A 72089-nucleotide genomic window follows, 5' to 3' on the forward strand; every position below is an offset into this window, starting at 1 on the left:
ACAAATTTATTTTTTCTTTGGGTGCTTGTACTTTAGGTGTACTTAGGTGTCACATGTAAGAAGCCATTGCCTAATCCAAGGTCATGGAAATTCATTCCTATATTTCTGCTAAAAGTTTTATGGTTTGACTTCTGGCAACCCATATACATGAATATGTCCACCCAGCACTCTACGTAACCTCTACCATGGTTTACTTTTCTTCAGAGCACCTATCATTTCCTGACTTATCATATGTGTTTTGTTGCATGTATCTCTTCCCCTTACTAGTTTATGAACTCTGTGAGAATAGAGAAGTTATTTCTTTTGTTCACTGCTGTAACCTCAGTGCCTAGAACAGTGCCTGACACATAAGTACTTAATAATCATTTGTAAAATGAGTGAATCAATGGATAAATATCCTTTTGCACAGAGCATGATGTTTAAATTTTTCATCTATTCAAAATTTCCTGGAAAAAATGAATGATGAATGAATTTCTGTGATGTCAATGAAAGTTAAATGATAGAGCCGTGAAGACCAAGATCTCGATTGTCTTACTGTCTGCCTTCACCCTTATCCACTGTAATGGCTTTGTGTCATGGTTGGATCTTTTCTAGATGTGAACAAGGGTGCAACTAATAGGAACTGGATCACAAATTCATATTGTTCCATTATATTACTCTGTTGGATTCTTCTTTCTGTATCACCAGATACATAAAGATAATTTCAAAATGAATTGAAGAGAAAAAGAAATGTTAACCATTTAACACAATAGGAGTTTATTATTTATACTTTTTTCCTAAATGGTCTTCCTAAAATGTCTGAAAGACACTTTAAATCATTAACATATTGAGAATAGCAGCCACCATTAACAGTTTCCTTTCCAAAGTATTTTAAAAAGTCTTCCTTCACTGTTTTGAAGAGGAGTTATTTTAAATTTCTAAGAACTTAGTACAGAAAAGCAAACAAAATTCTCAATGCAACCATCATTTCACTGCTTGGTTGTATGAGGTGAAAATATCATGGATCTTACCGGCAAAGCCCGGCAAGGTAGTGGGCAATAGGACTGAAAGTATGCAAAACTAATCAGACTCTCTCTAGAGTACTTCTTATCTCAAGTGTAGTTAACAAACTCTCAGTCCACGATTATACTTAGGTGACCCATGTACTCATATACATCTGAACTTATGCATAGCATGAAATGAATTCAAAATAAAATCTTATAGTACAAGACATGGCAGTCATTAAACTAAGATGAAGTAAGTGTTATGAAGTATGAAAACATGGTACTTGAATTCTATTTATTCAAAAGTCTTCACTGAACTGAGCATGTTCTTTTAACAAATTCAATTACTTATTTGAATATGTATTATATTTTAATTATTGCAGCCATGAAAAGAAGCACTGGTTAAGGATGTATTTAATAAAAATATCTAATCAGCTTGAGTTAGTCAATCATTTAAGTTTGTTTTTTTCATGAAGATCTAATCTCTAGAACAACTGTGCCTATATTTTTTATAGGTACATCCCTATACTCTGGTCTATCTGGTACACAAATTATTTTAGAATTATACTAGTTTATCTCAACTGCTTTCCTAGAGAAGCGTTAATAAAAGAGAAAGGTTTTGGCTTTTTCCATAATTGTTATATATGTACAATGAAGAGTAACTTCCTGATTTCACTGCTTTGTTTTGTATAATAAACATAACAATGCAGATGTACTCTGCCCATATATGGAATAGTAAAAGAATTTTGAGAAGGAATAACTATCAATTAATAAAGGCCCTATAGTAATTATATATTTCAGACCAGCTATAATTTCTGGATAGATATTCAGATCATATGTATATTACATAGAAGAGATAGACATCAAAAGATTTATTTAATGAATGTATCAAATATCGATGAGCATTTCATTGGGTACGAAAAGGATGCTGTGTCATGATGTTTTTTTGTCTGTAAGAAGATTCTCATCTCAAGATGGCTTAAAAATATAGGCAATTATTATCTCATTTAGTATGAAGTCAGAGAGAGAGCTGGTCCAAGTTAATTCAAGTTCAAGCCTCTAAGTTCTTGGAATTCGCTCTACTAGTCTTAGCTGGTTGGCTATTATCCTGAGGCTCGTTCCCTCATGGTCTAATGGTTGCAGCACCTCCTAACAATGAAGCCTGAATGCAAGGTGTAAACCAGCTTGTCCTAGTCAAACCATTTACACAGGGTCAACCTGTCCTTAACCAATCATATCATTCTTTGCAAAGCCCTCATTCTCACTTGGTGATGAGAAAATTAAATGTTTTCCCATTTAATAATCTAACCTAATCTAGGATTTTCTGTCTAATCCTGTTATAACAGTCACAAGTAATTAGTGACTGAAATCCAAGTATTATCATAATTAGCACGTTGTCCATCACTGCTGTGTACTGGTGGGAGGGAGAAGGGAGGAAGGGAGAGGAAAGGGAGAAAAGAGAATCTGCCTGGGTGAGTGATGGTGACCTTCATGGACACAGCTGGACTATGCTTCCTTCTACTGCTGGGGTCATCAGCTGGTCCTGCCCAGGTGCTGAGCAGATGGGTGTCTGACTTTTTTCTTTTACGTAGGTTCCATGCCTGGAATGGAGCCCAATGTGGCACTTGAATTCAGGACTCTGAGATCAAAACCAGATCTGAGATCAAAACCAGAGCTGATATCAAGAGTCAGGTGCTTAACTGACTGAGGCACCCTGCCACCCCAGGGGTGTCTGATTTTTAAATTATTACCGACATGCTGATTTCAATAGAGCTGGTGGAGATGATTTTCTGGACCTCCATTTAGCCTTATTTTGGACACTCCCATTAGGGGGTGTGTCCCAATGTTCCATTGTGCCACCCTCAGGGTAGCCCACAGCTCCTGCCCCTCAGCTAATCTCAGAGAGCTCTCATTTGGAAAGGCAGAAACTTGTGGGGTCAAATTCACTGCCGTCCAAGAGCTTAGGAGAGTGAAGAGAGGGTGGATGACTGCTTACTTTGAGATCCCAGCCTGTCCTGTTGGTTCAGATCCTTCATGAAACCTCTTGCCTTCAGTAATCTCCAGATGAGAAGGAGGTACCATCTCTAGGGTCTGGCATACACGCACACTTCAAAAGTTTTATGTTTAGGCTTCTGTCTACTCTGCCTGATCCACTTGGATTTAGGACATGTTCAGGCACCAAACTAACTTCCCTAAACTCTACCTCCTCCAGAATATTTCTCTCTCCCTTATCTCCTGTTTATACCTCCTGTGTCATGGTTGGGAATGGGATAGGAACAAATCAATCATTTTGTAGCAGTCCCACTTATCCTAGCCACAAGTCATCTAGGCCAGAGGATGATCTTGAGAGAGAAAAGAGCCTGATGTCTCCAGCGTATATCATAAATAACTTTATGCACATATATTTTATTACTGACTTACCTCTTGTCACAGAGTGTCAGACTCCCTTAGTTGACAGGTACTTGCCTTCCACATACTCTAAATCAGAATCTGCATTTTAAAAGATCCCCAGGTAACTCTTATGCATTTTAAAGTTTTAGAAGCACTGCCTTACCAGTTCTGGGGCTTTCTGGGTCCAGAGAAACTAAAGGCAATAATTAAACAATCAATAAAATAATACTTATTCTGAGCTGAAGACTCAAGTTCACATATTGAAAGAGGCCCCTGACTTCTATGCAGAATTCATAAGAAAAGATATCAGCCTAAACACATCCTGGTTATATTCCAAAATTTAAATAACAAAGGGGAACATAAAAAAACTTGAAGGAAAAAATAACAGCGGATATACAAAGCAAAAAGGAAAAACTATCTGGTGACAAGCATCATCCACTAGACAGGAGTAGAATAATTATCCAGTAGAGGAAAACGGAAGCAGCTAGAAGGTAGGAGGATAACATTACAGAGTGCTGAGGGAAAAGGGCTTACCCCGAAAATTCAATATACAACCAAAATGCCATTTACCCATCAAGGTAAAATAAAAATATTTGCAAAGATATGCAACGATTCAGAAAAATCTAGCATTTATGTACTCAGCTTGTGGAAAATTCTAGACGCACAACTCTAACTGAAAATAAATGACCCAGACAGAAATGTCAAGATAGGGAGATGAAAAGGAGAAAGTGATTAGGAAAGAATCTTTTAACATAACTTGCTGGGTTAAATAATAAAAATAATAGCAAAGTTCTTTACATGCTCTATCTTACTCATTCCTCATCACAATTCTGGAATGTGGATGCATTAGTTACCTTTTGCTATTTAACAAACTATCCCCAAATTTAGCAGTTTAACACAACAAACAGTCATGATTTCATACTTTCTGCAGGTCAAGAATGTGGAATAGTGTTCTGGCTCAAGAGCTTTCTTGAGGATGGAGTCAGAATGTGAGCCAGGGCTGTAGGCATCTGAAGGTTTGACTGTAGCTGAAGGGTCTACTTCCTAGAAGACTTTACTCACATGACTGTTGACTGGAGGCTTCAGCTCCTCACCCCATGGGCCTCTCCATTGGGCTGCCTGTCCTTGTGGCTTGGCAGCTGACTTCCCCTTGAGAGAACACTGTGTGTGAGAGAGAGATTCTGAAGCCACAGTGTCTTTTATGATCTCATCTCTGATGTCACACACTGTCACTTCCACTTTATTCTAGTCACTAGAAGCAAGAGATGAAATTCAGCACACGTTGGGGGGGGGGCAGAATTAGGCTCCACTTCTTTGAGGGGAGGGTTAAAGAATGTGTGGACATTTTAACCGACCACAATGGTATTATTCTCTACACTGAGGCACAAGCAAGTTATTTAACTTGCCCAAGTTTACATGGTTGGTAGGCAGGGGAGCTGAGACACAAGCCCAGGCATTCTGACTCACGTGCCCAAGCTCATAACTACAATGTGAAACTGCCTTTCAATGAAAAAGGTTAGATTTCCTAGAAATGTGTCCTACACACTGATATGGAAGATGCATACTGCCAGTGATAACATAAATGCCTGAAATTAGAAGTTCTAAGTTATTTTGGCCAAATTCAACAGTTGGTGTCAACTCTTGAGAGAGATGTGGAGAAATGTGACATACCCAAGATCTAAGAGTAGAAGAGTATTTGGGGAAATGACAGTGGGGAAAGCATTGAGAGAACAGAGCATCTGGAAATAAAATGCAAAAATAGACTATTAGTGCCTGAAAATGCAAGGTGGCTATTAATGGGATAGAAAAGTCCATCAGATTTCCCAAGTTAACAAGGCGGAATTTGAGCAAACCAGAAAAATAAGGAAAAAAAGAGGTCATAACAGAGAAAAGGAAATAATAAGCAATAGGATTAATAGACTAAAACCGAGTATATCCCTTGTTACACTAAATGTCAATATATTCCACACTCTCATCAAAAGACAGAGATAGATTTGATATAATAATAGAAAAACCTAGCTATATAGTATTTACAGAAATATACCTGTAAATTGATAATGAAAGTTTAAAAATGAGACATTGGATGGAAGGCAAACAAAAAGATTATTAGTCCGGGAGGAATGAAAGGTTATGGACACTCCCTAAGAAAAGGAGAGACATTACAGAACAGTAAAAAGCAAAAACTAGGAACCAGATATATAATAAATCTATATGCACAAACAGTATGGCAGTGAAAATTACCAGAAATGGAAGAACTTGATAAAAGTATACTAACTGTGAGGGATTTAATATATTCTAAGAATTAGATTGATACAGTAAATTTAAAAATAAACAAGTACTCAGGAAATCTGAATAATACAGCAGTAACCTACAAATATGAAAAATGCTCAGGGACAAGAGAACTTTTGAGGTGTTTATTTCAGATTCACAAACATTTTTCTCCATGATCTTAGGAGGATCAGAGATCCTAGATCATTCTCTAGGCCAGAGAAAAGTACAGATCCTGATATGAATACATTTATCCATTTATCCAGACTTTTCTATGCCTGCTCAGTATTCACTTCTTCAAGAAGTGTCCTGGTGATGGGTATTAAAGAGGGCATATACTGAATGGAGCACTGGGTGTTATACGCAAACAATGAATCATGGAACACTACTTCAAAAACTAATGATGGTAATTAACATAACATAATAAAAAAAAACAGGTGTTTTATAAATGCTATGATATAAAAGAAGCCGTCTAAGTCCTAAATGAAAGTAGTAAGCAGTGCTGTATGTTGTCAATGAATGTATTTTCCATTTCAAAGCTTTTTGACATGTTTTTATTTCCCTTTTGGAAGAAACAACTAAATATGTTAGCAATCCGTCCTTTACTTGTACGATACATAAAGCTTTAAATCAATGTGCAGTGCAACATAGCAACAGCCTCCCCCATAACTCCGAGGCACTCTGAAAGATTTATTTTTAGAAGGGAAAAAACACAAACACATGGGCAATATAAAAGATGAATTTTGTAATATTTTTGAAAAGGTAACAACAATAAACTCTACAAACTTTGCCTCAGTCTTACAAAAAGATCCATAACAATTTAATAGATTTTATTTCCAGTCAGATATACCATCAGCCACTGGAATGCCACACCAGTTACTAACTCATATTTCAATTATTTTCACATTTAAATTAATTAATATAGTATTGCTAAGGAATAACTACTCTGTGGCTGGCCTTTCAGGCCAGTAAATAAGAATTTAAGGGCTCTGGTAGCTAATGCAATTTATTACTGGATTTTAATGACAATTTTTATAAAGATGTGGGAAATAATTCAATAAAATCACTTTATTTACCAAGTGTTTTGCAGAATGCCTGGGACTACCTAAGAAGTACTAAATGTATAATCCCTTTGCATAGTTGTAACTTAAAGATAAAATTTTATTGAATACCAGATAAAGACAGAAGCACAAATTTGATCACTGGTAGGGAACTTAACCCATGCATCAGTCTGTCCATAGTCTGTATTGGTAAGAACTACATAAACTTTTCTGCCACGTTTTGATTAGCTTTATTTCAAGCAGTAGAACTGTTAGCACCCTTTACTCCCATTCTTCCTTTTTGTTGCCCAAGTTTGGATGACTCAACTGCTAAATGGCTAAGAGCAAAAATATAAACAAAGTTCAAGTTAAGAGCTTCACAGTGTTTTGAAAATTTCTGGTGAAAGAGGGAAAGGTCGTGTCTACTTATCAATCTGTGGGGTCTCTAAAATTTTGCCCATGTTCTGCCTGCCCCCTCATTGACAGGAAGCTACTATGTAAGTATGTCAGCATACCTAGCCTCCTTAGACTGTAAAAAGTTTGAAATCAAATAGGATTATCATGGAGAAGCTACTTTTCAGCTACTTGCTCATAAAAACAGAGAGCATTTTTGTGAAACTCAGAGAGTATCCTTTCAGGGGACAAAAATGTCCCAGAAACCAAGTGAGGACAGTGAGTCAGACTGATTATCTCCAAGATTTCATTCAACTATCAAATATCTACCCTACAGTTACTCAATATTTGCACCAAGAGTTCTGATAAATTCAAGCACAGTTCACATTGATCCTGTTAAAATATCTAAGAGAGTTATGTGGTAAGTAGGTGAGGGTGAAGAGTGTAGCTTGCCGATAAAGTCACACTCAAATATTTCCAAAAAAATCAAGCTCTTAGACTAACAATCATTAATCAGAGCATGTAACATAAAATCATGAAATACCAATTTATACTCACTAGATTGGCAAGAAGTTTAGTGTGACAAAGCCAAGTCTTGGCCAAGACACACACTGCTGATGGGGAGTCTAAATTGCTATATATACTTGGAAAACAAGTCGACATTATCTTTTTTTTTTTTAAAGATTTTATTTATTTATTTGACAGATAGAGAGCACAAGTAGGCAGAGCGGCAGGCAGAGGGAGAGGGAGAAGCAGGCTCTCCGCTGAGCAGGGAGCCCAATGCAGGGCTCGATCCCAGGACTCCGAGGTGGGGCTCGATCCCAGGACCCCGACGTGGAGCTCGATCCCAGGACCCCAGGATCATGACCGGAGCCGAAGGCAGCCACTTAACCGACTAAGCCACCCAGGCGCCCCATACATTATCTTAATATTATAAATAACCTGTGGTCCAGAAACGTCACTCCCAGGCATATCCCCTAGAAAAACTCTTAAACGTGTGCATCTATAGACACGTACAAACATGATCATAGCAGCATTCCTTATGATACCAACTACTGGAGATATCTCAAATGTCCATCAATAGTAGAGTTGATTCAAAAGGGGTATGGAATGGTAATATAATGGAATAGTATACAGCTATTAAGATAAAAGAGCTATAATTAAACATAAAAAAGGCATATTTCAAAAATAAGATGTTGGAAGGAAAAAATGTCAAAACAATACATACTATTCTACTCCATTTTTATAAATTCTCACAATATGCAATACTAAACACACATTTTTTAGGGATGCATTCATATGAAGCAACGTATTTTTAAAAAAGCAAGTGGGGGGGCGGCGCCTGGGTGGCTCAGTCGTTAAGCGTCTGCCTTCAGCTCAGGTCATGATCCCAGGGTCCTGGGACCCAGTCCCACATCGGGCTCCCTCCTCGGGGGGAAGCCTGCTTCTCCCTCTCCCACTCCCGCTGCTTGTGTTCCTGCTCTCGCTATCTCGGTCTCTGTCAAATAAATAAATAAAATCTTTAAAAAAAATAAATAAAATAAAAAGCAAGGGGGGCGCTAAATACAAATTTCAGAATAGTGGTTACCTATGGGGACAGGAACGGGAGGGTGCAGTTTGGGGAAGAAATATACAGGGAGTCCAGCAATAGAAGCAAACTTCTTTAGCCACAGTATGCTTTGTTTCTTCATCCTTTCCACATGTTACGTAGTATATTCCTTTGTGTTCATGAAATAGTCCTTAATCATATTTTCAAACAGTCTCTGGGTAGAAAACAATAGATTGGGATGGGAGAACTATTGTTTTTAATCAGAAGCTATTGCATACTATTTTTAAAAGCATAACAAAAATTTCCGAATTTGCCTGTAAAAAAGTGTTGGGGGTTGGGATGTTAGGGCACACTTGTAGGCCCTGAAATAAAATGACCTCCTTGATAGATTTGCTGTTATTTGTGTATAAATATTTTTAAGTCTATATGCATCCTAGAGTATGCAAAGAAAAAGTCTGGGAAGATTTACAAGAATCTACAGCAGTTGTCTCTGACAAGTAGATTTTTTCATTCTATCGTATAATGTATTTTTCATTTAACTTTACTTTTAAAATTATTTTATTCTATATTGTAATCGTTTGGTTGGTAGGCTTTACTATAGGAGCTTTACGTTTCGAATTAAATGCTTTTTATTTCTTTTTTTAAATTTTTTTATTATTATGTTTATAGCGCTGCGAATTAAATGCTTTCTAGAATAAGGGCAGGGGGTGGGAAAAGAGGATGAAAGAAGGGAGGATTGGTGCGGACCCCGGTGTGGGGCGCACGGCCTCCACCATCCGCGGCGCTGGGAGCGCAGGACCCTCCTCCAGCATCCGGGCCGGGCGGGCCACCTGGCGGGGACCAGGCCACCTGGCGGGGCCGCGCGGCTGGCCGACACCAGCCCCGCCCCGCCGCGCCGCGCCCCCGAGCGGTTGCCCTGGCAGCGGGGCGGTGCGTGGCCGAGGCTCACAATCGGCCCTGACTCGGCGGCTCCCACCCCGCCCCCTGCGCTCACCTGGCTGCGAGCTCGCCTGCTGCGGACCCGGGGCCCATGGACACACACACCCCCTCCCTGCAGCCCCGCGCGCCGGCTCGCCTGCTCTGCCCACGTAGACACCATTCACGGCTGGGCGCCCAAGCCGGGCTCCGGGAGTCCGCGGTCGCGGCTGGGGCCCCCGCCAGGTGGCAGAGAACGAGGGCCGCGGCCGCAGGGCGCCCCCGCAGGGCGAGGCGCGTCGGTGCCTGGTCATCCGCGGCTCCTGATCACCGTCAGGACTAAGAGGTGAGCTTGGCACCTTGCTCCCTGCCACCTGGCTTTTCCCTTGAAATTACTTACTTTCAGGGCTTTAGCTGGAAGAGTGCAAGCTCTAGAACCAGCCCGTGGACTGTGGAATTCACCAGCGTAGCTTGATGGGGTGGGTGCCTCAGAGACAGCATTGAAGTCTTTGATGAGGATGTCTCTGTTCACACAAATGAGGGGATGTAGATTCAGGAGAGTCAATGAGCTATTTGGAAGCACCGAATCCTATTCCGTATACATCGTGCTTACATATGCATCTAACTAGGATATGGCTGTGTAATAAGACAAACCATAAACAACTGCTAAAGTAAGTATCACCACAGCACGGAGCAGAGACCAAGTGGGTGACTTGTGGGGCAGCTCAGGACTTAGTGGGAGACTCTTTACACACATGGCTTTAACCAGCTGCGTTATCTGGTTGCCTAGTCCACCACATGTTATAAACAGATTAGAAGGGAAGAGAGGGGCCACGGCAAACAGGACATTGAAGCCACAAGCCATGTGATGACTGATGTCCCAGTGGCAAAGGAGGAAGCACAAAGAAAAAACAGCCAGCAAAAGAGTGGGGAGAAAAGGACGAGGCAGCAGCGTGCATTTGACAGTGATGGTCACTCTTCACCCTTGACACGCTCTCCTCCTTGACTTCGCCCAGTGTCGGGCTGCCTTGCAGCCACCAAACCCCCCACAGCTCCCCATAGGCCAGGCTCAGACCTCTCTCTCTTGAATTGTGTACCCCATTGCCTTGTGGATTCTGACTCAGCATGCCCAAAGCGTAACCGTCTACACTCTCTGACCAATCCAGACCAAATCTCGAGCTCCCCATCTCAGACACACGTAGCCAGTGGCTCAAGCCAGAAACGTGGGCATTTTCTTTGGTTCCTTCCACTCAATCTTAAAACTTTTGATCATCCTTTATCGAGCAACCATTACTTGAATGCCTCACATGAGTCAAGTTCTGGGTGATGGAGAAATAAAGGTCATTATGATATAAAACTTCTGTTTCATGAAGGCTCTATACTAGTGGGGAAGTCACACAATACATAAATTGAATATATCTGTTTCTACAGATATATAGAAATGTAATATACAGAAATGTTTCGTTATAAAGAAAAGGTGACATGGTGGCTGCAGTTTGAATGGTGAGAAGTGCCAACTGACATATTCTGAACAAAGGGCACCCGAGGCAGAGGGAACAAGAAGTTGCAGAGGCAGGACTGCGTTTTTGTTCCATAAACAGAAGGGGGGCCAATGTGGCTGGAGATCACCTTATCAAGGGAGGTTGGAGTGAAGTAAGATCAGAGGGGCAGAGAAAATGTTCTTAGAAGATCATCATGAGGTGTCTGGATTTATTCTGATTAAGATGAAAAAAGCATTTGAACTGCTTTTAAAAGATAGTTTGGAGAGAACTTTCTGGCGTGAACATCATGTTCTATATCCTAACAGGAGTTTGGGTTACATAGATGTATGCATTTGTCAAAACCCATGGAATGGTACACTTAATACTTGTACATTTCATTATATATTCAAAAGACAAAAAAGAAAAAAAAAGAGCTGTAAGCAAATATTGAACTCTAGTTAAGGATATTGTATGCTGGAATATGTCTGCAATTTACCTTGAAATGGATCAAAAAATAAGATAGATAAATGATAGACAGAAGGATGGATAGATATGTGATAAAGCAAGTAAAGCATTCATGGTAGGATCTCAGGGGTAGATATATGGGTATTCAACTTTTCTTTATATTCAAAAATAGTTATGCTAAAATGTTGGGGGTGGAGGCTTGTCTGATCTACATTTTAGAAAGATTTTTCTGGGAACTGAATAAGGAAGGGGCTCTGGAGGGCTGCTGAAGAAGCAGTGAGACAACCTAGAGTCTGTGGCAAGGATTTGGCCGAGGATGGCACCACTGGCAGCTGATGTCAGGCTATATTCTGGAGGTAGAGTTACGGGGTTTGCTGATGGATTTAAAGAGTAGGGGATCTGCAGGGAAAGAATGAGGGATAACTTCCAGTATTTTTCTCGGAGTAGACTCATGGATGGTGATGGCATCGTTGGAAGTGGGGAGAACTGGAGAAGGTCAGGATGCTCCCAGTTCTCTTCTGACGGGTTACATTTTATATGCCTAGTGGAGGTCCATGTGAGGATGAAGAGTCAACAAGTAGAGATATCACTTTGGACTCTGGGGAGAGCCAGAGATGGCTGTATAAATTTGAGAGTGAACCATCAGAAGCCTCAAATTGGGATGAAGGTCATGAGATGGGATGAGACCATCAGGACAGTGTGTGAGGTTAGAGAAGAGTCCTGAGGGCTGAGCCCTGGGCACCCCAACAGTTAGGCTTCTGACAGAACAGGGGAGCCAGCAAAAGGGGGATGAAGAGTGGCTGGTGAGGTAGAAGGGGAGCAGGCAATGGAGATGGGGTTGTGTAGAGAGATGCAGCTCAAGAGGAACAAGTGGTCACCAGTGCTATTCACCGCCACAGGGAATGTAGGCAAGGGAGCAGGCTTGTGGAGAAAAGGTGGAGCAGTTTCAGATTTTGTAGTAAGATGAAATCCTTTCCATTGCAAATGACAGAAACTCGGCTAACTAGTTTATGCTAAATTAAGGGGGGTGGGGAGGGCATATTTACTCCTGCAGCCCTGAGCTAATGTCGTGTGGACTAACTAAAGTGGTAGGTGAATTCTGGCACAACGGAGTCCCAAGCGCAACGTCTGCCCTCAGTCTCAGTCTCTGTAACATGCACGCTCCCTGACAGCCAATATGGCTCGCACAGCCGAGGCCACATCCTACTGCTTACCTGCCTCAGCACACAGTAGTCTGGCCATGTTCTAGCAGGAGGGTCCTGTAGGGTGCTGACTGCCTCATGTCTTTCCTGAGCATATGCTTGAGACATTCACTCTACCTAGGGAGAGAATTCATTCACACTGGCTAAGCCACGGTCTCAGACCCATTCCTATCACAGGGGATAGAAGGGGCAACCCCATCCAAAAATTTTGGGCTGGAAGCTTGCTTGACCTTATCTGATCTACATTTTTAAAATTATTTTCTGAGGACTGAACAGAGAATATACCCTTAGGGGTCCGTTGTGGGAGCAGTGAGACAAATTAGAAGTCTGTGGCAATGATTTGGCCTAGGATAGCAGGACTGGATGATCTGGAATGGATCCCCAATATGATAATGGTGTTCTTTTCCCAGAAAAAGTGAGGAAAGAAAAGCAAGCTGGGTATACCTAGCATGACCTATGACTCAATTCAAAAGATTGTTTTTCCATAAACAGTAAAGAAGAGATAAAATTACATATCAGAATGCTCATCACAATTTAACAGTGGAATTATTTATGAAAATTATAGTTGTCTCTCAACCATTTGCCTACATCATTCCCATGTGAGGTGACATGAATCATCCATCACATTTAGTATCCCACTGAGCCCAGTAGATTCCTGCTTATAATGAGCACCTAAAATTCCACAGGTTCTTTATCACATTTGTTAACTACCAAAACCTGTATGGTCTCTAGGTTAGAAGGACATGCTGGTACAGAGCCATAGAGTGGGGAACTCAAATCCTCACATTGGCACTTCTGTTAGCCTTACCTTCTTCATGGATAGAATAGGGAGGCTGTGTCAAGGAAGGAGGGTTAAATGAAACAAGAAATTAAATTAACAAGAAAGCTGTATTAGCAAGGCTGATATTAATTATGATGAAACATTTGTTTCAAAATATTTTAGTTTTATGCTAGCTGAATATTCTCTATTTATGTATAATTTATACTTTTTGTGAAATCAGTTGCAATAAATTGTGGTAATAACATTTCGTGAGAAACAGCCTCTCTTCTTAGGGAAGACTTAAAATATTATTATTTATATCAAATTAAAGATGACAAAATTAACTTGGAGTTGTGTGTTTCTGTTTTTGTTTTTTTGCTGCTATAGTTTTTGTTTTGGTCCAGAAAAGCATTTTCAAGAAGGTGGTCGAGTATGGCTTTAGCCGATAAGAGACTTGAGAACTTGCAGATCTACAAAGTTCTTCAGTGTGTTCGGAACAAAGACACGAAGCAGATAGAAAAGCTGATCAGGCTTGGATACCCTGAACTAATCAATTTCACAGACCCCCTCAATGGACACAGTGCTCTGCACTTGGCCTCGGTTTCCAATGACGTCGATATGGTCAGCTTTCTCCTTAGCCTTGGTGCTCACCCTGATGTGCAAGACAAGATGGGTTGTACTCCGACAATGAGGGCTGCAGAGCTGGGGCATGAATTGTCCATGGAAATATTAGCCAAGGCAAAGGCTGACATGACTATAGTTGATAATGAAGGAAAAGGTAAAAATCCCAACATTTTATCCAGTAGCTGCAATCCACTCTGTAGCCAGAAATCCAGAAAGTGGACTTATTTGCTTTCCAACTGTAGAAGTGAATTACTCATGAGTTCAAGTGAAAAGCCAGGTTCTCACTCCTGTACTTAAGGACACCATCTCCCTATAATTTGAAAATGGTATTAAGGTATATCTTAGGGAAACGAGCTGTGAGAGATGTCTCCCTTAAAAAAATTAGAGTTAGATTAATTTGTGTTTGGTGTTTTTTCTAAATGTAGAGAATTTTTAATGATACACACTGATAATACTATAGGCAGAATCATTGATTATAAAATACAAAAATCTTGTTTAGAACAAAAGATGAGGGAGAGAATTTCTTAATCTTTTTTATACTTTAGAACCTCAAAGAGTACTCAACTTGGACTCCAAAAGGATTGTATTCCCTCTCAATAGCAGCCTGATGTAGAAAGGGGTTGCAGTTGGGAACTGGAAGGGCTAAGGTGGATTCTGGCATAAAATCCAATTCTTGAGGGTCAGTTTAAATGTATTTGGAAACCTGACTTGAACCTTGAGACATGGCATTTCCATGCTTTTTCAGGTGAGACAGCCCTACTTCTCCACTCTGTTCTCCCTAATCTCGTCTCAACACCTTGTCTGGGAGCTTCTTGCCCAAATAACTCAAGGTTTCAGAAGGACTTGACACAGCCCCATGAAAATCACCAAGAAAATTACCACCAGGCTTAATATAAATTGGTAGATTTAATCAGTTGTCCCAAGGCGTTGCTTCAAGTACAAAGCCATTAACATCAGTCCCACACTGGAGAAATAAATCCCATTTTTTGGTGTTAATGTTTTCTGACAGGAACAAAATCCGCTTTTATAATTCTCTCCAGACTTGGTATTTGATAAATGACTTTCTTAAAACAATAGGAGAGGACAAGGAAAGGAACAATCATTTAATTACTTAATAACACCGCATAATGAAATGAACTTCAGATACATTCAGGGATCAAATGTGTTTTAAAATGTTAAATCCTGAAAAAGAAAAAGAAAAAAAGCCTCTTAAAGCTCTATAAAATATCATTTCCCAAAGTGTGTTCCATGGACCACTGAATCTCTAGGATGTTGATAAGCATTACATGCAAAATTGTTTCCACTGCCAAACTCATTAGAGAAACATTGGATAAAACAAATTGAGACATGTTGATTTCACATTTGTCAGACAGACTAATGACAGTGACATTTTCCATTTGTCTTTGACCCTTGAAATAGTTTTTCCTTGTGGCATTTTATATACCAGGAGTTTTGTGAAATATACTTTGGGGAAACACTGTAATGGAGAATAGTTTACCTTCTAGAATTTGAAACAGAAATATAAGCTTAAAAAAAAAGGTTGAGAAATTTTATAATAAAAATCTAAAATTGTAAAATTAAAAGTAAAATTAGAAACAGGATCACGTAAATATTAGTAGCAAATGCAACAGCCATCTGGTTAATATCTAAGCTCATTGAAATTAATATTAAACCTGTCAAGGTTCTGGGAGATGAATGTATGAGAAAACAATCTGACCAATCACATAGGAAGAATTAAAAATAAAAAACTTGGAACAAATATAAATCTTGTTGCACGCATGACCTTGTTAGTCCGGCCCCATAGAGACTTGATTCTGTCTAACCCATGGTGTGCTTATTGCACTGCGAGCCCTGTCTTCCCCACGTCAGCGAATCTAGCTCACCTTGCACAGCTCTCAGTTTGGCTGCCACTTGCCCAACTGCTTTGCTTATTCCACAGAAGTCTCTGCCAAAGACATCCTATTCTCCAGCGATTGATGTTTCATTCACTGCACATTGGTCCTAAAGGACAAGCCAACATTTAAATGGTTAAAACACTTAACTGGATCTTTAGAAGGATGTGGGACATACTCTAGGTTAAACTGTACTTTGAAAAATTTTGCAGAACATGGAAAAGGTAAATCTCTAAGCCAAGAATTTCTTTCCTATATGTTGTCCTAGGGGATTAATTAGTGTCAGTCCAGTCTGGAGTATAGAATGGTGTCTGTTCTCTTCAAGGGTTAAGCTAGACTAGCTCCTAATAGCACCCATTCATTGGTTCTCCCATTTATAGGAATGCATACCCAGTCCCATAAATGTAGTATGAGAATTCTACAGTCTATCATCTTTGCCCTCTTTTTTTTTTTTTTTTGCTTCAGTTTTAGAATGTTGACTCATGTTCATTGTGGCTTAAAGAGTCAACCCAGATAGACTTTAACTGTGAGTTGCACCTGCCATCATTATAAAGTATCCATTTCCTAAGTACCTTAGGGCCTTTTGTAATGAATTCAGCCTCATCTGGTATTCTCTAGGTGACATTGTTGTTTGTTATTGTTTTGGCCCAATTTTGCCTGCTATGACTTGTTGTGTCTTTGGTTTTCTATTTTCAACCATGTCCTTGGCCATCTTTCTGTTTTTAACTGTTCTGAGTAACCCTATTTTGGATGCATCTGTTTATATGAAATATATTTAGATTTTGATTTTATATAAATTGTGGTTTTTATTTTAATGGTAGAATTTATCCAACCTGTATTTATCTAGATGGCCCAAAGGTTTGGCCTCAGGGCTGTCATTTATTTTATGTTATGAGAATATAATATATTTAATATATATATATATATATATATAAATAAATACATATAAAAATATTTTCCTATATGGTCCATATGTTCTTTTTTTGGTGTGTGTGTGTGTTATATTTTCTAAGGTTAATGGTCTGCTTTTAGATCTTTTTTTGGTTGTTGCAACGGTAGTTTTATTTACTTTTATTATTTACTGATTGACTTTTAAAAATTGAGGTATAATTGACATCAACATTGTATCAGTTTCAGGTGTACACATAATTTGATATTTGTATGCATTGCAAAATGATCACCACAATAAGTCTAGTTAACACCCACCACCATATATAGATTTTTTTTCCCCTTGGGAAAAGAAATGTTTTTGATTGTTTTAATGGCAAATTTAATAGCTTTTCATATACATAAAACTTTGTTGAATTAGCACTTTACATGGTATTCATTAATATTCTGCTATGAAAGAAGAGATTAGTACAATAACTTTTGCATCCTTAAACTTATATGTCTACTGCTTTTATATATGAACAGCCAGCTCGGCAGGTACAAAAAAACCTCCCATTTTCTTTCTCAAGTGATATTGTAGAGATCCTTTAGTTATTTTCTAGCATTGAATGTTGCTGTGGCAAAATCTGGAGCCCAGCTTGACTTTCCTCTTTTTTTTTTTTTTTAAAGATTTTATTTATTTTTTTAACAGAGAGAGACACAGCAAGAGAGAGGGAACACAAGCAAGGGGAGTGGGAGAGGGAGAAGCAGACTCCCCACTGAGCAGGGAGTCTGATGCAGGGCTCGATTCTAGGACCCTGGGACCATGACCTGAGCCGAAGGCAGATGCTTAACTGACTGAGCCACCCAGGTGCCCCTTGACTTTCCTCTTTATAGAGGACTTGAATTGTTACCCAGAGGCTCACAGGACATGTCCTCTACCTAGCTTTACCTAGGCACACCTCATTGATTGTTCTTAGTCCATTTTTCCTGAGACCCCAGTATGCTTTTTCTTTTTTTTTTTTAAGATTTTATTTATTTATTTGACAGAAACACAGCGAGAGAGGGAACACAAGCAGGGGGAGTGGGAGATGGAGAAGCAGGCTTCCCACGGAGCAAGGAGCCCAATGTGGGGCTCGATCCCAGGACCCTGAGATCATGGCCTGAGCCGAAGGCAGACGCTTAATGACTGAGCCACCCAGGCACCCCCCCCAGTATGCTTTTTTAATCTTCAAATTCAGCTTTTCACTTCAAGAAAGTTTTCTTCTGTTGTATCTCCATATTTTTTCTGTTCTACTTGGTTTTTTATTGTTGAGCACCAATTACATATATGTTAACTCTTCTTTGCCTCTCTAGACCATTTCAGCTCTTCCACCATCTGTTACATTTTCCTTAGTTCTTTCAAGTTTTTTCTTCACTTCCATGACCATGGTTTTTGCACTCTCCTTTTTCCTGCCTCCGGTTTGACTTTCCTTTCTTTGGTGGTTTTATTTTCCTCTACCATTTCTTCCTAAGCTCAGCTGGCTTAACTTCATCTTTTCCTTCTTTTATCATCTATTGTCCTAGAAGCCCTGCATTTAGTCTTGGTCCATCTTCGCACTTTTGTTTTGGAAAAAAGTTATGTTTAACTTCTTTGCTATCATAGAAATAGGACAATCAATAATTCTCACACAGTATAGTTTTTCCAGCGTGTGCTTTTAACCTAGCTTTTATTATCAGATTTCTTCCTTTCGGTATCTGTATTTTTCATAGGTCACATGCTGGTTTTTTATTGGTTACTGTTCCTCTTTGAATGAAGCCTCTGTTTAGAGTGAGGTCATTACAAAGTCAGTTTGGAGTTTGACTGTTCTTTGCCCAGATTACAACAATACCCCTGACTTGTAGTACATTTTTGACACGGATTATGTGGAGGGCCTGTACGTCAGAGGTTATAGGTGGGGAGATTTCGCATTTTCCTCTCTTCATTGGAACAAAACGAGTTGCCAAAATGGCAGAGCCCCTTGTCATCAACGTTTTCTTCTTAATGCTGCTGTACTGACAGCCTGCTTCTTATAAACATGGCCAGTCTGCACATTTCATCATTCAGTACCATCTGCTTTGTGGCTCTGCAGCTTCAGATGGGACACAGCAAACCACCGCTCGCCCTCCAGCACACACAGTCCTGCGTGGGACTGCAAGATGCCAAATACCCAAGGTTGTCAGGGCCTCACATATCAGCACTCAGATTCTTCCCTGAACCAGGTCCTATCACATTTGGTTGTGACTGTTTTCTAATTGTATCAGAGGTTGACTCTCTTTCTTCCTCTGTCTTGGTGTTTCAGTTGGTTTCAGAAGGAAAAGCAAGGCAGCTACGCCTCTGCTCTGCCACCTTCAACTAGCCAATTACGGATTTCAAAATTATTAGTTTTTCTTTGCTATCTGGTTCGAATATAGAGAGACTATTAATGAAGTACTATTTGGGGGGTTCTATTTTTCTACAGGTATTTTGTTTTACTGCATTTTACCTACTAAGCGGCATTATCGCTGTGCATTGATTGCCCTGGAACATGGCGCAGATGTCAACAACTCTACCTATGAAGGAAAACCAATATTTCTTAGAGCTTGCGAAGAAGCACATGATGTTAAAGACACGTGCCTGACATTTTTGGAAAAAGGAGCCAATCCAAACGCTATCAACTCAGTATGACTATTCCTGTGATTATAAATATTCCTTTTTTTTTCAATTATAGAGTCTTAGTAGTGCAATTTTTTTTGCATTTAAATATGGTAAAATTATCCTGTCAGCTTATAGACTTTCATTTCTATTCAAAATGGTTTAAGGGGCGCCTGGGTGGCTCAGTCAGTTAAGCGGCTGCCTTCGACTCAGGTCATGATCCCAGGGCCCTGGGATCGAGCCCCGCGTCAGGCTCCCTGCTCAGTGGAGAGTCTGCTTCTCCCCCTCTCTCTGCCTACTTGTGCTCTCTCTCTGTCAAATAAATAAATAAAATCTTTAAAAAAAAAAACAACAAAATGCTTTAAGATGATATACTCTCATTATCTTTATATTGCTATGATTTTACAGTTTATTTCCTAATTACATTTGGAAAATTGGTATTTATTATGCATAAAGGTAAAACATCATTAGAGAAAATAGAAAAGATATCACCGATGTCTAATAAAAATTTATCTTTTTGGAAAGAAAATATGTAGTTGTGCTATTTCCCTCATTTATTTTGCTCCCTCTCCTCATTTGGCCAATTTTATTGAGTTTTCTAATTGTTTAAGAGGCATTTCAAGACAATAATAATAGATTTTTTCTCATTAGAAAACACTTAAAACCTAATTTTAGCATATATTTTACCCTCTTTTCTCCCCTTTTGCTCTACTTTCTTTGCAAAAAAAAAAAAAAAATGCATCTTTAGCATGATTTTTTCACAGGGACATCTGGTGTGACCCTGACTCTGATATTGGAACTCTCTACATTGACCCACTGCACTGACTTCATTTTTCCTATTTGCTTTGTGGAACTAATAAAGATGTAGAGAACTAAACCTGCCAGTGTGAATCTAAGGCCAAATGGATTGAGAACATATGTATACCAAATGTGTTATTTAAGATGACAAGTATAACCAGAATTTGATCTGCTTCTTGTCCAGTCCACAGGTCGAACGGCTTTAATGGAAGCATCAAGAGAAGGAGTGATAGAATTAGTTCGAGGGATATTGGAAAGAGGAGGTGAAGTGAATGCCTTTGACAATGAGAGAAAACAAGCTGTACATTTTGCTGCCAAAGGAGGCTTTTTTGATGTAAGAATCTGCCCTTTGCTTTAAAATTTGTTGCTCACCATTTCTTACCTTTTCCTCAAATTTTTAAATATCATATAGGTTACACTAAGAATTTTTTCCACATTACCATCTTGATTTCCCTAAATAATTCTAAAATTATATTTTATATCAAATATTATATTTTTAACTTTGTCTAGCTCTTTATTCAGTTTTATCGGCTTGCCAAGTTTATGCATTTAATATTACTAACCATGTTTTTCTGTATTCTTAACTATGGCAATTTAAAAGTTTTGCCAACCAAGACTACTTTATTTTATGCCTCTATTACATATTAGACTCTTCATAATATGTCCGGCATGGCCGAGTTGTAGAGAGAACAATGTCAACATACTCTTATCTCCCTGATTTTTTTTTTTTAAGATTTTATTTATTTATTTGACAGAGAGAGACACAGTGAGAGAGGGAACACAAGCAGGGGGAGTGGGAGAGGGAGAAGCAGGCTTCCAGCAGAGCAGGGAGCCTGACGCAGGGCTCGATCCCAGGACACTGGGATCATGACCTGAGCCAAAGGCAGACGCTTAACCGACTGAGCCACCCAGGTGCCCCTTTATCTCCCTGATTTTTTGTGCGCATCTAATGACTCACCTCCATTTTAAACTCTTCAGTATTCTGGTTATCTGGATATACCAGCAAAGGATATCTCATAGGTACAGTGACATTGCAGAAACGAAATAGGAACCAATGCTCTCCTTTTTTTTTTTTTTTAATTCTCAATTACATCTAAAATTTCTTTACTCAATTTTCTGAGTTTTAACAATTATCTTTGTTTTTGTCATTCGGTCTCTCCCCTGCAATAAAAATCTACAGCACAATAGAAGTCACATGTGGTAAAGAATTTGCTTCCCTGATGATATTTCCCATAGGCTGATGTTTTCTAGAATTACTAGAATTCACTAAGATGGCATGCCCCAGCTGAATATAGAATTTTCTAACCTCTAGATCAACGCTATTTGATAGAACTTTTGGCAATGTGGAAAAGTTATAAATCTGTGCTGTGTAATATAGAAGTCACATGTGGCTTTTGAGTATTTCAAATATGGCTAGTGAAACTAAGGAACTGGATTTTTAAAAATTGTTTTCTATTTAATTCAATTTAATTTTAAATAGCCACATGTAGCCTAAGTAACTATTGGAGAACACGTTTAGGTGCCAGTCTTCATTCAATGAATGTATATTGCTATTCCTCTACAATATCTACGATTTTTTTTGCAGATATTGAAGCTTCTTTTTGCTTACAATGGAGACATGGGGCTGATATCAATGAATGGGAATACACCACTTCATTATGCTGCCATGGGTGGTTTTGCAGATTGCTGTAAATATATAGCTCAGCGAGGTAAAATTGCCTAGTAATTTTATGCTTAAAGTATTTATGATTTACCCATGTTGTAGATGAGCAGAGAATCTGGGCCTGTCACTTGTCAGTTGCTTATCTTTTTCAATAGCCGAACATCAGTTATATACGTAGAAAGAAAATTGAGAATCTTTTCTTACTCTACCTTCTGTCAAATCATGAATCTTGTCTTAAAGTGATGAAAACCCAGATTCTCAAATATTTTTAGGTTATTGTTAAAAATCTAAACAGGATTGTTCATGGGTCATCTAATTATTAAAACGCTTATAGTTATTAAACTCCTTTTTAAAAAAATGTTGACATCAATCTGAAGGACGAATACTGAAAACTATGTCTTTTAGTCTGAAGTTTTAACTATTTTATTAAAAAATGTTCAATTGTATCAAGTGCAAAGGATAAACTTTTCTCAATAATTTGAAATTATGGGAGAAATGTTTTAGGGAGAAATATGAAATAAAATGAAAATTTTCATGGAAAATTTGAAAGGTAAGTGATATTTTAGATTTTCCTGAAGCTTCTATGTAACTATTAATTTAGGAATATGAAGTATGCATATATAGCTTAATGTATTCCTTAAAGTGGTAATATTAGCTAATTAAGTTTGTGGATCAAACTGGTGTTAATTACATGCTGACTGGATGTACATTGAAAGTTTTTAACTCAGGGCGCCTGGGTGGCTCAGTTGGTTAAACATCTGCCTTTGCCTCAGGTCATTATCTCGGGGTTCTGGGATTGAGCCTGTGTTGGGCTCCCTGCTCAAGGGGGAGTCTGCTTCTCCCTCTGCCTCTACACACCCCCCTTGTGCTCTGCCTCTTTCTCTCGCAAATAAATAAAATCTTTATTTAAAAAAAAGTTTCTAACTCTTCGTTAGAAGTGGAACTGCATTCTGCTGAACTTTATGGTAGTGTTTTTTTTCTTTTTTTTCCAGTTTGAGAAATAGGCAAAAACTTAGAGTCTATTATTCTACAATTCTAGAATAGAGCAGAGAATTTTAGAAGTCCCTGGGGCCTAGAGATCCTGTATTGTAACCACTAATATAAATAAGACTAATGTGCCTGTATAACTAAGAGTGTAATAACTGATTCACTTCTACTTTTTATGAACTTATACAAGCTCGTACTCTCCCCCCAACCCCCCAAATAATAAACACTTTTAACAAATAAAGGAAAATATATCAGATGCAACTTTTGCCCCCATAAACGGTCTCATCAGTCTTGTTTTCAAATCTGTCACTATCAGCAATTTATTCTGACATTTTTAACACTGTATATTTCTAAGAACTAAAGATCTGTCCAGATTAAGACAAGCTTCTTCAACTTTAACATGTTGACCACTTCATTATAGGGACAAACATCACCAGACATCTACTCTGTTATTTATGTACTCCTGGGAGAAAGTCACAAAAAGCAAATTGAGAAACACATTTAGTCAGAGCTTGGGCCATGCCAAAGGCCTTCCCAATGATGCAGAAAAGTATTATCTTCCTGGCAGAGTCATGAGACTAGACCGTGTTTCTAAAACAAGGGCCTGAAAGCATTCTAAGTTCTGTAGCATGTTTGGAAGTAACAACCACTTCACTGGATCAAGGTGGGGGACCCAGTTCCATAGCAGAAGTGTGACCAGTTACATGTCCAGCTAAGGCAATCAGAGCAGCAACAAACAATGCATTAGCCATGAAATGCTAATTTCTGAGTAAACTCCCTGGATTCAGTGTCTTCTATACTTAAATGTGAAGGCTGAATTCTTTTGCCACATTAAACTATCTTCTTCAGTGTTCTCCTCCTTTGCCCCTGGTCCTGCTGCTGGAACAATTTACAAGTCCCCGTAAGCAGTGCGAGTGCTGTATCCAAGGGCAGAAGCTGGGAGTTTGGAGCACTTCTGGGGAAGCACCCCATGAGGCTTCTCTTTCTCTTGGGCCTTTGGCTGGTGCTCTGCAGCACACACCAGCTGTAAGCTGAGTACGTTTGACCGCAGATCATACATCACAAAGGGAATGAATGGATCTTTATTTTTACTAATTATAGAGGAGGAGACAAAAAATCCCAAGGCAAAAGGAGAAGAAAAGGGCCTTCAGATCTTTAAGCTGGGATGTTGTAGTCTTTTATCCACATAAAGGTTTCTAACTAGGAGGAAACTGGGAGCAGAAGGAGGCAAGATAAAACACCTTTAAAGTCCTTTGATCCTTAGGGGTGAATATAGGAGTGGCTTGGGAGATGGTAGATAAACACCCAGACACCTTGAATAAGCAAAAAAGCTAAGTAAAGACAGCATTCTCGAAATCGCTATGGAATTATGCTATCAAGATCAGTCTCAGGTCCCCTTTTCAATAAGTCACTGTTCTTAAAACTGTTCAATATGGACATTTTAGAACCCTCATTGTCATAATACTCTTTTTGAGTTCTTCTACCACTAGTAAAATTATCAGTCTTAATATAAAATTTTAAGTTTTGACAATGTCAAAGGAAGTATTAATCTTAAAAAGCACTGGTGACTCATTTTCTTTTTGACAAGGAATAAAACTATAAAGTATTGGAGGGGCATGTTTTATTTTTGCATGCAGCTGCCTATATATTTGGTTGCTGGACATACTGATTGAGTAGCAATCTTCCTGATTATGTGATATTGGCAAAGAAACAGAAGAGCCTTCTTCTAGATTCAAAACACTAGAAAGAGCTTCTTCATAGTCTGACTTATTTATAGACATAATGGATTTTTAATATCTTAAGACACTTATGGACAGCACAGCCTTCCTAGTGGCACTAAGTAGACTCCCCAATGCACTCAGAGAAATTTATTTATTTGAGGAATACTTACATATAATGTTGGTGTCATCATTTTAAGGAAGGGTCCAAGAAGGAAAATGAATTTTAATGCCTAATTTGCACAAACGTAATACTAGAGTCCTTTCAGATTTGATGAACGAATGACTTTGTCCTCTACCGGGTTGTTCACATGACCAATCACAAAACAGCAGGTCGATATAAATTACATTGAATTCATGGAGAATACAGATAAATATAGTTTAAGATGGTACACAGATTTGCAGCCATAATCATTCAAAAAGAAGCAGGTGTACAGCATTGAGTTCCTAAGGGCCTTGTAAGCTGTCTGAACCCAGCTTCTTTCCAAATTCAAATGCCACCCTTATTCTTTTCCTGTTTGGCAGGAAGTCTCCTTAGCAAGTATCCCAATATGAAATTTGTTTCAAGTATCTATGGGGATTCATGTCCCAATCCTTTAGGGGCAGAGAATATAAATTGGAAACAGATTTCCCTCAGAATTCACCAAAGTGAAGCTCACAGAAAAAAAAAAAAAAATTCACAGTTTAATTTTGTAATTATAATAGCTAAATGGGCTCATTGCTCTATACAAATAATTTAGGGATAAACTTTTGGCCAATAGTTCAAGCTTAAGAAAATGGTTGTAGGAATGTCATTTGCAGAGTCATGCAAGTGCCTAGGCACTATTCATGATAATGATGCTTCATGTTTTAGGATGTGACCTGAAATGGAAGAACTTAGACCATAAAACACCCAGGACTGTGGCCAAGGAAGGTGGCTTCAAAGCAGCAAGCAAAGAAATACGGCGGGCAGAGCGCACCGCTAATAAACTGGTGCGGCCAGGAGCCAAAGATCCAAATCCACTCTGGGCCCTGAGACTTCACGACTGGTCGCTAGAACATGAGACTTTCCTTCGGGAAGCCTTTTCGTTTGTGGACAGAGGCGATGGGACAGTCAGCAAGGAGGACTTCGTGTTGACGCTGGAGGAGAGGCAAGAATATGTGACCCCAGAACAGCTGGCTATGATAGCTCAATATCATGAGAAATTGCGGGGAGCTGGGGTCAACATTAATGATTTCTTTAAAGGAACCAGGTACCTGAGTAAGTCTTATGTCTTGGGATCCTATGGGCCTAAGAAAAAGAAAAAAGGGATGGCCAAAAAGCCAAAGAAAGGCAAGTTTGTCTTACCGCTGCCAATCTGCATCATCCCTGACCACGTATTTCCCCGCCGGAGTGACGGCGGGCCGCCCTATTACATGATTGAAACCTACCAGAATGTAACAGATAGCAGTCGGTTTAACCGAGACCGGCCGCCCGAACATCCGGTTCGGGATGACTCTGCTTGGTACATTGATGATCCACCGAAGGTATTTTCAAATATTAATTTCATCACCAAGGCAGGAGACCTGGCTTCTCTGAAAAAGGCGTTTGAATCAGGAATACCTGTGGATATGAAGGATAATTATTACAAAACACCACTAATGACTGCGTGTGCCACGGGAAACATAGATGCCGTCAAGTTTCTTCTTGAAAAAGGGTGTGTTTTCTTGGTTGAATTCACATTCAACTCCAGAATTTTAGGACAAAGAAAGTGCTTCATTCCTGACGTCGAGATTACAGATTGATCTTGTATGGGAAAGTGGGCTAATGGGAAGCTGGGAATGTGTGTACCCAAAGATGGTTTGCCAGTAACTATGCATGAAGTTGCTTTGCCTAGGGATTTATCTACATGGTGTGGAGTCACTTTTTATTTTATTTTAAATTACCGAAAGAATTTTTTAAACTATTTTTTTAAAGATTTTATTTATTTATTTGAGACAGAGAGAGAGAGAGTTCATGAGCGGTGGGGGAAGGGTAAAGGGAAAAGCAGATGCCCTGCTGAGCAGGGAGCCCAGCGAAAGAATTTTTTTTTTATTGTGGTAGGGACAGATAACATGATCTACCCTCTTAACAGGTTATAAGCATACAGTACAATATTAACTATAATCACAGAATTGCATAGATCTCTAGAACTTAGATTCATTTTCCGCATTGCTTTTTAATCTGTCTCCTATGTGTGGGGATCCTAGCAAATTCAAACAAGTGGGACAGTGATCATGATGACTTAGGGCATGTCTCATTCCCTTCTCGAGAAGCAGCAGTCTTTTCCTTGGTTCATTTGTAAATATCTTTAAAATATCCAAGCATGACATTTTTACTGAACTTCTAAAGCAACTACTCAGGTTTAATTCCTTCTCTTACCATAGCTGAATAACCTGGCATAAGTTTCTTTTTTATGTCTCACATTTTTCATTTTTATAATGGGGCTCTACTAGGATTCAGCTTGCAGATTTTTTGAAGATTAAATGAGTTAAAATATGTAAAGCAAAGTAATTGCATATTTGATAAAAGGGTATTATTGTTATTACTATAACGGTCAAGGTCAAAGAAGCATTCAGATTTGTATATTATCAAGAGGGAGTATAAAGTAATTAATGAGAATTTGAACTTTTGGACAGTGAATTTTTAAAAAGGACTAACATTTAAAATAATACATTTTCATGCTAGAATTTTAATAATGAAGGTGCATTTAAAAATCTATGACATGCAGAGAAAGTAGACACAAAATGAAATAATAGGACTTTTTTATTTCCTATCAGCTTTTACCTTCATTAGATCCAGTTATATAATTTTCCTTAATTTTAACCTTTGCAAAAAAGTGTAACCCCTGGAATCTAACTAAGTGCCTTTTAAAATTAAACAAAATGTGTGCAAAGCAAATTAAGACTGTCAGATAATGCGGAACACGAGTCAAGAAAAATTATGGCACAGAGTTTAACTTTATTTAGGGCTTCCCTGGTTTACAGTTGAACAACTTGATAATACTAATAGGAAATCTTGCTTTGCATTTCCAGCCTCTGGTGTTTGGAACAACCGACATTTTTAGCTTGTGCATCTATCTTATTTTATAGGGCTAGCGTTAATGCAAGAGATAATTTCCTGTGGACCCCACTTCATTTTGCATGCCATGCAGGCCAACAAGACATCGTTGAGCTTCTTGTTAAAGCTGGAGCAGTGATAGATGCGGTCTCAATCAACAACTCCACCCCTTTGACTAGAGCCATCGAGAGCTGTAGACTGGATACCGTAAAGTACCTTCTTGATATCGGCGCTAAATTCCAGCTGGAAGATAGAAAAGGTGCGTGGGCGCATGAGTGGTGGTTCGGGTCAGAAGAGGAGAATTTACGTTAGATTCCAAACCCCTTCTGGTTCTCTTCTTGTAAGATCGCATTTCCCCGCAAGTCGCTACTGCAACCACAAGCCTAAGTTGAATGTTCTGGAAGTTGGTTTCATACACAGTTCCTCTCAAGTCACTGGTGTGAAAGGACCAGTTCTTGATGTTTGCAGTCTGTCATGGATGGATACTTTTGTAAAGTACAGTAAAAAGTGATTTACTAGAAAATGAAGTGGGGAAATAAAATGTAAGGTTTTTTTAATCACTAGATTAAAGTGATGGAAAATTCTATCAAATCCATCCAAAAATTTCTAAATGCCCACTCTTAATTTCTTACTTATTTCACTGTGGCCCAGGAAGCATTGGTTTGTGGGCTTATACCGGTTTTCAGATTATACCTTGGGTTATCACACTGTCATAACTACCAAGTCCCTAGGAAGTGGCATGATTTTAAAGGCTGTAGAATTTGGATTCTTTCTAAAGCTGAACAACACAATTCCTGAGTTTGAGGCTCTCTCTGGGAAGTAAATAGGAGGGGTGCATCTTATGTCATAAATATACAACCTGAAAAATAAGCATTTGAATAAATGTTTGACCTCATTGCTTGGAGGTGTCATTTTCTTACAGTGGAACCCATTGCTTCCTTTTGATCGGAGAGAGCATTAACCTTTCTGGCTGCTTCGGGCTTCCCCTGGGTCACTGGTAGTATTGTTTCAGGCCTGCCTGAGGATATTACAGTTGTCATAATACCCAGCCATCTGTATGGAGCACTGTGACTACCAGCTTCCCCAGGCCTTTTTGAATATACATCCTTGTATCAGGGAAAGGGGAGGATAGTGTAAAATTGTCACACAAAAGGAAATGTGTGTAAGGTGGGAAGAGAACCATCAATCAAATATCCAAATGTAAATATTCTACCAATATTTCTTATCCATTTTTTTAAGAAACATGCTCAAAAAAATTAACAAGAAAACGTTGTGTTGTTAGTAAATGGCACTTTAAACTATGAGATTTCAGAGCTGGGTCCACCTTAGAGAGTATCTGATCTAGCTTGGTGACCTTACACATAACGATTGGCTGTAGTAATCACCCTTACTGCCACATGCTGAGGCTGATGTGCTGAGGTTTTTCGGCATGGTTTATTATCAGTCTGTTTATTGCAACTCTGAATTTATGTCTTGAGCAGGACATACTGCCATGGATGTTGCAAAGGCATATGCTGACTATAGAATAGTTAGTTTGATTCAAGAGAAGCTGGATAACTTGCCAAAACCAACAGAAAATCAAAAACTGAAAGGCAAGCCACCTCCTAAAGTGAAGACTGAAGGCCCTGAAGTTAAGAAAGAAGAGGTAAGAAAAGTGATCGACTACCCATTAGTAACTGGTAAAAGCTTGCGGGGGGTAGGAGAGTGTCAGTATTTATACATTGTTACACAGCATGGGCAAAATAATATGCAAGCCATATTTTCAGCACTCTTATGCAGCATTGAAAAAAAAAATACCTAGCAAAAAAATTCCTATTACTGAAAATTCTAAAAAGTGCTCATTGCAAATAGAATCCATGTAAAAACCGAGTTGGCTCAGCCAAATACAATTAGAATGTTGAAAAAAGAACTGGTATTGGATATGTATATATTTGGTTCTAAGTCATACAGATTTGATGAGATGGCTCAGACAGGGAAGGAAGGTAAGAAGAAAGAAGCAAAGCATGATTTTCCTTCATTTTGGTCTCATAATCTTTCATTACCCACCTTATCCCCCTTCTAAGGAATTTTAATGACTACCACTGAACCCTGGGGATATCGAGCCACTTGTGACTTGGATATTCCTCAGAATGACTCCAGAAAGTTTTAAAGGTGCCAAAGGACTGTTCCTGGTAATCCTGAATAATGTGCATGCCTCTAAACTACCAGCAAAAGGTTGAGGTTTTTGCCCAGGCAGATTACAGAGAGAGCAAGACTTTGTCATTAGCAGGGAAGGCCAAGTGTATTTCTAGGCTAGAAGCTTCTTTTAGGGAAGCAAGAGGATCCCTGGAGATTCTTTGCAGACATAAGACAGGGTGAAATTCAAAAAGGAAAAGCTCTAATGTTATCAAATTGGAAGGGTTGGAGAAACATAGGTGGTAAGAAGTGGAGAGGGTGAAAAGATTGTAACAAACATGGAGGACAATAAACAGTAGAGAGTAATAAACATGGAAGACGAGAGTAAGGGGGGGCCAGAGGTGAAGGAAGATCAGTTGGCTAGGCTTCTACTACATACATCATTATCTTTTTAGTAGAATAATTTAATTCTTCTAACCAATGGCCATAGGTCAAGGATATTTTGAAGACTTGTATGATGTCTCTGATACTACTAATTAAGTAGAGCTAAACAAGGCAAACTAGTTATCTTTCCCCATCCAAAGTTATAATAATATTCTATTTCATTTCAAATTATAATTTGTATGGTAACATTTTAATTTTAATTTTAATTTTTTTCTTGGCTTCAGAGTAAGATAAAGAATGGCAAATATTAGAAAGTATATATAGGTTTTTGCAATTGATAGGGTTGGTTTTTCTTTTGTCTCATTTCCAGGAACCACTTTCATCTGTTTATACCATACCAACCATATCAGAGGAAAAGAAAATGCGTAAGGATAATGTGGTTTATCTCAATTCATTGATTACCAGTGGTTATACCAAGAAAGTGGATATCACATTTATTCCACGGAGGGTAAGTACTTTGGAAAGACCTTCATAACATGTTATAAACTCATAATATCATTTTCTAAATACTTTTTATGCAGAGCACCCAAACAAATATCCAGAGATTATCTTTCATAGTTATAATTTGAAGGTGTCCTTTTGCCAGGTCCTATTGCTTTGACTGAGTCCAACTTGTTTAGCTTCCAATATCTAGTTTCCCCTGCTACTATTTCTATATTGACATTTTAATTGTCCTTGAAAAACTATTTTTTGGTCAATGCCATTCTCTATAGCTATTTGGTCATCAAATGCTATAGATACATTTTCTTGATGCTTCTCAGACCCTAACCTTCCTCTTTGTACTCTTACTACCATTTCACTTGGGAGTTTCATACTAAGCAACACTGGATTTATTTAGTAGCTGCCTAAAACATCCACAATTAAAGAGGTGGAGACATCTTTGGAAAACAGGAGCGATCTTGCCAATGCCCATCAAACCATGCTGAATAAGAGACCACCAGCCCCCTCTTCCTTCTACTATGAAAATAATTTTCTCAGGACTTCCCCATAAGACATAAAGGTAGCAAACCCCAATGATCTAACTCTATCACTTCCTTTTTTGACATCTTAAAAATGAACAACAGAGGATCATCAGAGGTCACTAAAAAGCATTCCAGTTGTCCAAATAGTCACCATCAGAAATAGTGATGCCCATGTAGCCACTGACATCATGTAAGAGGAAAACATAAGTTAAAATAGATTTAGAAATAAATTTGATAGTTTTGAATTAACCATACTGGGCATTATCTGCATACTGCCATGTTTGCTGGCTTTCCTACTCATGCCTTCTCCGAATATGGTGATTTATTTAAGATCTGGAGTCCTGAAGCCACAACAGCAGAGCTGATCAGAAAAAGGGAGCTGCGGCGAGAGAGGTTCACTTATGAGGTGGACTTTGAGGACTTCATGATGCCCTTTCAGAAGAACATCACAGAAAAAGCTAAAGCCTTGGAAGCCGCCTTCAAGACCTAAATCACAGCAGCTGCTTCTTGTGGTCAACATTTTGAGGCCCAGGGACCATACTTCAGAGAAAGTTGGTATTTCCATCAAAGTCAAAGCAATCCACAAATTAAGAATTTGTAACCAAACATTTGTTTTTGCTCTAACAACTATAAATATTCTGAGCTATCTAGAAAGTGTGTATTTTATTTTGTAATGAATTACATATTCTGGATAAACCCCCTAATCTTCTTTAAGGATGTAGAGGAATAAATGGCATTTTGGTTATAAACATAACATTATTACAAAAAATTTACAGGATGTATGTCATTATGTTGCTAAAGTTATAATTCTAGGGGAAATTGATGAAAACAATTTAATAGTAGGGAAGAGAAGTAGGTTTTCTTTTTTTAAAGATTTTATTTATTTATTTGACAGAAAGAAACACAGCAAGAGAGGGAACACAAGCAGGGGGAGTGGGAGAGGGAAAAACAGGCCTCCCATGGAGCAGAGAGCCCGATGCAGGGCTTGATCCCAAGACCCTGGGACCATGACCTGAGCCGAAACAACTGAGCCACCCAGGCACCCCGGGAAGAGAAGTAGTTTTAATCCATTAAGTAAGGAGTTTGTTTCTGACACACCATTGTATGTATTAGATAGTGGTATGTATGCGATACCTTGGGTCAGATAAACTTTATCACCTCTAGCAGACGCTGTCAGCACTCCACGCCTTTCTCCTCTGCTTTGGGATTGAGGTAGGCCTGACTTCCAGATGCTGGAAGGCTGCCTCTGACACAGTAGGACCCAAGTACGTGAGAATGAGAGCCTCCTGGAAGCAGCTCTCAACCAGAGACTGAACAGATATGGTGTATTAACACCCCAGCTCCCTCACTGCCCTAGTTGGATTGTTTGGAAGTGCGCATTCCTACTGATTGCTAAAGCTCCCCTGAGAGGTTAAGATCACATTGCCCACAGTGGTAATTTGATAACACACCCTTCACTGGCCACCTTCCCTTCTCTGTCCTCCCACATTTTTCCCACACCTACAGATCTTTATCAAGATCACCTCTGAAATACATATACCTAAACCCTTGTCTCAAGGTTGCTTCTGGAAGGACCCAAACTAAGATAACAACTACAGTACTAGTTATGATTCTGAGACCCCCTAGCAAAAATTTTAAAAGTGCGTTCCCTGGGATGCCTGGGTAGCTCAGTCGGTTAAGTGTCTGCCTTCAGCTCGGGTCATGATCCTGGGGTCCAGGGATTGAGCCCCACATCGGGCTCTTTGCTCAGTGGGGAGCCTGCTTCTGCCTCTCCCTCTGTCGCTCTGCCTACTTGTGCTCTCTCTCTGTGTGTCAAATAAATAAATAAAACCTTTAAAAAAAAGTGCCTTCCCTTTTCTGTTTACTATAAAATAAGCATTTCCCCAGCAAGGAGGATGTGCCCCCAGGGTTTTGTGCAATTAAGAAACAGTTCAAGTGGTATTCATACACTAGCTGAAACTTGGAGCAAAATTCCCAGATGCCAAAAAAACATATATATAATAAAGAATGACCAGATATCATATGTGACTTTTTCTTAAGGCAAGTGTATGGGGCGGGAGCAAGGGAGAAGAGGGGGTTTAAGAGACCCACCATGAACCCTTACAATTGTCCATTGGGATTTAGGGCAGGGGCCTGATACTTGGAAAAGAGGTATGTCAGGATTCTACCAGAGAAATAGAACCAGTAGTATAGATAGATAGGCGATGATAGATACATACATAGATAGATAGATGATAGATAGATAGATAGATAGATAGATAGATAGATAGAGAAAGGGATTTACTGCAAGGGGCTCACTTACATGATTGTGGAACTGGCAGAGCAGGCCAGGAAGGCCAGGCTGGAAACTCTTAGGTGAGAGGGTGAGAGCTGTCCCTGCAGTTCACAAGTGGAATCTCTTCTTCCACAGGGAAACTTCAATTCTGCTGTTAAGGCCTTTCAACTGAGACGATCAGGCCCACCCAGATTACAGAGGATAATCTCCTTTACATAGAGTCAACTAATTGTAAATGTTAATTGCATCTACGCAGCTCCTTCACGACAACACCTACACTTACTGTTTGACTGAGTAACTGGTTGCTATAACCTAGCCAAATTGAGACAGAAAACTGACCATTGCTGGAGGCGTACTGCTGAGTAAAAAGTGAGGGGAGGCATCACCCACACAGGAAATACAGTGAATGCTGGGCAGGAGTGCCAAAAATATCCACAGACAGAAATTCACTTTAGGATTGCCTTAGCAAAGGGCACAGACTCCAAATTACAACTCTGTCAGCCATGTATGACAAAAACCCTTTGCTTTATCCCCTCCCTCACTTTCCACCTGTGGAAGAGCCTTTAATGGAGCTAGTGAGTGGTGAGGAGGCTGGATGAGTGAGCAAGTAGGTAACCAGTCCCACTTTCCCCTGAGGCAGGCTTGAGCTGGAGTTCCTTACAAGTTGTATATTATGGAGCCTGGAGATTTGCTATTAGACAGAACTGAATTTTGTTTGTTTTATGAGTTTTGTGTGTATATGTTTATTTTTAATTATTTTAAAGTTTTGAAATGTACACAAAAGTTGCAAGAATTTTACAAAGAATTCCTGTATATCCTTCGCCCAGATTACCTACATGTTAACCACATATCTTCTTTCTTTCTTTCTCTCTCCATATACCCATGTATGTATAATTTGTTTTCCTCAACTATTGGAGTGTCAGTGGAAGACATGATGTCCCTTACCTTACATACTTCAGTACATATCTCCAAAAAACAAAGACATTCTTTTACAGAACCATATTACAGCTGCCAAAATTAGGAAATTAATATTTGAATTAACTAGTCTACAGACCTTGTTCAGATTTTGTTATTTGTCGCAATCATATCCTTTACAGTGAAAGAAAATCCCAGATCATGGGCTGCATGAGTTGCCCCATCTCCTTCATCTCATTTTTTTTGACATTGATATATTAGAAGAATGCATGCCAGTTATTTTGTAAAATGTCCTTCAATTTTGATATCTTATGTTTCCTCAAGATAGCTTCAAGTGATACATTTTAGGCAGGAATACCACAGATGTGATATTGTGCCCTTCTCAGTACATCATATCGGGAGGCACGTGATGTTGATATGTGATGTAAACTTTGTGAACTCTAATCTCTTGGTTAAAGTGGTATCCATCTGGTGAAGTGGTATTTCTCTACTGTAAAGCTATTATTTTTCCCTTTGTACTTAGTATCTTATGAATAAAACCTATGAAACTATATAAATTTCCTGTTACCCCCATAATTTTCACCTACTAACTTTAACATTCATGATTTTTGTCTGAAATGGTTATAACAGTGATGGCTGTCATAAGATGATTTTCTAATTTCATCATTCTGTCAGCATTTCTTAGTTGGTTTTCTACTTTGGGACAGAACTATTTCTTCTAACCCGTTAATTTATGTATTTAAATAAGTATGGACCCATGCATTCCTTTTTTATTTAATGAGTTATAATCCTTTACTAACATGACTTTGATTTTCAATTGTCCCTGATTTGGCTAGTGGAAGCCCCTTCAAGGTGGCTCCTGAGAACAAGACATGTTGTTTCCTCAAATAATTAGAGGACATTTTATTTCTTGAATACGATGGGAAATGCCTTACCCATGGTTTTTCCTCAAATAATTAGAGGACATTTTATTTCTTGAATACGGTGGGAAATGCCTTACCCATGGTTTTATTCAAGAACAAGGAGAATAGCAGACTATCAGAAGGTCTAAATTTCTGCTGTCCCCCTAGTGAATACAACACTTCCTCAGTGTTAGTTGCATCTATAGTAGTGTTCTGTGATCACCTTCAGCCACTTGCAAATGTTCACTGAGAGAAAGTATTAATGTCAAGTCCTATTAATTCTCTTTCCCCATATATGTCTATATTCATTTGAATGACTCATCAACATGTTTGAATGGGAATTGTGTGAGGGAACATTCAAATGACTAAGTTTATTTCAAGATTAACACTAAACCGAAACAGACCAAAGCCAGAGTTCTCTGATGGCCTTAGAAAGCCATCAGTACTAATCAAAGAGTGGTCCATGGACCAGTAGCATCACCTGAAGGCTTGGTCCCACCCCCAAAAATTACAGTACTGAACACTATATAAGCTTAAAAAAACATTTTGTAGAGGAAATTTTACTGGCATAGAAAGAAAGCATGTCAAAGACATTTTAAAAAAAATAGCATAGGGGCGCCTGGGTGGCTCAGTCAGTAGGCATTTGACTTTGACTCAGGTCATGATCTCGGGGTCCTGGGATAGAACCCCACGTTGGGCTCTGCACTCAGTGGGGAGTCTGCTTGTCCCTCTCCCTCTCCTTTTGGCCCTGTCCCCACTCGTGCTCTCTCTCCCAAATAAATAAAATATTTAAAAAAAAAAAAGCCAGTATAAATGGTATGTATAGTAATTTCAGACATATAAATATGCAATACTCAAATAGTAATTTTTCTGAGTTTTAGAATTCTGAATTGACTTTTATTGTCTTAATTTATATTTGCTATCCTTCTTTTTAACAATGAGCATGTATTACTTTTCAATAAACAACAAAATTATTTCTTTGAAAAAAACAAAACAAGTTCATCCAGAAGTCCAGAATGCCAAAGTGATTTTAGTAGTATTTGTCTGTTCCATTCCTTTATGTATATTGACTTAGTTATGATTCTCTCAGAAGGAGACACTGAGCCAGGAATTCAGGAGCAGGTGATTTGTTGAGAAAATACTCTTGGGGAGACCACTGGGGGGGGCACAAGGGGTTGGGGAGTGCAGGGGGTGGGGGTGAGCAGGACAGAGAAGTGAAGGAAACCAAATAAGGGTGAGCTTTCTGGTGAAGCCCCCCACCACCCCAGCTTCGTTTTAACTCCTGGAGAGCTATAGAGAACAGGCAAAAAGTACTGGGCTTTTGGATTCCTGCATCTGTTAATAACTACAGCCTAGGGAAGGTACTGGTAAGGCTATCTCAGTGCTCAAAGGCAATTCAATAAATTGAATTGTGGGTCCTGGGGGAACCAGTGGTTGGAAAGCCTGCAGGAGCTGACGGTGGGTGCAGTATGAGAAAAGGGACACCGACCCTGCTGCAGAAATGAAGATGTAGATGCTTAAGTTTAGAGGGAAATACTCTCAAATAAAAAAAGGAAATACTCTCTTCCATGTATGTCCTTATCTTTAAATTGGCACTGTGTAAATTGGTTAAGAATGTGGCTTTTGATACAAATGCAGTGATCTGAAAGAGCACCTGCATCCCAATGTTTATAGCAGCAATGTCCACAACCGCCAAACTATGGAAAGAGCCCAGATGTCCATCCACAGATGAATGGATAAAGAAGATGTGGTGTATATATACAATGGAAAATTCTGTAGCCATCAAAAAAAAAAAAGTGAAATCTTGCTATTTGCAACAAGGTGGATGGAACTAGAGGGTGTTATACTAAGCGAAATAAGTCAATCAGAGAAAGACAATTATCATATGATCTTGCTGATATGTGGAATTTAAGAAAGAAAACAGAGGGGCGCCTGGGTGGCTCAGTTGTTAAGCGTCTGCCTTCAGCTTGGGTCATGATCCCAGAGTCCTGGGATTGAGCCCCGCATTGGGCTCCCTGCTCTGCGGGAAGCCTGCTTCTCCCTCTCCCTCTCCCACTCCCCTTGCTTGTGTTCCCTCTCTCGCTGTGTCTCTCTCTGTCAAATAAATAAAATCTTAAAGAAAAAAAAAAAAAGAAAGAAAAGAGAGAATCATAGGGGAAGGGAGGGAAAAAAAAACAAGATGAAACCAGAGAGGGAGACAAACCGTAAGAGACTCTTAATCATAGGAAACAAACTGAGGGTTGCTGGAGGGGAGGGAGGTGGGGGGATGAGGTAACTGGTTGATGGACATTAAGGAGGGCACGCGATGTAATGAGCACTGGGTATCATATAAGACTGATGAATCTCAGACCTGTACCTCTGAAACCAATAATATATTATGTGTTAATTAAAAAAAAAAAAAAATGAATGAGGCTTTTGTAGTCAGCAGACCTGGATTTGAATCCTCACTCTGCCATTTCCTAGCTGCCTATGCTTGGATCAAGTTACAAATGGTCTCTGAATCTCAGTGTCATCCTCTATGAAGTAGGGATAATAATCTGACCCTCAATAACCTGTCATGAGAATCAAATGGAATTACACCTGTAAGGTTTCTAGTTTTGTGTCTATGCAGTCAGTACTCAGTAAGTGACCCGTTTTTAACCCTCTTTCAGTCTCTAGGGGCAAGGTAAACCAAAAGAAGGCACAGGGATGGAGATCCAGACCTAGACCATCAGAAGAGTAAAGGTTCATCAAAGCAGAATCACTTTCAGACTGTCAGTTGAAGTGATTTAAACACGGAGACATTTTCTTTATCTGGTTTCTGATAATCAGAGAAAGATGAACATGACCCCTTTGCTATGAATATAGTCACTTAATTCTAGCCACACTAATTCTAGTGGCCCAAATGTTTACTTTTTTTGTTTGTTTCTAGAGCCTAACCCAACTTCTTCTAGAATGAAAATAGGTTATTAAAACAGAGTCTTAGTTCGAGCTCCCTAGAACTAGAGCTTGAGATGGAAACTCTTCTGTAAATGCTTTATTGCAAGAATGCTCCCAGAAGAGACTTTTCAGGGCATGAGGGATGCAGGATAAAGCAGGGCGAGGACCTAAGGAAGAGAAAGTTAGATTGCGCCTGACTCCAAGGGGAGCTATGGAGGATGGATTGCACCACTGGCGCTGCCCTGCCCTGAGGGAAGGAGGCTGACTGTTGTACCCTCCATCAGTCAGTCATTGGCCAGCCACCTGTGGGGACAGAAACCTCACAGATGCAAGGTGGCTCCCATCAGCCAATGGCAATCCTCCAGAGAAGGGGGGAGCTCTGAGCCACAGAGCAATGCGTGTGTCAGCTGGTGAGGGGAATTTGGTAGCATCTGCTACAAATGACATGTTTATGGGCGCAAAGTTTGGGCGTAAAGTTTTTGACGGTGATTTCTTGGGGTTTATTTTGTATAACAAGTTGTCTCTCTCTTAAAAAGAAAAGTAACTTTTACAAACTTCCAAACTTGTCTAAATCATTCTTAAGGATACAGAATGAGCAAGAACAGCAATGAGAGTCAATTCAGCAGCTACCTAAAAGGAGAAAGTCATTTCTGTTTCTTCAAGCTTGAGTTGAGCATTATCAATCATTGAAAATTATAACTGTGAGAGACAGACGGACGCATTCAAACCCCATGCTCAGGAGAAGGTCATGTCTAATTGGTATAAATGAATCACCCCCCCGCCGTGCGGTTAATTTAGCAATTTTTATTGAATTCACAATTTAGCAAATTTCCTATGTAGCCATGAAGGTGCCCAAGAAAACCACTGAGCCTGAAGTTTGTTTTTGAGGAGGTGGGATGACAAGAGAGGAAGGGAAGAATTTAGATGCCTTCTACCCACAGCTATAAATTTGCAGTAGTCATCTGAACTGTTATTATTTTCTAAATATTTGTACAGGGGGTACATTTTTTCCTGGATTTGTGTTTCTTTAACAATGGATCATGGGGGAAATTTATAAATGAAGGCAGATGAGGTGTTTGTGCACATCAGATAAGCTCATGTTAACATTCTTAGGTCCTTAGGTAATTGTTACTACATCATGAATTTTATCTGGGCAATAAAGAAGAATGAAATATTCTGTTAATATTCTGGAATTCACTGGAGATTTTTTTTTATCCCAGATAAATAGTTGAGTATTATGTGATGCATATGTGTGTGTATTTTATTCAGGATTAATAATGATGTCTTTCCTTTTATCTTCAGTAAATAAGACTTTGAAGAACTAATACATAAAAGATGATCTGATTTCCACAGGTTTAGTGACTTTTTTTTTTTTTAAGATTTTATTTATTTATTTGACAGAGAGAGACACAGCGAGAGAGGGAACACAAGCAGGGGGAGTGGGAGAGGGAGAAGCAGGCTTCCCGCAGAGCAGGGAGCCCGATGCAGGGCTCGATCCCAGGACCCTGGGATTATGACCTGAGCCGAAGGCAGACGCTTAACGACTGAGCCACCCAGGCGCCCCGGTTTAGTGACTTTTTTATAAGATGGCTTGAAATATCCATGTATTTCTCTAAACCTGGGAGATTATTATGTTCTTTGTTGTTGGGACATGCAGGCTCCAATGTGATGCTCCTCTCTTAAGGAAGTTGGAAATAAGAGAAATAAGTATTTCCTCACAAAAATTAAGATAATGAAATTAAGACAAGAAGAATGAAATGAACAATAGACAAAGTATTCCTGACAAGTCTGAATGGATCCCAAGCTAAAGCAACATATTGCACAGCTAAAGAAAGAAGAGTGTCAGCCAGAAGGAGGATTGGTCAGTGATAGAATTATCATGAAATGACATCAGCCAGGCTATGTTTCTCCAGATTCTGCCCTACTGAGGGATCTCTGTAACATGTGCATTTTTGTTGTAGATCTAGACCTTTCAAGACTGGTACCACTAGAATTTTGAATCAACCAGCAACAGTTTTTGTGCACAATTTGGTCGGATTCATTCATTCAGCATATATTTATTGAGCACTGATAAGGACGATCCGGGAACTGTTCCTTGTTTGCCCCATGTGGTGTATCATGGAGAGAAACCCAGGTTTCTGCATCACCTGGCTTCCAACTGGATTTAGGCAAGGGCAGACACTGGTAAAAGATGGGAGAAGAAAGGAAGGAGAGGAGAAGCCAAGCTAGTTCTCCAGTCCTCTCCTTGCCCTTGGGCAGCTCCCATGCAATAGCTTTGTCCATCTCCCCATGGCACCTGCTCTCCCCTGAGCACCCTACCATGGTTCCAGCTTCCACCAGGTGAACCTGGCCTCTGGGCTCTTGTCCACCACCCCATCCTCCTGTCCCTCCAGCTTGGGGATGGTTCCAGCTTGTTCATATCTGGGCTGTCTCACTCAGCGTCTTCTATCAGCTGCACCACCTATTCCTTGCATTAACTTCCCTTCTGTAAGAACTCAGAGTGGTTTCTGTTTTCCTGGTTGGATCCTAACTCGCCATGTATCAGGCATGATGGCATGTCAGGAGAAAATAAAATGCAAAAATCAGGCTTGGCCCCTACCCTGATAGAGCTTCCAGTTTGGTAGCAGAGACCCATTTTAATAGAATAACCACAAAATCCATATGTGACAATCACACAAGTTTGGATAATTAATGATTATCATTAAGACAAGATTCCACAGGGCATACTCCTGTAAGGTTTTCTTTTTTAAATTCCAGTTAGTTAACATACAGTGTAATATTAGTTTCAGGTATACAATATAGTGATTCAACAAGTCTCTACATTACTCAGTGCTCATCATGGTAAGTGTATTCTTAATCCTGGTCACCTCTTTCACTCATCCCCCCGCCCCCCCTTCTGGTAACCATCAGTTTGTTCTCTATAGTAAGAGTCTGTTTCTTGGTTTGCTTCTCTCTCTTTTTCCCCCTTTGCTCATTTGTTTTGTTTCTTAAATTCCACATGAGTGAAATCATATGGTGTTTGTCTTTCTTGATCTTATTTTGCTTAGCATAATACTCTCTAGATCCATCCATGCCATTGCAAATGGCAAGATTTCATTCTTTTTTAGGGCTAATATTCCATTGTGGATAAGATCACATCTTTATCCATTCATCAATTGATGGACACTGGGGCTGTTTCCATAATTTGGCTATTGTAGATAATGCTGCTACAAGCATTGGGGTACATGTATCCCTTTGAATTAGTATTTTATTTATTGTTTGAGAAAATACCCAGTAGTGTGATTGTTGCGTCATAGGGTAGTTCTATTTTTCACTTTCTGAGGAACCTCCATACTGTTTCCCCGAGTGGCTGCACCAATTTGTATTCCCACCAACAGTGCAAGAGGGTTCCCTTTTCTCTACATCCTCACCTATGCTCACGTAAGGTTTTAATACAGGTAGAGGGCACAACACAGCAAGATAGAGCATAAGGAATCATATTTGGCTCTAAGGTTCCAGGCATACCACCCCTCCACCCCCAGGGTCTTTCTTAGGTATTCAGGATAGGTAGGGCACACTTCATCTTTAGATTATACACGATCAAGATAACTGTGGGCCCAGGGACACCTGGGTGGCTCAGTCAGTTAAGCATCTGCCTTCAGCTTGGGTCATGAACTTAGGGTCCAGGGATGGAGCCCCAAGCCCCTTGTCAGGCTCCCTGCTCAGTGGGGAGTCTGCTTCTCCCTCTGCCTCCCCTCTCCCAACCCTGCTCGTGTGCACTCTAATAAATAAATAAAATCTTAAAAAAAAAAAAGTTAATTAACTGTGGGCCCAGAAACACATTTATTGAGCTGGCCTAGCATAGCTGCAAGGAACGCTGTTTTGAGGCCACATGTAAAGTCACAGAGTCTCTACAAAATCAGGGGACTTCACACTGATACAATACCATTTTAGCTGAGATCTGAAGGATGAGTAAGGAATTCAGTTGGCCCTGATGGAAGGGAAGAGTCTGATGGAAGGAACAGCATTTTGCAGGGCAGGTCCATTCCAAGAAATGAAATGAAGACAGTATAACCAGAACCAAAACAGAAGCTGGGTGGAGGAAGAGGCCCAAACCAGATCCGTGGAGAACCCAACCAGGGTCTTTACTGAACTGACTGGGAGAGAGTACCTCTTTCCATTTGGGATTCTAACGGGATGTAAGTCTGGAGCTGCGGGTAGACATCTGTGCCACGTTGTGGGGACATTTTGGCTGAGCTTGGCACTCACACAAATTTAAGCAGAGCTGAAGGAGCAAGAGAGCTGGAGAGCGAGTGCCCACAAGCCCAGGAAAGAGACACACTTCTCAAGGGTTCCGTGCAGTCTTGCGCAGTCTACCCCTAGAGATTCTAAACTTCATGGACCATCACGCTCTCTTTGGATTAAATTGGTTTGTGTTGAGAGCCCTCATACAAAAAGAACTGCCCTTCAAAGGATATTGTGGTGTTACTAAAGTGAAGGAAATTCCTAGGATGAGGGAAGAATCAGCAGAATTTGTTTTTTTTAAAGAAAGATTTCTTTTTTTTTTTAAGATTTTTATTTATTTGACCAAGAGAGACACAGCGAGAGAGGGAACACAAGCGGGGGGAGTGGGAGAGGGAGAAGCAGGCTTCCCGCCGAGCAGGGAGCCCGATGCGGGGCTCGATCCCAGGACCCTGGGATCATGACCTGAGCTGAAGGCAGACGCTTAAAGACTGAGCCACCCAGGTGCCCTCAAGAATCAGCAGAATTAAACAGAAATCAGTTACTTCCCCAAATCCATCTGGTTGCCTTGTAAATCTCTGAAGGGATTTTCCTGCCACGTTGAAAATGCAAGGTAATCTACACTTAAATTATTTTAAAATGAGTCATGGTAAGCAACTAAAAATCATGCATGTACCTCCTTGGTGCCTAGTCCGCTGGAGAGAGGTTCATTCTGAAGCTAATTCATCCCTGTTACACTCTTGAGTTCCTGCACCTGTTCCTTCCTGTTCCCTTGTTTCTTTCTACTGGACCATATCAGCACTCCCTTTTGCCCCTCATAACACAGCTATTCGTCTGGAGCAAGTCTTCTTCTAAAGGGCTGCTTCTCATCAGTGCCCGCTGGTGAGGGGCTCCCCCTTACTCCACCACCCTCCTATTGGAGTCTCAGTTCCAGCCCAGGCTCCAGGATGCATAAAAAGTGTTAATCATTCTGAAGAAGTGAAGGAATTGTACATAAGCAGGGAGCAAGTGGTCTCAAAAACTCTACACATGATTTGGCAAAAGCGTTTCTTTTTTGGAGGACACGGTGGGCCGCAGAACTGATAGGATAAGAACACTTCCTAGACCACACATCAGCAGATACATGTGTTGCGTAGCATTGAAGTTACCCTTGTGATGTCAATTTCGAAATGTGCCACGTGTTTTATGATGCAAATGTGAGCACCTCACCTTAGGCTTTTCTTCATTTGATATGCGTGAGTAGGAATGCACGGAAAAAAACACAAGAACAGATGATATTCTCCAAGCCTTTTGGTAAGAAACGTCTGACAAAAAATGTAAAATGTACTTATCGATTCAAATGTAGTAATTGGTTTGGGGCTTTTCTAGATCTCCTTTTCTACTTATAGAAATCATCTTGAATGGAGCAGAATGTTCTTAAATTCTTTTCTACATCATTTTCAAAATCAATAAGTCCAAATAGTTTCATCCTTTTTAGGCTTTTGGGGGGAAAAGGATCAGCAGAAGAGAGAGAGAACGGTTTTCATTTTTATCTAAACTTCTCCGGTTGTGTCTGGTTTTCCCATCTCCATTTTCTCACCTCCAGCGTTAGAATTGTTGGCAAAGCTTAAAAGAAGAGAAACATAAGTTGAAATTGGGGGAGTTCAAGTGAAATCCTCACTTAAAGACTATAAGCCACTCGGTCATTCATTGCTTTCAGTAAATATTAAGGATCTCCTATTTTCCTGTCAGTATCCTAGGCACCTAGTGTGGGACCTGAGCAAAGCTCAGTCACTGCTCCCTGGGCCCTTACTGCTGTGGTCCTGGGAGACAGTAAGTAAATAAACACAAAGTATCCTTATAAATTGTGATGAATGTTACTGCGTAAAGTTTTAGGCTGGGAGACCCAGAGGGCTTCTCTGAGAAAGTATCTAATCTGAGACCTAAAGAATGAGTGGAAACTGCCAGACTGGGAGGAGAGAGAGGGAGGCAATCTGTACACAAAGTAACCACCTCAAAGGCTCTGAAGTGAGAGAGAGCCTGGCTGGGGAGGAGTATGCTGCAAGGAAGACCAGAATGGCCTGAGGAGCTGAGGATGAGGTTGAAAGGGAGGCTAGAGCCAGATGTTGAGCACTTGCAGGGAAGAGTAAGGAGTGTGACTTTCTAAGTTCAATATAATGGCATTTAAAGGATGCAAGCTGACAGATGACATGATCCAGTTCTCTTTATTAGAAGGTGATTGTGGGGAAAAAAAATAGATCATCGTAGCTGCTTTATAGAAAAAGCTGAAATGAAGGCAAAGTTAGAAGTGATCAGTTATTTTATTTTATTTTTTATTTTTTATTTTTTAAAGATTTTATTTATTTATTTGACAGACAGAGCACAAGCAGGGGGAGTGGGAGAGGGAGAAGCAAGCTCTTTGCTGAGCAGGGAGCCCGATGTGGGGCTCGACCCCAGGACCCTGGGATCATGACCTGAGCCGAAGGCAGACGCTTAACGACTGAGCCACCCAGGCGCCGCAGTGATCAGTTATTTTAATATTCTTGGTGAGAAATGATTGCAGCACGGCTTAGAGTATTGGCAGTTGTGTTAGCCAGTCTCCAAATCAGCCCCTATGATCCTTTCCTCCTGGGTTTCATATCCTGGTGTCGTTCCCTAGAACATTAAATAGGGCTGATCCGGGTAAGCAATAAGACCATACAAAAATGATATTGTGTGACTACGAAAAGTCAGCCAGAAGAGACAAAACAGCCTCCTGTTTGCTCTCTCATGGATCACTCCCTTTGAAGGCATTCAGCCACCATGTCCTGAGAACACTCAAGCAGCCCTATAGAGAGTTCCATGTAGGGGAGGAACCGATGCCTCCTGCCAACTGCTAGCACAAACCTCCCCAGCCATGTGGATGTGCCACCACTGGAAGCAGATCTTCCAGTGCTAGTCAAGCTTTCAGAAGACTGCAGCCCTGGCCAACATCTCATCAGACTCCTAGCCAGAATCATCCAGCTAAGCCACTCCCATATCCTTGACCTCCAGAAACTGTATGTGATATAAAACATTCATTGTTTTTAGGCACTAAGTTTTAGGGCAACGTATGATGCAACAAAGAAATGCCTAATGCAGTTATGGAGGCAGAGAGAAGGGGGTGGCTTTGAAGTGTGTTTGGAAGTAGACAAGATGGGATGTGACCAAGGCCTGGATCTGTGGGTGGGGTTTGAGGAGGGACAGCACGGAGATCACCTCCCAGATTTCTGGCTTGTACAACTGGAGAGTTTGCATTGCTTAGTGAGAGCAAAGAAGACATCAAAAGAGCACACATTTGAGGTTGAGGGTCTGGTTTGGGATATGTTATGTTTAGTTAAAGATGTCTGTAAAATAGCCAAGGGGATAAACAAACTCCAAAAAAGAAATCTGGGTTAGTGACATAAATTTAGGAGCTTTTGGTTTTATGATGGTGATTAGAGGCATAGGAATAAATTATATCAACTAGACCCAGGTGATGAATCTGCCTCAAGAGCTGAAGTCTGAAGATTTCCATAATGTAGAAATCTAGAAGAAGAGAAGCTCACACATGAGAATGAAAAAGAAAAATAGAGGAATTGAAAGAAAAGAGGAAAGCAGGAGAGTGTGGAGTCATGGAAGCCAAGGTCACTGGTTCCCGAGAAGGGGGAGGAGCCAATATCAAAAATTGCTGCGAAGTTTAGTACAATATTGACTAAAAGGACCTAGCAGTTCTTGACCTTGGCTGCATTTTGGAATCAACTAGAGAATATTAAAAAACAAAAAACAACACAGGTATCTGTCCTCTACCCATAAAGCCTCTGCTTTAATTGGGCTTAAGTAGGGACAGGGTGTCTGGATTTTAAAAGCTTTCCAGGACCACCTTAAGTAAAGTTGAGAACCAGTGATCTAACAGATTTGGCAATGTGGCTGTATTTGTGGGCCTTGGCGGAACTGTGGGCCAGACACCAGACTGGTAGGTGCAGGAATCAAATCTATTATGGTTTATCTTTCTTTATTCTTTTAACAGAGCAATGCTACAGCTCTCCCATGTTCCTCATCTAGTAAGTTGAGCTTCTTGGTAACTTGTTAACTATTTCTTAGGTCAGTGGTTCTCAACATAGGCTACCATTAAAACCATCTGAGGAGCTTTGTAAAATATTCATGGCCCTATCCAGGGGCAATCAAATCAGATCCCAAGGGTGGGGAAAAGGGCAAGGGGATTTTTTGAAAACACCCTGGAGTATTAGTGTGCAGCCTGGGTGGAGACCACTTCCTGGGAATTATGTAGAAGCAACGTAAATTTGTTGTTGGCTTGGTGCTGCAGTATCTAGGGGAGCAGAGATTCTTTAATACCTACAGAGGTGCAGAAGGTCACAAGATGTCAAATGCTAAAAGGGAAATGACAGAAAGAGCTTCCATTGGCTGAACCCTCCCTCAATGCAAAGGCAAAATCTGTAGACTTCTCAATACTTTACTGATAATATACTCCGTTCTAACTCCTACTTATAAGAAGTGAAATACTATGGAGGAGAGGGGCTGAAATTGGAGGGAAAGTGGGGACCTGTGCCCCTTAAGGGACAGACTTGTTTTTTGGACAATGCATTGCACAACTCCAGAAGGGTCCGGGACCATAGAATATTTTGTGAACAGTGCCCCTGGAGTTACAGCCTGTCTCTAAGTCACCTTAATGAAAAATGCACATCACTGAAGCAGATTGGATGGATAGTATTGACTCTTCTGAGGGTTATTTGGCTTTATCTTGCTAACAGCATCTTCCGAGTCATTGCAAGTCACATTGCTCCTGATACTCAATAAACTACCCAAGAACTCCATGGGCCAGAACATTTTTATAAGGAACTCAGCTCTGGTAACAAGGTCACTACTTTTGGTCACCAGCTTTTGAGGTAGGCAGCAGGAGGTATAGCTAAGGGATTTCAGAGTTCACGAAAGTGAGGCCAAGAGATACCTGCTCATCTCTGTTCAGTTTCTAGTATTCCCATGTCTTTCTAGGTGGCATAGAATTGGTAGGCTCAGAATTTGCTATAAAATTCAGGCTTAATTCTTTAATAGCATCTTAGCTCTTTCACTTACTAGCTATGTGACTTGGCAAACTGACCTCTCTCAGATTATTTCCTCGTGTGTAAAATAGGGACCCTCACTCACTGTGGTAGTGATTAGAACTATTCACCAAATATTTCCAGCCTGTCCCCACACACTGTAGGACCACACTTCCTGTCCTGCCCCCTTCTTAACTAGTTGTGAACAATGAGTTGTGAGCAGAAGCGATGTTCGTTATTTCCAGGGTGGTGCTTTGAATTGCAGGTTTGAGAGTCTCTGAGCTTCACTTCCTTCTGCTGCTGGCTCTTCTGTCAGCCCAGGGGACACAGAGTGAGGTCCAGAGCTGCCTGTCAACGGACATGACAGAGAGAGGTTCTGTCACGGTAGGTCATAAGCAGCTGAGATTACAGGCTGTCAACTACTCTAATAGACTTTCTTCCTAGATTTGTGTTGAGGACACAGTGGGACAATATATACTGGGCAATTGCTCTATTTATTATCCATCACACTATAAAGTGCTAAGTACATGTATGTTTCCATCGTTCAGTCATTGTTGGCCTTCCACGTCTAAGTATTAGCATCTGTGTAGCTCTCAGGATAGGAGTTTGAGGCCTAGGATGGGAGGACACTTTAGAAGTGTCTATGCTGACATTTAATTATTCATGAAAATTACTGATCATCAAGTTCGTAAATCATATTTTCAGTTCATGATAATTGATAATATACAAGAACCTTAAGAACAACTCATAATGGCTAAAAACTAATACCTAACCTCCTTTTCAATAAATAACCACAAGCAACTGATTTTTACTCAGCTCTCACAGCTGAGTAAAATGCAATTGAGAAAAGTCTTAACTGTTTGATAAATATTGAAGGTGTGTTTAGTTTTAACTCATAATAAATACAAAGCATATGGGTTTAAAGAAGAAAGTAAAAATAAATTCTAAAATAATGCTGGTTCCTACCTTTCTCTTTGCCTTTTTTCAAATATTTATGTTCTACTTATAAATATGCACCTGTATAAATTATGACTAAAGCTATTTTTACTGCTTCACACTAAATCTTTTACTGAATATAAGGAACCTTAATCTCCAGTGTATTATGTACCAAAGGATAATAGATTTAGCAACAGAAATAGTTACATTCCATTAAAAACCAACTCTATAATTCACAACTGGACCTAGGTTCTCTTCCCAGTCCAATGACATACTTAACTTCCAAAAGGTCTAAAACAAATTTTTTAGTTTTATGATTTACAGGATCACATTTTTTCCATTTTAAATGATAGATTCTTATATTTATGTTGTTTTCCGTGGGTTCTCAGAATAAGAGCTAAATGTCTTGACAATAAGTATGATTTGTGTAAGTTCAGTAATCTCTTGATAGGAGGTGGTTTGATTATTTGACTATTCCAATTATTAGTCATGTTATTTAATTTTTAAATACTTAAATACAATTTTTCTTATAAAAGGAATACATAATCATACAGGAAAAATGCAAATTAGAAGGAATAAGAAAAACATCACCTACTATTCCAACTCTAGAGAAAACCACCGTTCACCCCTTGAGGACTTTATCCCAGTCCTTTTGCTCTGCACACATTTGCCATAAAGGTAAATGCAAATACAAAATAATATATAATGTTTCTTAACCTTTGTTCCTGATTATGAATGTAATTCATATGGCTCCTTGTAGAGAATTTTGAGAATATAAAAACTAAGACAAAAACATAATCCAGGGGAAAACCACCAGAGATCACTACTATTAATATTTTAGTTCCATTAAAAGCAATCATTACATAGCTACTTGACAGTTCACTCAAAAGGTGTATTCCATAGAACAGTCTTCAGCAGCATGATTAGATTTTTCAGAGTGCTGAATATTTATTCATTTCTGAGTTGGAGCACTTGCATTCATCATGCATTTGTAATATGGGGTAACTATACTACGTTACATCCTGATGTTACAGAGAGAGAAACCCAGCCTGTTCTCACCAAAAGCTCCAGGTTTGGGGAGGATGTAGAATAGGAACTAATTACAATACAGAGTGATTAGTGCTAGCAATTGAGATAAGCTCAAGATGCAGGGGAGCATAAACCTATCCTGCTGGGGAAGAAAGTGTAAGGGAAAACCAGCTTTCTGGAAGCTATGCAGTAGGGCTTTGCTCTCAGGGGTGGGTGTAGCCAAAGACTGGGAGGAGGGGAACCAGCAGGGCACATATGCTACCCAAGAACAAAGGTAATCCCACATGGTTGGAAGATAGATCAAGACAAGAGATGTGGTGAGAGAAGTCGGGGTAGGCTTTGTATTTTCATAGTAAGGAGTCTTTTACATAGATAGCAATGAGGCAATTAACCAACAGTGACATGATCAGGGATGCATGAAAGAGAGAGCATTGTAGCAGGAAGGGATGAGAGACCCGGCAAGGCGGAGCCTGAGGGGGACAATAAAATATGGCACCATTCAGACTAGAAATGGAGAGGGCCTGTGTGAAGGCACCAGTGACAATGACTATTGGGGACATCAAGGAGGCTTAGGATGTCCCTTACCCCTTCACCTGCCACTCGGGGACCAACCTTAGATGTTGACTATAATTGAAGTCAGAACACAGGGACCTGTGCTAGGTCACATAAGGAGAGAAAATGGCTCAGGCTGGTTACTTCAAAGACCCTTCTAGGACAACATGACCACCACAGAACTAGAAAGATACTCCTTTGGGCCATGATGATTTTATCTGACCTACAGGTTGAAAGAAGAGTAAATCTATTCAACACACTTACTGAATCATAGTTATTCATAGTATGTCGATGAGACAGTGACCCAAATGGGTACACACTTGCTGGATAAACAAATACACTGGTTAGGGAATGAGGACTTTACAGAGGTCAGGGGATGTTGAGGTTCAATATAAATTGTTTTCTTTTCCCACATGGGCTGGTAACATGGTTTATTTTGCAGAGTTCCCTTAATTAAGATGACCAACCCACACTGGGGAGGGTATGTGTTCTGGTAAGCGCTGTGAATTGTGCAAGACTGTTGAATCTCAGATCTGTACCTCTGAAACAAATAATGCAATATATGTTAAGAAAGAAAAAAAGAAGAAGAAGAATGTAGCAGGAGGGGAAGAATGAAGGGGGGGAAATCGGAGGGGGAGAAGAACCATGAGAGACAATGGACTCTGAAAAACAAACTGAGGGTTCTAGAGGGGAGGGGGTTGGGAGGATGGGTTAGCCTGGTGATGGGTATTGAGGAGGGCACGTTCTGCATGGAGCACTGGGTGTTATGCACAAACAATGAATCATAGAACACTATATCTAAAACTAATGATGTAATGTATGGGGATTAACATAACAATAAAAAAATTAAAAAAAAAAAGTAGGAAACATGAAACAAACAAACAAAAAAAAAAGATGACCAACCCAGAAAGCTATCCACATTTTTTTAGCACAGCACTTAAAACTGTCCATAATTAGGTCCCCTGAATACTTTTTTTTTCTTTAACAATTAGAACTTTCTTTTTTTTTTTTTAAAGATTTTATTTATTTATTTGAGAGAGAGAATGAGATAGAGAGAGCATGAGAGGGGGGAGGGTCAGAGGGAGAAGCAGACTCCCCGCTGAGCAGGGAGCCCGATACGGGACTCGATCCCAGGACTCCAGTCTCATGACCTGAGCCGAAGGCAGTTGCTTAACCAACTGAGCCACCCAGGCACCCAACAATTAGAACTTTCTGAAAGTTGTTTGAATTGCTTTGTGAGGGGATAATGGGTTTGCTATCACTGGAAGTATTTTTTTTTTTTAAAGAGGGCTGAAAAACCACTGGAGGAGAGGTTTTAGGTGGATTAAAATACTGGTTTACAGCTTTGAGGTGAGGATTTTTTTTCCTGTTGTAGTTATGTAAAGATATGCTTATGTATTACTTTTTTCCTTTCCTGCTATCCAGCACCACAAAGTCAATGAAATTGGTATGACATTTCAGATAGAATGTCAGAAACCCAGATACCTAGAATTCCTTTAACACATATATTTGAAGTCTGCATACAGCTTCACTAGGTTGGATCTTCTTATAAAGCAATGACTTAAATGTTTTATTCATTCAGCCTTCACTGAGAGCTAACTTTGTGTTACTAGATATGGAAAAATTAGGTAACAGGAAAGGGCTATTGAAAATTGAATCAAATTACAGATAGAGTACAGGTGTCTATTTTCATTGTAAAGCCTTTTTAATGAAAGAAAAGTTGATGAAAATAATCCATAATGGTATGTAAAAACAAAGTTTTCCATCAGAGGAACAAACACTGTGAAGAATCTCTGAGAGGTAGAAAACCATCATGTGCAGAGAAGGTGACAAGTCCAAATACAAATGGGAGATCATGATTCTTCCAAAAGTCAGAAACATCAGAGAAAGCCTAAGGAAGGGCAATGCCATCTATGGTAGAATATGATTGAAGGGGACATGCCATTATCTGATGACAAGTGATGCTGTTTCTACAGGGAAGATTTCAGGAAATCTTTTAAGAAATGAGGTCTGAGCTGGCTTCATAATTCTTTAAAGTTCTTAGTATTCCCTCTAACACTGCTGACTGAACTCGCTCAGGATGAAGCCACAAGTCCCTTGGGGGTGTGTTACACTGGAAAGAAAAAATGTGTGACTCAGGCAATTTGACAGTGACTCCCATTGCAAGAAAAAAAAAAAATCTGTGATGCAAGGACTTTGGGGAATACATCCGTTCTCATACTCATTTAAGTCTGTTTCCATGCACCACAATTACTCACAGAATGTCAAGAACCGAAGACAAGCTTCAGGATTAGTATCTGAGAGATATGGAATTACCTTCAGGCTGAGGGGCAAGACAAAGTGGGGAAGTCTTTAACCAGACAAATTGGAGCAAGTCCAGTACCAGGTATCAGAATTGTCATCCTCACCACGTTTAGAGGGATTGAAGATTTCCGTGTCTCCAATGGGATTTTTTTTTTCCTAAGAAACTAGATGAGAGAAACCTAGGATGGAAGTTGGGAACTGTCAAAGCAGTGATTGGTGAAAATGGAATTGGGAAATGTGACTAATGGGTGGGCACAGAGAAATGAGAAGCATGATGTTAAAATGGGATCAAATGAAAAATCTGAAATTTTATCCTGCAGGAGATGGCTAAAAACAAAACAATTTCATTCTGAATGAGAACAGGATTGCTAAAAATCACTCTTCAAGCAATCTAGGATTTAAATCTGCACATTCTAGACTCAATTTACATGGGCAAACTGATGCAGAAGACTTTAGGACCATGCTTCCTTCTTCATATGTCTGGCTTCTTCCCATCCTCCAAGTTCAACATTAAGATTATATCCTTACATAAAGTTCTCCATGACTATTAAGCAATTTGGGCTTATGTAGTTCTTTGGAATGCAACACATGGGTGTTTCAAAATCCAGTGATTAGAAAACTATGGACTCCAAATACTGTTTGTGGAAATACGCATCCATAGCAGACCTGTGCCCTGCCCAGCTTCCGCTGGTCCTCTCTTCTGAATCTTCTCGTCACTGAACAGCCTCTTATAAAGCACCTGCCACTCTCCCGAAGGCTTTCTCTGGCTGCAGGAGCCTGACCCAGTGTGCTAGGAAGGCTGGAATATCTGTGAGTTGATGCCTCCAGAAGCTGCCTTCAACACCACCCAGTGGGAAGTGTTGGGTATATACCCCAATCCTCACCTTTCTGGTGGGGCAACATGGAGGCATGTTATGCAGTCTCCCCAGGATCCCCAAAGGCCTGAGCAAATTCTGCTCATTAGCACACCTTTAATGGCTTTTCTCCTTTCTTTGTCTTATCTTCTCACTCAGCTTTGCCTCCAAGTGGTTCCTGGGATCACGCTCCATATAAACTACTTGCACTCACATCCTCTCACACTCTACTGGGGAGACCCAAGCTAAAACAGCATTTTATCACATGAGAAAATGAACCAGATATGAAAGAAAGTAGATTAAGAGGAGTTTGAGCCAACAATGGCTGATGATTAAGAATCAAGCATAGCTGTGATTAAGAACTATAGATGACCTTACCGGGGAGGCACTGCTCAGCTTTTCCCCAAGCCTTGTGGGAATTCCTCCTATCCACCTGTGCGCAGCTGTGAACTACTTATGGGAAGCGGACTTTCACTGGAATCCTGAATTACTGTTCTCAGTAAACTCCAATATTGTACTATCTAAAATGTATGAATACCAAAGTTTAGTAATAGTGAATTCTTCATACAGTAGTTTACTAGTATATAGCACTTGCTTAGATATAAAAAATAAAATGATACATGGTGTATCATTTGCTCACAATAAAGAAAAAGCCTCTCAGCCCTTCATCAGTTTGAACCTTTAAAACTCCTGAAAGCCTCATGAATGCTGGTCCACACTTTGACAATTCCTGCCCTAAATAGAGGTCACATGGGGTAAAAACCCCACTACTGCAAGCAAATGCCCACTGCTTTCTTGGCAGCCTGGCCCTTCGACCAAAAATACTTTAAACAGTGTGTTCCTAGTCTTTGAAAGAGCAAACATGCCTTTAGGGAAAAGAGGAAAAACACACAGCAACCTTATTGATGTTGGGTTTGATACTTACTCTTCTCTTTCTTGGGTCAAGCCTGCTGAGGGTAAACTGGGTGCCAGGTCCTTATCATTCTTCAGGAAGTTCTGCTTTCTAGAGGGAAAAATCAAAAGTACCTGGGAGGAAATCAGCCACGCTTATGCTGTTCAGTGGTTCTCTGTTTGGGGTGGGTGGTGGTAACACATGGCACATAGATGTTAAAGCATTCACTGTTTGCAGAGAACTTCCTTTGGGTCTAGATTTCCTCTACCACCTGGAAGCCATTTTTCTAGTTGCCTATATGTGTTTTGCAAGTTCGTCTGCCCCTACTAGGCTATAAAGGAGTTGAGGGCAAGGGTCTTACCTAAGTTACATCCCTGGGACAGCGCAGAGTGAAAACCCCACTCCTTTGCCTGGGGTTAAGGAGGAAAGCAAACCTGAGACCAGACTTCCACTGCAGCACCCCCTGCGGGCTCCACCGACTTAGTCTGAATTCACCCCTGGCTTGACTTCTTTCCCTTCCCTCTTGCTTCCCCTATTCCTTTACTGTCTCCCTTGGAGCCCTTCCTTAAGAATCTATTTGCACATGATTCCATCTCCAGGTTTTCTTCTGTGGATCACTAGCTATGAGGTCAACCCTTAGGACTAAAAATTGGAGCACTAGCAAAATGCAAATTAATGGCTACCATTTTGTCTTAGTTAAGTGTCCTTGATCTCCAGGGAGGAGAAACCCACTCAAATTTGCTTGAATGGGAAATTTACAGAAGTATACCATGCCCTGGGGGAATTAGAAAATTACCTGTAGCTTGTTGGGACCACATAGTCTCCCTTCTCTGATTCTCTCAGCACAGGAACTCATCTATTTTGCTGCAATTCAATGTTTCCTGTGATGCTTCACTCTAATGTAGTTGCCTGCACATGGCTGTGGCTTACTAAGGAAACAAGACGCTTGCCTTGGTTCTACAGAAAACCAGCTTATTCAAACTCTTAGTGTCCTAGGTCCAAATGCCAAATGCCAAAGGAAAAAAAAAAAAACCCCAAACACCAAAATCTGATTAGCCCATCTAGGGTCAGGTGTCTTCCCCATCCCAATCAGATGCAGCTGTGGAGGCAGGGTCCTCTTCTGAGACACAACCCCTTCTTCAGCAGTACCGTGGAATGGTTGGACTTTTTCACAAGGGATTATAGGCTCAAGGCAATGACTGATATCTCTAGGAGAATAATAAGCCAAGACTTTTTTGTTCTGCCTTCAAACCTCTCAGGCTGGCCCTGCCTCCCCAATCCAGCTTGAAGATTCTCACTCTTGAACCTGTCTCCTCTACTCCAATCTCATGGGCTTGTTCATGGTCTACCAACATGCTAGGCTAACTTTGTCTCCATGCTGACATTTTTCCCCAGTTCCTCCAGCTGTACGGGTTTTGTCTCTGTTTCTGCAAACACTTTCCTTCCTTTATTTCCTACTTCCTCCAGGAAGCTTTTCCCATCCTCCCCTAACGCCTACAGCACCATTCAATTTTGTTCGTTTACCCAGGTTACATGATAAAGTCAGGGCTGCCTTCCCTACTTAGGAAGCACCTCAAAATCAGGGAGAGACCATGCCTCCTACTTCTGCTGCTTCCTCCCCAGCACCTGACATCATTCTGAGCACCCAGTAAAATATAGCTGCTTCTGCTTAATGTGCCAATTGGAGTAGATTAACCTTTTCTCCAACACTTATTTCAATGCTTTACTCATAGGCTGAAACACAAAGTTGTTTGTATGACTGTGTTACTACAGTGTGAGCTTGCTCTACTTCCAATGGCCAGTATCTGCATCTCTTTGCCAGACAGCTTTCTTACAAACAGCAGAAAGCCACTCTGGCCTCAGCACAGTTGACTGGACAATCTGAGAAATTAACTACTGGTAGCCCTCCACCAACGGTCCTTAAGAACTTGTGGATCTACAACCCAGCTCCCCTGCCCTCCATAGTTCAACTCGGGGTCTTCTACACGGCTCTACAGAGTTCCCCAGTGGGCTTGAGTCCAGTTGCCCACAGCAGTAACTTAACTCGATAAGGCACTCCTTATGGTTGCCTTCCCTTCCTGTCTCACTTCCCACTTCCCTACTAGTGTTTCCTGGGGTCACCTCCCAAAAAATTGCTTACCTTATCTTATCCCAGGGTCTAATTTTGAGGGAACCTAAGCTAAGACAACACTGAATAAATACTTATGGAATGAATGAAAAGGCAATTTTCACCTTCTCCCTCACAGGGAGAGAAGTCAGGCCAGGGACAGGGTTGGATTTCTCAAGACTGGGAGAATAGAAGACTCAACTCCCACTCTGTCCCTCAAAAGTGGAAGCATCCATAAAAGGGAAGCTGCATGAAAATCTGTTTAAAGCAAAAAATGCTGCATTCTGGGGGCAGTTGTGAAGTTCACAGCATCCAGCTAGGCCTAGAGAAGCCAGGTGCTGACAATATAGCTGGCCCACAATTTACTGGCCCAATTTGGGATGGGTAATGTATCTTGGCAGCCCAATAGCCATACCTCTACTTATCTTGGTTTCCACTACTCCAGGAAAAAGAAAAAGCAGCCAGGAAAAAAATAACTATGATTAGACACTTTGCTAACCTTCACAAACAACATTTGACTTGGGCTATGAAATCAGAGAGATGTCCCCTTTCTTGCATCTTAAATTTTGGAACAATGTCTAGCTGCTGAAATCATTTTTTCAGAAACAAAGCATACAAAAGCCCTACAAAAGGATGACAGGAAAAAAGCAGTTAACCTCTGATGAACTGGAAGAGCAAGCAGCTTGAGTATTTCTGGTGGTTGATTGCATAATTCAACTTCTTGAACATTTAATGTGTTATTCCTTTGTTTGCTGGAGGAATGCAATTGCTCAATGAAATGTGAAAAGAAGACTTGACAAGGACTGTTTTCATGATTATCTACCAAGTTCTTGCTTTAACTTGTTTGCTTAATCCAATGTCTACTTGTGATCTCTTTGCAAGATTCTGAATTTCATTACCTCTTTCCTTAAAGAGAAGTTAATCTGCTTGGGAAGGAAGGCTTGCACATCATAGGTCAGTGAACATTAGCACATTCTAATAATTAGTTCCAAGCCCCAGTTTCTAGACAACTAGCCAGTTCAGCAAAATTTTACTTCATAAGAAATTGACCTATTTTCAGCAGAACCTCTGCAACCACTGCAAAATATAACATCTCATAGAACCGTGTTAATTTGTCATTATAGCCAAGATGATTTGCGATAGCAAAGCAACAATTAGAGCAAATGATGCTTGTCTCTTCATTTGGGGAAATCTACAAGACAGCTCTGTCATAACTTTAATTTGAGATCTGCCTGGCTGTCCTGATAAGAACCGTTGTAATGAACTGGTAAAATTCTCATTGTCTTCTATTGTAAAAATGTATAGCAAGTTTCCTGCTCAGCTATGCATAATCAGATGAGGAACACCCTCACTGCTGTAGACTTGAACTTCAACAAACATTTTGTCTTCTCAGAAAAATAGCATGCTAAATGGAGGAGGGTTTACATCCATGCTAGACAGATAGAGAGAGCCTTTAGTTTAACAGATGCAGGATATCTTCCTACTGTAAATCATCATAGTAGCCAGAATAATGGGCCCTTCCCCCAAAATGTCCACATCCTAATCCCTGGAGCCTATGAATATGTTACCCTACATAGCAAAATGGGGTTTTGCAGATGTGATTAAGTTAAGGATCTTGAGATGTGGTGTTATCCTGAATTATCTGGGTAGTTCCAACCTAATTACAAGGACCCTTAAAATCATACAAACTTTCCCTACTGCAGTCAGAGGGAAATGGGACCACGAAAGAAGGGTCAAAGATGTGTAATCTTGTTGGCTTTGAAAATGGAGAAAGGGGCCAAAAGGAATGTGGCTGGCTTCTAGAAGCTGGGAGAGACAGAGAAAAACAGATTCTCTCCTAGAGCCTCCAAAAAGGGTGGCTACAATGCTGACACCTTAATTTTAGGCCCATAAGACCTGGATCAGACTTCTGACCTCCAGAACTGTAAGATAATAAGTTTGTGGTATTTAAGCCACCTAATTCATGGTGATTTGTTGCAGCAGCAACAGAAAACTAATAATTATGATATTTAAATAATTCCTGAAAAAAAAAACCTATGTAAGAAAAAATATATTATGATAATAAGGTTTATTTCTTCTTCCCCACAATGTCCAAAAGTGTGGTTTTTCTTTTTTCTTTTCTCCTTCATGTTATGGCTTTTCATTCTTTTTGTAGAAGAATAAAATATTCATGACAGTTGAACATCAGGTCTCCTTTAATCTTAACCCCCAGGGGCATTCCCTGATCCACTCCATCAAGCATAATCATATTTCAACATGTATATGTATCCATTTTAAAAATATTAATTGTAAGTCCATAATCAATTTACAGCATTATTTTATGTGCGCTATCTAAATTTTTACATATAATGTCATAGAATGAAGGGTTGTTTGACAAGAGCTGGAAAACAAAGGACACAAAGCCACTACCAAAGATGACACATCTTCAGAAAGAAAGAGTGGGGGAGATAAGCTTCCTGATTCCTCCCTGTCTTCCCTTTGCTGTCCTACCTCCTGTCTCTTACTCATGCCTCCCATGGGCTGAATTGAGCCAGCAGCCAGCTGGCTGGAAAGTCAGAGAAATGTAGCTTGCAGGATGAGCCTTCTGCAATGCAGAGGCGAGCAGGGGAAATGTGGAGAGTGGATCAGAGAGCAAGCAGGCAAATGTCTGGCACATGCTTTGCAGTGTGTATTCTGGATTTACCATGAAGTCCTTGAAAAGAAACCTTTTGCTTTTCAGCTTTCCAGGGTGAAGAACATAGCTTTGTTTTGTTGCTTGTGTCAAGGGACCTTTGAATGCTTAAAAGGAGAATCCAAAGGGAGTTCCTACCATGCAGGAGGGGACCTCCTGGGCCAGGAGCCCCCCACTTGGCAGGTCCCTTGCAGCTTGAGCCCTCATTCACCATCTGCTGTAATTTTATCTTCTAGCTTCTGAGTGGAAAGAAGCACTCTAGAATCATGATCTCTGGAAAGTGGAAGAAATGAAGCAAAGCAGAGTTTTCCCAGGGTTGTCAGATGATTTCAATAAAAATATCAGACATATAGGAGTAAAAAATTAACAAAACAGCAACCAAAGCAATAAAATAAGGGAAGATTTCTGGAAATAATATACAACAATATCTAGTATTTTGCATTAAATAGAATATTACCCCATTTTTTTAATCTTTCAGGAACTTATGTTTTATACCCTAATCTGTAAGAGTATCACATAGAGAACAGAAGGATTGTTCATTGATCAAATAATGATATGAAAAATAATTAAAACTACTTAATTAGATTGTTCCAGACTTTTATAAGAAGACTAACATAAGAGGGGTTGCTGACACATTTCTTCAGTGCTTTTTCCAGAGTAAAAGCACAATCCTGAACACCCTCAGAACAAAACACCATGACCATTGGTTTGGTGAACTTGCCCTACAGAGTACCAGTAGGGTCTTCAGATCACTGGTTAGACAAAAACTATAGACCAGCACTGTCCAGTAGAAATACAGTGTGAGCCATGTTTGAAAAAGTAAAAGAAAACAGGTAAAATTTTAAGAATACTTGTAGGGGTGCCTGGGTAGCTCAGTGGGTTGAGCGTCTGACTCTTGGTTTTGGCTCAGATCATGATCCCAGGGTGGTGAGATCGAGCCCTGCATCTAGCTGCGCACTCAGTGTGGACTCGACTTGAGCTTCTCTCTCTCCCTCTCTCTGTACCCCTCCCCCACTCTCCCTCTCAAATAAATCTTTAAAACAAACACTCTTAACTCAATATATCAAAAATATTTCAACATGTGATCAACATAAAAATTAATGAACTATTTTTGCTTCTTTTCAAATCTAATCTTTGAAATCATGTGTATTTTATGTTTATACCATGTGTCAATTCAGATACTAAATTTTTATCAAAATACTGATCTGTATTTATATTTACAAAATATACAGTTGGTAAGAAAAATTCATATACTCGAGTTATTCCAAGCATGCATAAAAATATCTTCCAATAACTAAGTCAAGTATAAATTTTAAAACATAATTTTAATTAAAATTAAATAAAATTAAAAATTCAGTTTCCAACTCACAATGGCCACATTTGCTGTGCTCAGTAGACAGCTGTGGTTCATGGGTACCACACTGAAAAACAAAACACTGGATCAGAGACCATGACTGTCAGAACATGTGAGATTTTTTTCCACTTGAAACTTTTGTATGCTAATTTTCTATGTGACCTGTTTTCTCTTCATAATAATGAGCCTGAAGCCTTTGAATGAAAAGAACTTGTGTTCTTGTTGGTGTCAATAAGGAAGTGAAGTTTCAAGGAGCAAAGCTCCAGGTAAGAATGGGTGGATGTCGGTGGAAGCTTCAGAGAAAGGGAATCAGCCTAACTGTCCAAGATCTGTTACAGAAAGGATGGAGGCCCCCAGGGCAGCAGAAGGGGCCTGGAAAGTGATCTGTACACTTTCAGACAGGGATCTTTTTTACAAATGACAGAAATTTGATTCAAACTGGCTTTGACCATGAAGATTCTCTATTGGCTCAAGTAACTAAAAAGTCTGCAGGCTCTGTAATGAGAAGCTAAAGCATGGTGGTTAATCCAGGGGCTCGGGGGGAGCCTGGGTGGCTCAGTGGCCTAAGGGTCTGCCTTCAGCTCAGGTCATGATCCCAGGGTCCTGGGGTCGAGCCCCCAATTGGGATCCCTGCTCAGTGGGGAGTCTGCTGCTCCCCCTGCTTGGGCTCCCCCACTTGTGCTCTCTCACACATGCTCTTTGTGTGTCAAATAAATAAAACCTTAAAAAAAATCCAGGGGCTCAAATAACATCATTAGGAATTTCTTTTTCTCAGTCCCCAAGCATCTGTGCCTCAGTCCCCCAGCATCTGGGTTGCTTTAAATCTCAGAGTTTCTCCAACCATGGCAAGATAGCCACCAGCTATCCCAGCGTTATGTCCCATCCTTAACATCCCTACCAGAAAGGGCATCCTTCTTTCCTAAAAGCCTGAACCAAATCCTAGAGTGGATGCTCATTTCTCACCTAATCCCCAGCCCTGATTTATTTCCTAGCCTTGGAGACAAAGGGTCAGATCTGCCTATTCAAACCACATGCTCTAGCTGATGAACAGTGATTCTCCTAAGGGAAAATCAGGTTGTTGTAGCTAGGAGGGGAGAGAAGGGTTACTGGGCAGGACAAATCCTTTGTATGTCAAATCAAGACTCTTAGCAATGAGGCTTTTTGGTTCTCCAAAACTGATTATGGTTATTCAGAATTCATGTGGTTTCATGAGGAAGATGGCATCGTCCGCCGAGTGCCTCATCTCCTTTTGCCATTAGTTAGTCATGTGGAAATCCATACCCTTTTCAAGCTACCCAACCTTGAAGTCATTTAAACTCGCTCTGCTTTTGGGTTTCCACCTGTGAAACAGGGTCAAGAATAGGACCTACCTCATACATTTATAATAAAAATTAAATAAGTTAATATTTGTGAAGTGCTACCAATAGAGTCTGGCACATGATAAGTGCTGAAAAAAAAAAAACACTAAACACTAAATATGCAAAATGTATATTTTTCTTAGAAGATTCACTGATTTCTCACATGAGCTCATATATACTTCTCCATCAAGGTGGCCTCCAGAAAGAGGAGAAACTGAAGATGTTTATTGAATGACTCCCATTTTCAAAGAATATGTACATGTTATTTCAGAGACACAACCCTGTCCTTAAATACAGTTTGCTTGTATTGTCCTTTTCCTCTGAGCACACATCAGAATTTAAATTAAACCCCAATGCAGCCCTCCTGTCAAGTATGCTCTGATACGTAACAGCACCAACAAAAATCTGGGTATCATGACCATCATGGAGAATACCTCCATCTCTATTCTATTGTTATTGTCACAATATTTGGTTTAAGTTACAGTACCTACAGTAAATGGAGTTTAGCTGAGAAAAGCCTCCTTGAGAAATGAAGGTTAACAGCCCCAGGTGCCATTACTGGGGAAAACAAGACTCATTCAACCCAGAGGAATTGCCTGCCCCTGGTAATGCCAAATTGATATATGCTGGAAGCTGAGCTTCAGAATCCTTTTTTGTTGGATAGATTATACTCATCAGTAAGAAGAGCCGCCTGTGAAAGGTGATTCAAGGTACAACATGCTCTGCCTTCCCTAGAGGACTAGTGTGCCCTATCCATCCCTTCTCTCACACCTGGTCTAGAATTACATCTCTAGGGTCACTTTCCTGATGGATATTGCCTTCAGTAGGTCCTTGCCCATCAAAGGCGCGTTTGTCACCAGCAGGGACACACATTAACATCCTACCTCCACCACCACTTGCTGCACACAGATAATACAGGTCACCCAGTTGGGGTATGGGAATTGTCCCCATTCCTTATCCCTCCCCATGCCCCCATCCCTGCCCAAGTAACTCTACAGTTCCTTCCACAAATAGTCTTGCTTTGGCCCCGTGTGGCTTCTTTGGCCGGGGGAATATAGACAAAAATGGAGATGTGCCAGTTCCGAGCCTGCACCTGAGGTGGCAGCACATCTTTATTAAAGGACTTGGGCTCCACAGCCAAAGAACAATAAAAGCGAGGCCGGACCCAAAAACCAAAGGCACAGGCCAGTCTGTATGACGGCTACAGCTCAAACTGAGAGGTTACACACGCAACAGAAAACAGTCATACTAGCCTCCCCAAACACCGGGAAGACCCTGCTTATATAGAGAAAGCGCCTGCTCAGGTTCCCACTCCGGTCCAATATGCTAATGAGGGAAAGAAAAAAAAGCCTCATCCTGATTGGTTGGAAAGGCCACATCCTGACTGGTCAGAAGGGCTTCATCCGGATTGGTCGCTATTGGCAGGCAACTCAGGCAGCTCACGGGCGCTTTTTGGAGGCAGGGTCCTCTATTTTAAGTCCGGCTTGTAGATAAGGCCGCATCCTGGCCCCATCCTTACCCTACTTTTTGAGAGGAGAGGCTTAACAACAACAGCCAACGGAAAGTGCTGTAGGTGCATAATGTTTTTCACGTGGGGCTCCTTCCCGTGGTCCCCGTCTTTCTGCTTGCTTCTCTTATGCTCACAATTTTGCTTATTATATGCCACTGAGATTTGGGGTGGTTCGTACAGGATAGCTGTGGCAATAGTTGACTAATATACCAGCTATCAGGGAGCAAGGCCCTGAGTTTTGGCCACAGCAGAAGAAAGGCAGAATTTGTAGGAACTTTAATGCAGCCATTTCTTATCCCCCTTTCCTTACTTTCTACAATTATAGATTCTAAAAATCAAATCCCTACATTCCCAGAATTTTTTTTACAGCCAGGAGTGGGCATATGATCCAGTCCTAGCCAATGATACATAGGTATAGCTTTGCAAGGGACGCCTAAGAAAATTTTTGCTGTCTTGCTAAGAACAAAAGGAACTTCTGTTACTGTCCTTCTCCCTTCTTCCTGCCTCAAAAGCACTGGTGATGCCTGAGTCCAAAGCAGCCAACTTGTGACCAGGAGGTGAATAGCATGAGGTTGAAAAGCCATCGGCTTAAGGAAGGCAGAGTAGGAAGATGGAAAAAACCCGGATCCTTGATGATGTTGAGTAGCTAAACCAGCACCAGCAAATGCCGATCTCCAATCCTCTCTTAACATGAGATACAATCAGGTTGTCTATTTTGTTTAAACTCCTGTGAGATGGCATTCTTATATCTAAAATGAAATGCATTCCTAATGGATATGCTATTTTACTACATGACAGTTTGACTTGGGTCTGGCCCAGTCTTTACATCAGAAAGATGCTATAGTTTCCTCAGTGTGTAGTGGAGGAGCTGAGATAGAAGAAAACTGAAGGTTTCCTAACCCTCTGTGGGGAGGTGGAGGGAAGCAGAAGTTTGCCTTTGAACATCAAATAGAAGTCCCTTAGGAACTGAGATGGGGGAAGTTTGGATCACTTCTACCTCTGTCTTGACCTATTTGGCTTAATAAAATCCAACCCACCCACCATTCTTAGCCCAATCCAAGAAGCTTTCTCAAAATCCAGCCAGAATGAACCATTACTTTCTCTGAATTCCTGGCGTTATTTGTCTTGGTCTATGTGTTGCCCCTCAACTGACACTTCACACTCGGCCCTGCAGGAGTCCAGGTGTTTGTCTTATCTTCTCAACAAGGATAGTGTCTTACTAGTCCCTGCAGAATCTCTTGCAGAACCTAGTAGAGTTGCTCAGCACACATCAGACCTTTAGTAACTAGTAGTAACCATGAATTAAATAAAATGAACATGAACTTCTGGATAACATACCTAGGCTCACATCCAGGTTTATGGCTGTATCTGGAAAACTAATTAGGGATTGGCAGCAAAAATAGTTCAGCTTAGGATGCCTTCTACTACAGAGGAAGCAGATTAAGAGAGAAATGAGAGGGCAAATGAGAGGAGAAAGAACAATCCAAAGTCACCTCCAAAGAGACCAGAGTCTCTGAATAATTTATTCCCTCTTGGGAGCATTCCTATCAGACGTTGTGATGATAAAGAGTCAGCCATCTGGTATGGTTTTGCATTTTTACCCTGTTCCTTAAAGTATGTGTTGGGGGCACCTGGGTGGCTCAGTTGTTGAGCGTCTGCCTTCGGCTCGGGTCATGATCCCAGGGTCCTGGGATCGAGCCCCGCATCAGGTTCCCTGCTCAGCGGGAAGTCTGCTTCTCCCTCTCCCACTCCCCCTGCTTGTGTTTCCTCTCTCGTTGTGTCTCTCTCTGTCAAATAAATAAATAAATCTTTTAAAAAATATATGTGTTGGATCACTTAGACTTTTAGCTTCCACTTTAGTGAAAAAGAAGAGGAACTCTCTAAGCTACAAAGTGCTAGAACTCATAACTAAGAAGTGGGGTATCTTTGACTGGGTCTCCCAGAAGTGGGCATTGAAACAAGGATTTGAATCCAAGTGGTTTATTTGTGAGATGACTCCAGGAAACACAGCAAGAGAATATGGAAATGAGGCAGTGAAGGAAAAGAAGCTAATACAGGTGCATTAATGAGTAAATTATGTCTGTGGGTAACTGCAACTCAGCCTTGAGTATAGAACCCACCTCCAAATTGTTCCTCACAGGCGATGAGGAGCTGGGATATTATCCACTAATTCCCATTTGTCATTGGTTGAGGGCCATTTGGGGGCATTAACACTTTGGCACGCCCAGCCTGCCTCACTCATGACCAAGCATGCTCCTGCAGCCAAGAAAATCCTTAAGCAGAATCCGAGGTGCTTGCAGTAAGAAGCCATTGGCATGTACAGGAATGCCGAGGGTTGACAGTTGGGCAGGGCATCAACAGTGCCTGCCACAGGGCGCCTGGGTGGCTCAGATGGTTAGACGTCTGCCTTCGGCTCGGGTCATGATCCCAGGGTCCTGGGATCGAGTCCCGCATCGGGCTCCCTGCTCAGCGGGGAGCCTGCTCCTCCCACTGCCTCTCTCTCTCTGTCTCTTATGAATAAATAAATAAAATCTTTAAAAAAAAAATAGTGCCTTCCACATGGGGAGAAGTAGAAGATGGAGAAGCAGACGCCTGGGGATGAAGGCGCCAGGGATGAGGAGCATCACTTGCGTAGGGCTGAATTCTGGATAGCCAGAGTAAGATGCCAATGAATGAAGGTAGGTGTCGCATTGAAACACCTGAGGAAATCTGTCACACATCTCCCATTTATCTTTATCATCTTTAGATTTTAGAATGTTTTCAAAATCATAATGGTCAAAATTCACATTTATCAACCCTCACGTCCTATATTGGGGAATGATAGAGTACATTCTTACTGTGGAATATTCTAGAGCTATTTAAAATTATAATTCTATTCTTTGACTTATTAAAATCAACCCAAAGAATTTTCAATAACAAAGAAAAATACTTATCATTTAATGTTAAATGATTAAAAAGAAAGCAAGATCCAACACTGTATATTCAGTAGGATTTCCAATATGTAAAGAAAAAGGTACTTAGTGTTGGAAGAAAATATTATGTTTTGAAAAGCCTTTGAGGGGTGGACTTATAGTTACTTTCCTCTGCTTCCTTATAATTTTTTAAACTTTACATATTTTCCACAATAAACATGTATTACTTTTATGACTTGATTATAAAATCTTTGAGAAAATATTATGTTACGCATAGTTAATAATGACCCTAAAATGATTTTGCTGATTTGGCCCATTTAAGCCTCTGCTGTTAGATTATTTTTAGGACTGTGCTCAAGGATACCAGGTCCCAGGAGATTAACATCTTCAACTCTGTTCTCCTTGTTCCCCAAGAAGTCTGTGTCACATTCCAGTTCAGCCATCCAACCAACATGTATTCATTCATTTAGATAAATATTTACAGAGTACCTATTGTGTACCAGACAAAGCTAGACATAGACCTGGCCTTCATGGAGGGAACTGAGTAATGGAATAAAACAAATAAATAAAAATTTCTATTTTTGAAGAGTGCTATGCAGAAGAGATACATGGTTCTCTGGGAAGCTATAGTAGGAGATTTGGATCTATTAGGAGAGACTACCTTTACGAAGTGAGGTTGAACCTAGGATCCCAAGGATGCATAGGAGTTAACCAGGCAAATACTGTGTTTCTAATGTGTGCTTGGGGTCACCATGCCAGGGTCTTGAGATGCTATGTTCAAACCTTTACCCTCAAAAACCTAGCCATCTAATTGTCAGGTCACAATCAATTTCCTAAAATAAGGTAACAAAGAGGAAAAGAAACAGTATTGGATTAAGTTCCCCATTGTCTGTAGGAAAATATGGGAGTTCAAAGGAAGAGGCAGTCAATAAAGATTAAGTAGTTAAGAAAGACCCTTTGAAGGAGATGTAGCTTGAGTTCAGTTTCTATGCCAGAAAGAAGGGTGTCCAAACAAGGGGAATAGCATACCTAAATGCTCAGAGGGGTCAATGTCAAGGATCCTTTATTGGACAGTGAGATGACCAGTAGGATGAGAGTAAAGGATGGGTATTATGTGAAAAGGATGACCTGTCCTTGGGAGCCAGGTAAGGATGCTTGACTTAATGTGGTGGGAATTAAGGAGCAAAGAGCAACAAGACCAAGAGAGTATCTACAAGACTATGCCACCTGGAGAGAGGAGCAAGAGGGACTGGCCACAGTGATCCAGAAAACAATAGAGAGTCTCATAGGAAAACGTCCTTCCTTTCATCCATGAGAAACTGGGATACAAGAGGTTTGCTGGGTTTTTAGCCTCTGAAAAGAAAATTTCTATTAAAAGGGAAACATAATTACATTGCTTAATATAATCTGATTCATCTCATTTGTTTTATCCATCTGTCTCCTATAACCAAGGAAATATACTGAAACCCAACCAATTTCTTTCCTTTTCCAGAAGTTCTCTGCACAGAGGAGACCATATTTGCAAGTCATCTAGGACTCCGCTCTCCCAGAGCAAACCCATGGACTGGGAGACCTTTCAATTTTGGGGAACTCTTCTTTCCTACTCAGTTAAGTTGCTGCCGCTGTGCTGGAGTGGGAGTGAGGGTAGCAGGTGTAGGTTATGTTGGTAAAGGGCTTCCTTAGCCAAAATGCCCTGCTGGGAGCGCTGGAGAGCCATGAGGCTGAGGGAGAGGAGTCTCTTCCCCAGCAGATGTGGGCAGACGAAGCAAAGCAGATGCTGTCCTGTGCTCTGTCCTTCTGGTTCCCACGACCAGCAGTTCCTCTGGCTGGAGCATACACTTGTAGGTCATCTTCTAGCTTGTCCCCCTACTTAGATAGCCTGTCCTGTTTTCTAGATCTCTTCAGGAAAGATGAGTTCCTAAACTTCTTTGGTGTTCTAACTGTACGCTATAAGGGCCTTTGAACAGTAATAGAGAAGACAGCTTCATCTCTGCTTCAATGTACATTGCAAAGTGCCAGTCAGGACAGTGCTAGGATTTCTATCCAGGAGGGACCAATGTGTGGCAATCTGGTTACCCAATGGGACTTTACTTGAGGCTATATTTGCATAGCAAAATGCTGTTTTGGTTTTGACTTTATGTAATGGGGCAGCACATGAAAGTAAAGGGGTACTAGATCCCACCTCCCAATACTGTCCTTGATACCAGAACTGAGCCCTAACACTAGGTTTCTTTTGAGCTAGAGACTCTCAAGTCCTATACTTTCACTCCAAGGACAGAACAGGGTTTTGCATGCAGACATCTTTTATCAGTGGATAAACGGATCAATTAATTACCTAACTTAACTAACAGAGCTGGCTACTTCTTTCTCATGGGAAGGTGAGCACCTGCTGAGAAGGTTCTCAGGAATCAGGTCCACCCTCATCACCCCACCCAGACCAGACCTGCCCCCTCATTCTCAGGGCCTCTCCTTGGAAACACTGGAAAAGTTTTCTTGGATCTCTGAGGCCCTCTAGTGGCCATTTTATGATGAAATCCTGCCTAACAGTTGCCCTGCCCATCTTCTAAAAATTCCGCCAGCCCTGAGAAAGAGAAAAAGAAAGAAAATCCTTAAAATCCTTTCCTTCTGCTTCTCCTAAAAAGGAAATTTGGGGACGTCTAATTTCTGACACCATCAAGATTAATCTGACCTCTTAATGTTGCCCTGGTTGGTTTGTTATTGATGAGTTTTGAAAGCATCTCGCTGCCTGCTCTGTACCCAGAATGGCTCTTCCCTCACCCCCTCTCCCCACATCTGGACTTTATTTTGGTCTTTAGGTTTGCTTCAGAGCATTCCTGACTGTCTTTTCTTCCTAAAAATACAGGAAGGGTCTAGCTGGGTCCTTTACATGGAAGAGGGCAGAGTTCCCTGCCTGGTTGGCCAAGGTGCCCTCACAAAGCCTCTGGGTGATTCCAGGGGCACCACAGACAGCCTTGGCAGATACAGGAACTGCTTACTGTCTTTTGTGACTTTGGTAGGTGAACCTGGGGTGCGGTTTGAAATTGGCCACGTTGGTCATTTTTATGAATCGATTTGTACAAACAAACCTATGGGAAGCGTTCCTAATATAAACAGCCTGACTTACTGCTGTCTCACCTTCATCTGACCCCTGGGAGCTCTAAAGAAAAGCCCATCATGCTCACCTGGCCTTCAGCCCGAACCAGGCAATTAGGCCGATAGCCAGGATGAAACTGAAAGAGAAGGAGCCTCCAAGTCTGATGACACCTGCTGTCCCCTTGGCTTGTGCTGTGTGCTGACCACTGAATCTCTCCTATAGTGGGGCAGGTATGATCGTCTCCATTTTATAGACAAGGAAACTGACACTCAGAGTTCAATGTATCTCGCAAGATCACACAACTACGTAAGCCACAGTGTTAGGATTCAAACCCAGCTCTCTCTCCAAAACCCACTCTTTAGCCAGCCCCTACCTCTTCTTGTACTTAGCTTTGGGTTGCAGGTTCTTGTCTCATAGTCTATGTGAACTCCCCCCTCCTAGACTTGGGCAGTGCACAGCCTGCACATCTGTAAAGAGGCTCAAACCAACTTAGATTGGTTTGAAACTATCCCAAGGCCAAGAGTCTAAGCCTGCCTTAATATCTAGAGCCTAGCTACTCAAAGTATGATCCCTGCCCTGAAGGGTCCACAATACCTGGGAGCTTTTTAGAAATGTAAATTTTGGGGCCCCACCCCAGATCTAGTGAATCACAATCCTCAAAGCTGGCGACCAAGAGTCTCTACCCAGGGCTTCTCAACTTTGATGTGCACTGAGCTCACCTGGGGATCTTATTAAATACAGATTCTGATTCAGGAGGCCTAAGGAGATGGCGCTGAGCTTCTGCTCCTCTAACCAGCTCCCAGATGATGCCAATGCCCTGAACCACACTTACAATAACATGGCTCTAGATCAACCGTTCTCAAACTTGAGCCTGCATTCAAATCCCTTGGAAGGCTTGTTAATACACAGGTTGTTGGGCCCCATCCCAGGAGAATCTGATTCAGAGGGTCTGGGATGAAGCCCAAGACTTTACATTTCTAACAAGTTCCCAGGTGAGGTACAGGGACCCCAGTTTGAGAACCACTGTTCTAGCCTTACCAGAACTTCCTTCAATTAGACAATGAACCTCATGCTTTCTGGCTTGGCCTTTGTATGAGCTCTACTCAGTCCCTGAGTCCTGTCCTTTTAGAACTGAAAGAGACTTCAGATACCAGAGGCAAAGCCAGGATGAAGCATCCTGACTGTCTTGATTCAAGGTTGTTTACTCTGCTTCCCGCTGCCTCTGAAGCTCCATAAATTCTCCAGCGTCCAGCAACTGCAGTATTTTTGGTGAGCTCTCCATCTTGGGCCAGCTTCGCAGGCACTTGAATCCCTGTCAGACACATATGTCATCGGCACAATCCGTGAAAACACAGTGGCCTCCTACTTCACAGTTCTGTGAAAAGCGAGCTTTGGAAAAAACCAGCAGCCAGGGCTGGCAGCCGTGGTGGGCAGAAAATGCAGCAGCATGCAGGCAAACCCAGGCAGACAAGGTGATTCAGCACAGGAGGCCTGGAGCAAAGTAATGAACCAGGACACCGACAGCAACTGCCAGCCACCTTCCACTGGGCAACTCTGAGAAGGTCATTGAGCAGCTCTGTGCCCGAGAAATTGCCTTTTTTTTTTTTTTTTTGGAAAAACCATATTCTCCTTCAAGCAAATACACATAAAAGAGGGCTTCGTATGTAGACTTGGGGTGGAGGTCGCAACAGTTAATTTCTGTTATGTAACAAATCACTCAATACTCAGTGGCTTTAAAAAAACAACTATTATTGCTTATGAGTTTTGAGAAAAAAAGTAAAAGTGTGCAAGGTTCCTCCTGCTATCACTTCTGCCATGTTCTGTTGGTGAAAAGCAAGACCCACAGCTGGGCCCACCGCTTGATGGGAGGGGCGGGAACATCCCTGGGTAAAGAAATAGAGAGGGGGGAGGGGCGGCCATTTTTGCTATGTACCACAGAGACGTTTCGTTTGGTTAGGAGATCCTGAGACAAAGATTCCAAAGCTAATGGTTTACTTGGTTACTTGGGAAGCAAAGGAAATCCTGGCAGGGAATAGGGGATTGAGACACAGAAAAGCAGCCAGTAAAGGGTCCCTAACTGGGCCAGCTAGCACTCTGGGCAGTTAGAGCTTAATGCCATTGGAAAACTCTGGAAGTGTTGGACACAGGCTTCTTTGTTATTCTGCCTGAGAGAGGGAGCTGGAATATTTATACTACACATCCATTCACATCCATCCTTTGTTGAGGGCTGCTTTTCAAGGGGACACTGATTCTCCATCACTTCAGCTTCCTATGCTAAGCAAAGTGGCCCCAGAGGTATGCAGGTCCTGGCAGCTGGTGGCCTGGCCCCTGTGTGTTGAAGAAGTAAGGGTAGGGAAATACAGGTAGGACAGCTACAGTAGCTTCTGCAGGGCAGTGGCCATAACAAAGAAGAAAACCCCTCAAGCTTCAGTTTTAAGTTAGTCAAAACATCTTTTCTCTTTCTTTCTTTTTTGGTCTATTTGTTTTATTTTGGGTGATGTTTCATTTGTGTTGCTGGCAAAGGTTGGGACACTAGATGGCATCCTATCAAGTTGTCCTACAGCTCAGGAAACATGCCAGGCAGTGTTGCTAGTTGTCCTTGGAATCAAACAATACCAGCCTGAGCTGAGAACGAAGGATTGTGTCTGCAGCCAGTCGCGGTGGGGGCCACTTGGCCACCACTCTGTCTGAGCCCACTGTGAGCAGCAACTTCACAAACCACTGGGGGAAGGTGGGGAGCAGACAGGGCTCAGAGGGGAAGGCGGCGGTCGCTGGTGCTTTCTAAGGAGTGGGATTCACAAAATCCCTGGAAGGCAGCAGTAAGGAGGATGACACTTTCTACACCCAGAAAGGTCTTTGAAGCATCTAAAAAAAAAATGGGCTGGAAGGAAAAAATAGGAGACTTACAGTAAAGATTTATTCTTTGGGGTGGGAGTGGAAAGAAGATGGTAGGATGAGGTTGAAAGTAAGGGTCAAAGTGATTTAATATTTTATTTACAATATTTGAAACAAATAAGACA

General features: G+C 40.7%; 1 protein-coding gene and 1 long non-coding RNA gene across 2 annotated transcripts; one reads left to right on the forward strand and one right to left on the reverse strand.

Annotated features, from left to right (window-relative positions):
- The first annotated feature begins 9613 nt into the window (after positions 1–9613).
- On the forward strand, positions 9614–31969 carry ANKEF1 (ankyrin repeat and EF-hand domain containing 1). Its single transcript, XM_032420108.1, has 10 exons — positions 9614–9885; positions 13835–14225; positions 19311–19510; positions 20466–20615; positions 21867–21990; positions 25503–26325; positions 27740–27966; positions 29189–29352; positions 30577–30714; positions 31560–31969. Exons 2-10 carry the CDS (start codon positions 13880–13882, stop codon positions 31716–31718), a joined length of 2331 nt encoding a protein of 776 aa, XP_032275999.1. The 5' UTR covers positions 9614–9885; positions 13835–13879; the 3' UTR covers positions 31719–31969.
- LOC116642044 lies at positions 14584–26144 on the reverse strand. The gene is made up of 3 exons (XR_004301280.1): positions 26060–26144; positions 15955–16072; positions 14584–15253 (listed from the first exon to the last, which is right to left on the reverse strand). It is a non-coding gene; the product is annotated as an uncharacterized LOC116642044 (long non-coding RNA).
- Positions 31970–72089: the final 40120 nt, after the last annotated feature.

This window comes from Phoca vitulina, unplaced genomic scaffold, assembly GCF_004348235.1.
Source record: "Phoca vitulina isolate PV1807 unplaced genomic scaffold, GSC_HSeal_1.0 scaffold22, whole genome shotgun sequence".
Lineage (NCBI taxonomy): Eukaryota > Metazoa > Chordata > Mammalia > Carnivora > Phocidae > Phoca > Phoca vitulina.

Excerpts from the sequence above, each read along its gene's own strand:
- ANKEF1 (XM_032420108.1), top strand. The coding sequence starts at position 13,880 with ATGGCTTTAGCCGATAAGAGACTTGAGAACTTGCAGATCTACAAAGTT. Across the intron at positions 19,511-20,465 it reads ATCCAAACGCTATCAACTCA|TCCACAGGTCGAACGGCTTT; the intron begins GTATGACTATTC and ends CTTCTTGTCCAG. Across the intron at positions 26,326-27,739 it reads AAGTTTCTTCTTGAAAAAGG|GGCTAGCGTTAATGCAAGAG; the intron begins GTGTGTTTTCTT and ends CTTATTTTATAG.